Source organism: Amphibalanus amphitrite, unplaced genomic scaffold (genome assembly GCF_019059575.1).
Source record: "Amphibalanus amphitrite isolate SeventyFive unplaced genomic scaffold, NRLGWU_Aamphi_draft 000489F_arrow, whole genome shotgun sequence".
Taxonomy (NCBI): domain Eukaryota; kingdom Metazoa; phylum Arthropoda; class Thecostraca; order Balanomorpha; family Balanidae; genus Amphibalanus; species Amphibalanus amphitrite.
Window position 1 is genome coordinate 50,049 of NW_024881983.1, and position 71,796 is coordinate 121,844.

The 71,796-nt window shown below is 48.2% G+C and overlaps 3 protein-coding genes across 12 annotated transcripts; 2 read left to right on the forward strand and 1 right to left on the reverse strand.

The window, feature by feature from the left end:
* Positions 1-11,117: 11,117 nt before the first annotated feature.
* On the forward strand, positions 11,118-11,705 carry LOC122392511. The gene has a single exon (XM_043387437.1). The coding sequence runs from the start codon at positions 11,118-11,120 to the stop codon at positions 11,703-11,705; it is 588 nt and encodes a 195-aa protein (XP_043243372.1).
* A 662-nt stretch (positions 11,706-12,367) lies between these two features.
* LOC122392518 (E3 ubiquitin-protein ligase MARCHF11-like) lies at positions 12,368-18,212 on the forward strand. Of its 10 annotated transcripts, none has more exons than XM_043387460.1 (7): positions 12,368-12,562; positions 13,794-14,657; positions 15,036-15,159; positions 15,642-15,805; positions 16,402-16,513; positions 16,969-17,098; positions 17,516-18,212. In XM_043387460.1, the coding sequence occupies exons 1-7, from the start codon at positions 12,392-12,394 to the stop codon at positions 17,916-17,918; spliced, it is 1,968 nt and encodes a 655-aa protein (XP_043243395.1). In that variant the 5' UTR covers positions 12,368-12,391; the 3' UTR covers positions 17,919-18,212. The 10 variants fall into 10 exon arrangements, with proteins under 10 accessions (XP_043243395.1, XP_043243396.1, XP_043243404.1 ...); XM_043387461.1 differs by having other exon boundaries at positions 12,374-12,562; positions 16,990-17,098; XM_043387469.1 differs by having other exon boundaries at positions 12,428-12,562; positions 13,782-14,657; positions 16,429-16,513; positions 16,990-17,098.
* A 1,131-nt stretch (positions 18,213-19,343) lies between these two features.
* Positions 19,344-59,076, reverse strand: LOC122392517 (protein croquemort-like). Its single transcript, XM_043387459.1, has 10 exons — positions 58,745-59,076; positions 51,966-52,203; positions 48,354-48,514; positions 41,844-41,985; positions 33,522-33,734; positions 28,321-28,529; positions 27,947-28,089; positions 26,119-26,267; positions 25,724-25,797; positions 19,344-20,676 (listed from the first exon to the last, which is right to left on the reverse strand). Exons 1-10 carry the CDS (start codon positions 58,777-58,779, stop codon positions 20,400-20,402), a joined length of 1,641 nt encoding a protein of 546 aa, XP_043243394.1. The 5' UTR covers positions 58,780-59,076; the 3' UTR covers positions 19,344-20,399.
* Positions 59,077-71,796: the final 12,720 nt, after the last annotated feature.

Sequence of the window (71,796 nt, forward strand, 5' to 3'; positions counted from 1 at the left end):
ATGATGGTGGGACCACCCGTCGGGAACGTCGGACCGGAAAGAGAGCGGAAGGTCCTGATCGAGCCGAGTGCCTCCCAGGATTTCGGGGCAGCTCGCCGGGATCGCAAAGCTTAATGAAGCTTCAGCCATGGGCTGGAGACGGAGCCCCGGCTTGGCGGAACGACTGTCATCTGTCTTGGATTAGTGTTGACCCTGCAACCTCAGTTGGGCTTTACGGCGTATGCACGATCCAGTGCGTCCGACCCCAATGGCGCCCTGCACGGACGGCCGTCTGGAGGGCCACCTATCGATCTGTCATGTGAGCGGCCCGCCGAACTCCAGTTCAGACCGTTCAGACACCCAACTGTCCTGTTACACGCTTTTATGACCTCTGTGCGGCCCGTTCCGAGCGTCCAGAGCTCTTCAGGGCCGGAGGGAGCCCAGCAACAGAGCCTAGGCCTGGTCCCTGACGGCGATTTGAGACAAAGAGCACTTCCAACAGTTTCCGCTTGGGATGGCGGTCAGGTCGGTTCGAGGAATCGGCACGCGGCGTTTGAGAGTCGCCGATGGGTGGGCCTCGGGGGGACCGCGCCTGATGGAGCCGCTCTCCTTCCAGCGGCGCACCGAACACGGCGCCGGCCACGAGAGACAATGACCGGGTAAAGTCAGCGGAGATTGGGATCAAGGGTGGATCAATTCGCTAAGGGGTCATCTAACACCTATCCAATTTTCTTGTTCATGTATTCGGTGATATAAAAAATAAACCTTCATATTATCAAGCTTGACGACTAATGTAATTCATGCGCATTCTTTCTTTACAAAAAAAAAGATGATAAAAAATGAGAAAAAAGAATTCCGCCACAGTGATGCGCCGCCTCGTATTACAATTCACATCACCAGACCGCTGCAGCCGATCTAAAAGTCAAATGGAAGTGGAAGTTTGTGTGCAGCAGCAATCTGAGTCCACGCTGAGCCTCTCAGCTGATCTTTGGAAGCACTCGGCGCCACTCCCCGCCAGTCCAAGCCAACACACAGAAAAATATTGACACCGTTAGCGGTGTAATTGCACAGTACATATCTGAGCACTTGAGGAAAGTTAATTTAGTCCCTTCCCCGCTTAAATTACTCGCGCTTCCAAATGAACACCAGGAAGAAGGTAATAGAACACTGTTAGGAGGGTTGGGTGTTTTACTACATGTAGCAAAACACCCAACCCTCCTAACAGTGTTCTATTACCTTCTTCCTGGTGTTCATTTGGAAGCGCGAGCAATTTAAGCGGGGAAGGGACTAAATTAACTTTCCTCAAGTGCTCAGATATGTACTGTGCAATTACAACGCTAACGGTGTTAATATTTTTCTGTGTGAACCATGCGAGAAGCAGACCGACAGCACTTTGATCGCCGCGGCGCGCCGCCCGCCCCCGTGTCCTACAATTGGGGCCGCTTTTTGCCTCTGGCGCGCCGCTCCTCGCCGCCGAAGGTGATTCTGCGTTTCGACTCGAATGACGGCTGACCGTTTCTCTCGCCCCGGGCGATTTTGGCCTGCCCCCAGCAGAGAGAGGGGGTGAGAGGGTGGCAGAGGACGGGGAATATGTGCCTCCCTCGGGTTATTTCGCGCAGTAGTATCAGCGATAGGGGTGGCGGTGGCGGCGGAGTACTGTGGCCGGTCAGGCGACCAACCCTATGGGACCGAGCAATCGACGGCTCATCCGGCGGGGTTATTGGGCGGTGGGCGGGGGAGGGGGTGGACGATGGACGGTGGACGGTAGGGATGGGTGGTAGTTGGTGGGTGGTTGGCAGTTAATTAAGATGCTTATCGTTCAGCGATCACCCTTACATACGTCGAAAGATAAAAAGTGCTGTAAGCATGTACCTACTTACTTACGTACGATATTCGGAAGACATAAGTTGGTTATTACTAGCCGTTTTCACGACGGGCTATCCGGCGAATGCACCTAATTTGACCAAATCTGCACCTAATCTCTTTTACTGCAAATATCTTTATTTTATGAATTCATTTCAGTGTATTAATCGACGATACTCCCTGATAAAGTGATAATATGACAAAGCTGGCATATGAACAACTAGTGCAACCCTAGCTGATAGCTACTTGGATACACTGAACCTAATTTGACCAAATCTGCACCTAGTCTGCACCAGATGTGCACCAAATGTGTACCAGATGCCCGTCGTGAAAATGGCTATTACCATTATCTTCTTAGTGGTCGATGGATTCGAATGGAGAGTGAATGGTATGAGGTGCAAGCAAGGGATCAGTGAGGGGAAAGGACCGGGGGAGGGAGCGGATGATAAACTCGCGACGGGTGGTGGTCAGTGGATGTTGATTGTTGGGCGGTAAGTGGTCGACGTTACTCAGCGAGCGGTGCCAGGCGGTTGGTGGCGGGCTCTGACGTTGGCCGTTGGCCGATATACAGACCCGAGCACTGGTGCTATATCGCCGGCCATTCGTTACCACACCAGCGCTGTGTCCACCGTCGACCGAGCCACTGAAGGCTGTCTCTGGAGACACATCGCAGCCGCGGGCCCGCCCGAATAGCAAGCAGCCCGCTCGCCGGCGCCAGTGCGTGGGTCTACGTCAGCGGTTTCGTTAGCCATTCTCTCAAAAGCTTTCGATTTGGTGGTTGCTCACCCCTTTAAAATATACATTTGTTTCAATCGTCCCTGTATTGATTTTGCTTGTTAATTGTTTCTTACTTCTCACTCTTTCCGTAACACGTCTTAGGCTTTATTCTACTTCTTTTTGCCAGAATCGAACGCGTGGGAAGTTTTCTCAGACGTGCCTAAAAACTCTGAACTCACTAACTAGAGCACAAGCAAACTTAAAAAGAGCTTCCTGCGAATAAAGCGGCCTCGAGTCGCCATCACTCACCACATCAATGAGTTGGGAGAGCTTGAGTTTGATGAAGACCTGCAGCACATCAGTTGTGTTCACCACGGGCCGCACCAGCTTGTTGTAGTTGGATAGCAAGTCGTCATAGAGCCGGGAAGCGTCTGGGTTAGCTGTGGCCGGCAGGACGGCCAGCAGGGCGAGTACGGCGAGCACGGACGGCTGCATCGCCAGGCCGGGCCTGGAAGAATGTCGGCACACGGGCTACCGGAGAGTATGGCGACGATGGCGGTGACTTGTGGCACATGTACCGCCTTCACCCGCTGCCGAAGAAGCTCTTTTTCTTGGCGAGGGATTGCTGAAGCTGAAGTTAAACCCAACAAGGATGAAGGAACGAGGTACTACAAATTGTTTCGTCTGTCACTATACAATCCTGTAGTTCACCATATCCGTTTAGCTGACACAAAGCTATCTTCAGCAACAATACCAGTCAATTCTAAGGCCATGCGCTGACTAAACACCGCGAACTTCTTCTAATCGAAGTCACCTCAACACTTTGATTATGCAGCTTGTTTACCACTTTATGTCAACGATAACTCTGGTCTGTTTCGTCCTCTCCAGCACAGCTCTCGCTTGAAACACATCCACCCACACGCGCTCACTCGTTCTGCGGCGGCGCTCGTCCGGTCAGCTCTCTTGGTCACGATCTGTGCCTCTTTCCATGCTCCGAGGCGCCGTCGGTCCACCCATCGCCGAGGCACAGGGAAGACTGGCGCCCGCCGGGCCGCCGGCCCGGCCGACCGACCGTGCCCCGCCGCCGCCGCCGCCGGCCGGCCGCCGTCCGTCGACCACCGACGGGCCGATTCTGCGCCGGCTGCCTCTGACAGACACGCATTCTTGATGAAGGACCGGCGATTAAAAGAGCAAACGCTGGTCGTAGGAGCTGGTGTAGCGATGTTTTCTCTCCTGTAAAATCGTCCTCGTCGCAATCTTTCGCTCTGAATGGCGTTTCATGTAGGTAGACAGAAAGCTAGATGAAAACACGCCTCTTTCAGCCAAAAATGCTTAAATGCGGTAAAGCTCCGGATGAGATATTTATGAATCTTCAAAAAAGTTAAGTCCCGGCACTGATTATGCATGTGGTGATACAAAAGAAAAATATCCGAATGAAATTGCTGCCACTGCCCCTCTTCTGCTACGATGCGTAACTAAAGCATGGCATCTCCCAAAATGTTTACGCAAGCTCTTACAGAGGTAAGTACTGCAAGTATAGTGCACTGCATACAGTGGCCTCAATGCTTAACTACATACTGCGTATGTTCCTGTGTATTCATCTATCTATACCGTGCTAGCGGTACCACTGCAAGCAATTGATATCAAGTGGCGTTGATTGATCTTGACGGAGATGCAGCGTGATGAAACAGGATGTATGCTCGTTGTCCGAATTTACTGTTGGCAATCAACCTATTGGAGAGGGTTGCCTACTGGTAGGCTCCTTCCCCTCGTGCGGTAGAGAGCCAGCTCCGACTGCTCAAGTTGACGACGGATCATATGCGCTCTGCTGTTTGAGTGTGTTTTATGTGTCTGGTTTTTAGGCAGTGACTTTAAGAACCGCGGATAGAAATCATGTGACAGTCGTTGAGGAAATAAGACGGAAATTCAAGGGGGAATTTAACGACATAGATATGCAAACAGAGCCACAAAATGAAACAGCCACCCGCGAGCCTACCAGTGGGAATGCAATTGTGTGGACAAAAGACGTGTCTATGGCAGTGGCTATGCCAAATGTGTGTGCCTAATAGAAAGATGCATTGCAAATTCATGATGTAATTTAGGTACAATTATATAAGTCATAGACAATGTTTCTATGCAAGTAACTGGGTGCTCAGCTTACCTACTTGTTTGTTCAGACTGGTAAAAATATTAATACGCAACAACATTAAAAAAAAAACACATATTGATGTCTGTAATGTGTGTGTTTCGTTCATTGCTTTTCGTTAATTGCTTATTGTGTTTGTCTCCGCTAACCGTCGCTTCGATTTTAATGGGTTTGGGATTAATTAGCTTGTAGTTTGGTTTTACCTGCGTGGTGGCCCTATTTCAATTAGACATCTTTAACGTTCATTACTTCACTGTATCTCTGCCGTGCGGGGCCGACTTTGCCGACTTCGCCGAACTCCGGCCGAGACCCCACACGCCGCTGCGCTGCCGTGCCGCCGCGCCACTGCCCAGCCGTGGCGCCGCGCCGCCGCCCAAAGCCGGTTCGTCACGGTGTCACGCATGTCCATCTTCTGAGGATTTAGCGGCGCGCGCTATTCAACTATCTCGGCTCTGCCCTGTACTCAACAAAGTTTTAGATCTACCGTTTACATACCTGTCCATCATAGTTTAGTCACACTTAGTCAGTACCGGGTGAGCCTCGGGCAGTGCACCTCTCACCTCCGACGTCTGTGTTGCGCTCGTGAGACAATACACCTGGACCGGCAGAACATCTCTTCTGGCAAGGGCTGACAACAACACCGGCGCGCCCCGCCCTGGGCACGAGAAACCGCCGTGTTACATGTCATACTCCGTACTAATCTCCTCACTCCTGGTCATTTCAAGTCAACTGCTGATATATGTTACGCTGCTACGTTGTTACTGCTATGCTGAATGCTCCCACACGCCTCCTATAGGCTCACAATTACTTTGCTCAAACATGTTACGCCGAGCCTGTTCAAGAACATTGACGCTAGCGGCTATAGTATCGCAAACTGTATATCGCAATCTGACGAAAGATATGGTGCGAATGACACTAGATGGCGTATTCAATTAGGTTTAAGCCCTGCTGAGCAGCTAATCTCAGCTGGCGAGTGCCAGGATTGCGACTGGTATCGACTATCGTGCAGCTGCCTGTCAAGACATCCGCGTACCCGCCATCATTTCTGGAGAGAGAGCGCAAGACTGCCGGAGTCACTCACTCTCATATGAGCACTCCAGTCCAGACGAGCTGTAGCGTCCAGTCGCCCAGAATTGGACAGAGCTCAGGACAGGACTGGCTCAGCAGCACAGTTACTGGGTGGACAACTATTGGCTTACAGAGCCAGAGATGGCCTTGCGGCAGAGCTGAGGGGTTGGGGCGGGGCGGCAGCGGCAGTGCGGAGGGGTGGTGGGGGGGGGGGGGCTGCAGCTGGTGACCAGAGCCGCCCGTTCAGGTCGATGGTGGCCCGGCCAACTTTACTGCAGATTGACCATCTCCGGCGGTGTGACCGATGGTCGCGGCAGCGGCGACACGCCGCGGGCAGTGGACGGCGAGCAGGACCCGTCCTACCGGGCCAGCCCTCTGCTGTCATCCACTCCAAAACAGGGGGCTGGAGTGGCGCAGGTGACGGGTGATCTAATTTTGCGATGTATAGAAGAGCACAGGATTGGTAATTCAATAATAAAGTTGCTATGCTAGTAAGACAAAAGTAGGGCTTTTAACAGATAATAATGAGGAGCAATTCGAACAATGTAGGCGAAATGAAAGTTTAAGTTTAGTCTACCAGCTTAGGTATGTAAGGTTCTTGAAGAGAAGAACCTGTAAAATAACGTCATACATGTGCTAAGACGGTCATTATACATATAGTAGACACCACCTATGTAGACACATAGTAGACGTGTTCAATAAATGATAGGGAGAACTCACCTATTTGTACTTTCAGGCCATAGGCGGTTTATCTATCTATATACCTCACATACCATAAAAAGCCAGTTTCAGAGCTATGAAAGACCATTGCAGAGCTATGGGATGAGAGGCTAGGGTGTATACAGTGGACTGTGTGGGTCACCGACAGTGAGCCACAGAGGCGAGACGTCCCGGAGGGACCGGATTGCCCCGTTGGGGACAGTCCGCCCGCCTCCCGAACGGTCACCTCTGAGAGGATTTATGGTCCTGGTGTGGACCCAACTAGAGATGTCAATCGGATACCAACTTTTTGGTATACCGATACCAAACCGATACCAACGTGGTATTTGGTATTTCAATCCTAATGTACTTGGTATTTTGTTGGTATTATGAGCCCTCACTATTGTATAAGAATTGGCTGAGAAATTGGTAAAAAGTCGGTATTTCACTCCTTTTATGAAGTTGGTTCGGTATCGGTATTTCCTTACGGTTTATGTTGGGATTTGGTTTGGTATCGGTATTCAAATGTTCTGTAATTGACATCACTAGACCCAACCTCATCCACTGGTTGTCACTCATGTCAAGCGGGCTGAACGCCAGTCCGGATATAGGGAGACTGAGGGGATGTGGAGTGAGGGGATTTGTCCTAAGGAGGATGGCGAGGAAGTATGGACCTTTGAATGGTACCATTCGCTTTATGTAGATTGTTGATTATTTTCTTTGATAGAATGCTATGCGATTATTTACAATCTGCTTAAATAGTTTTCATTGCTGTGACAAATCAGGCAGAAAAAATATTGAGTGCAATTGATAGTATCACCGAATAGTGCCTTCGTGGTTTCCTGGTCGTTAGTCACGTGCGGGCGTATAAATCCTCAGCAGGACCCCATTCAGAGCCAGTTGATGCTAGCCTGGATCCACGGAGACTCATCAGAGAGGCAGTTGACCCGACCTGAATGGTGATGAGGGTCTGCTCTGCCGGAGGGACTGAGGCGGTCTTCGGTAACGTACGAGCGTCATAACTCCACTCATGAATTGGCTCCCCACCCAGAGGACAATCACTGGCGGGGCCAATTTCAAATGGCCACCGACTATGGTCAAATGGTCCGACTTGCGGTCTATTTCCTTGTGTCGGGTCATTTGCAGTCAGTGTAGTGAATTCAAACTGGTTGAAAGCTTGATGATTGTAGCTGAATTCGGGGATCGTGTCAATTGGTCCATTTAGGATGGTCATGAATCCTGCAGACACTCTAATTAGCTTAGCTCGACAGTAATTCAAAATCTATTGTATATATTATGCAAAAAAATGCCATTATTTCCCTCGTTTAACCCTTTTCCTGGCGGGGGGGGGGGGCCTCAGGAGCCCCCCCTGAGGTTTTTGGGTTATTTCTCCCAAACGCGTTGAGCTAGGAAGCTCAAATTTTCTGAATTTTCCTAAAAGGCTTCTACGCAACATGTCTGAAAATTTTGAGTTGATCTGACCTCAGGTCAGGTCACCAGAGGCGGTTTGGTGACCCTACCTCAGAAAAGTTTGCAATCACGCCAGAGCTAGAGTTTTTGACCGATCAATTTCTTCTCTCCAGGCTTTAGTAAGGGTACCAGTATGTGCAATTTGTATATCTCGGAATTTTGATATCGGTGACCTAAGGTCATGTCAGTTTCGCGACCTCCCCATTATAAGTCAATGGGGGAAAAATCAACTCCCTGTTTTTACCACTAAAACGGGTCGGAATGGCCCCATATACCATACATGACTTCATATACGATCAACCTTCACTACCTTGAGGTCTGTTTTGCTGTTGGGCAGCTGTGAGGTCATGTGACGTCATCAAAGGTCACCAAAGGTTTTTGGCCAATAACTCCGTACAGGAACAAGATACAGACGCGTGGATGGTCTCATTGTGTTCAGCTCGTCAAGACGCATCGAATGATATACATGATGACCTCGAGGTCACGTGACCTGAGGTCAACCTTTGACCTTGACCTTTCGAGGTCAACATATATATCATTCGATGCGGATAGACGAGAGGATCACGATGATGCCCTTAGTTTGTTCCTATCTTGACTAATTCGAAAGTTATTCGAGAAAAACTCTCTCCATATCTAGCGCCGCCATTTTGACTTTTTCGACCCCTGTGACGTCATCTTTGACCTGACCTGAAAATGACCTTAGTAAAAATTGTAGATCTTGACCGTGCGTATCCGATGCCGTTTACCGTTTGTCGCTGCGATGTGTAGTTTTTGAGATCTGAAGGGGGGGCCGAATCGGCCCCCCCCCCCCGCCAGTTTCTTGTCCCGGCGGAGCCCGCCAGGAATAGGGTTAATTGTTATGTCTGTCAACTTCATCTGTTTTGTCCGTCCAGTTGGTGATAATTCAAATGAAAATAGGCCAAATGCTCTCAGTGTTTGACGAAATTAGAGAGGAATCAAAAAACGTGAAAAGCCAGCGCAGCTCCGTCCAGGGCCACAGACCGGTATATTTAATATATACAATGAGGCAGCGGGACTTGGTCAGCGTCAGAGAACAGGCTGTGTTCGAGAGAAAACGTACCGTGCCGTAGAACGACGGCAGCGCGCGGCGGACACGGCCGAGCCTCACCGTCCACGTGGTCATCTTGGGCCCACGGGGTCATCTGGAGCACACATGTGTGCTGACCGGCCCCAACGCGCCGGGCCGGCCGGCTCGGCAGTTCGCGGCGAAACGACGACGACAGCGCGGCTCCGCCGGCGCTGTACGGTACGATTGACGTGCATTGTGTGACGAATAATCAAGAAATAGACATTCATCAAAGAACTCTTTTGGTCCTCCGGTTGATGAAACGTTTTGATTAGAGATGCAGATTCTTAGTGAACTTGACGATTACAAGACCACTTTGGTCCTCCGGACCGGATCAGATTGGATGACAGGATGACCACGCCTCACACGAACAGGCTGACTGAGTCAACTCACCACTCTATGTGCGATGAGCTGTGGGAATGACAGTATCGCAACTAACTTTTTAGAGGTATGGCTCGATAAGTGACCGGCTCTGGCCCCTCCCTTTGAAAATGGCTGGCTCCTCCCCTGGTGTCATGTGTAGGCTACACTGTCCACTGTGCTGTGTGCCAGCGTGCACCCTTATTTTGTTCTGTTTTGCTTTGTTTTGTTTTGTTTTGTTTTGTTTTGTTTTGTGTGTGTGTGTTTTATAGGGTTAGTCCCAAGTTCGGTCTAACTAGACCTTTGCGAGACCTTGCATTGCCGGAAGGATGACAGGAGTTGGGGGGAGAAATTGGTCTGGGCTGGCACTCTGGTGCTCCGCCGAGGCTGAGCCCGTCACGTGAACAGGCCACCCTGCAGTCTGCAGGCCTGTAAACGGTCACCGTCCAGTGCAGGTCATTGGGTCTGCTCTTGGTATAAAGCTACCCAATATTTCTAGATATAGAGGCCTGAGGCAGAGCTACTCACGTCGGATAAAGGTGACCACCCAGCTCCATTCCGAGGGTTCACAGTGCGGAGGAAAATGGACCTCAGTCCTGAGGATGGGAATTCTTGGAACGAGGGCCGGTGCAATGCGTGTAGTGTAACTGCTGCAATTTTGTTTGTTTGTTTGTTTTGTTGGGTTAGGCCCTCTCGGTCTGGCAAGACAATTTCAGAGCCGGAAGGACGATAGGAATTCCGAATTAGGAGGAGACGTTGGCCTGGGCAGACACCCCTAGGGAGTCGCCGGCCACCGGGCCTGAGCCGAGCCCGTCCGAATGGACAGGCCGACCGGCGACCAGCCCCCCAAGCACTCCCTGTGCTTGGGGGGCTGGTCGCCGGGGAGAAAACCCAACTACTGGTGCTCTCCCAGAACGCCCGAGACGCCGTCCGAGGCACCATCAAGGTGTCAGGAAAGACGGTGCAGGCAAAAGACACCCTAGTCCTCCTCGGCATAGAGCTCGACCGCCGCCTCCAGTTCGGTGCCCACTGTCGTCGTCTCCGGAAACGAGTTCGCCCCCGGCTGGCTCACCTGCGCCGCCTCGGCGGACGCAGCTGGGGCCTGGACGAGGATGCCCTGAGGACGGTGGCCAACGGCTACGTCCGCGGGGCGCTCGAGCACGCCGCCGCCGCGTGGCTGCCGGCGGCCGCCCCCTCGCACGTGGAGCTCCTGGAGCGGGAACTGCGGGGGGCGGCCCGCATCATCACCGGGTGCCCACGATCAACACCGACCCACGGTGGAGCCGGTGCTCCCCCTCGGATACCGCCGTGGCGGCAGACATCAGGCGTCACCTTCCGGATGGACGTGGGCCCCCTCCGGGCCGGCGCCGCGGCGGCGGAAAGAGAGCGCGCGGCCGCCCTGCACCTCGCGTCCCTGCCGCAGTGCGCCGTCTGGCTGTGGACGGACGGGTCCGCGGCGGGCGGAGTCTCGAGGGGCGGAGCTGGGGCCGTGCTGGTCTGGCCGGATGAAGAGACCGAGGAGCTGCGGGTCCCGGCCGGACAGCTATGTTCCAGTTACCGCGCAGAGATGGTAGCGCTGGTGACCGGCCTGGAGACCCTAACCCAAAGAGACAGAGACCAGGACCTGCCTATCGTGCAGTCTGCACGGATAGCCTCTCAGCAGTGGCGACCCTGCGCAACGGCCCGGCCGCCCAGACCTCCCCGCTGGGGGTAGCGGCTTGGAGAGCCATGTTCGCCCTCTCGGATAATGGCCGGAAGATCCACGTCCAGTGGGTCCCCTCGCACTGTGGTGTGGAGGGTAATGAGCGAGCCGACAGAGTGGCCCGAGAGGCCGCGGAACTACCACAAGACAGCGTGCCTGCAGACATCAGGACAATCACCCGAGCGGTGGCTAGGGCCGCCCGCGACGACACGGTCCGGGCCTGGCCCCCCGGCTGGTTCCGGTCGCTGATGGGGGGCCTATTCCCCCCACCGGTGGCGGGGCTGGACCGGGAGCGCGCGGTGGACGTCCACCAGCTGCGAGCCGGGCACTGGTCGGGCTTCAGGGCCTACCTGCACAGGATCGGGGCCGTTCCCTCTGTGGGATGTGAGGGCTGCCGCGACGAGGGCTGTGTGGCGGCCCGCTGCCCCCTGTGCAATGAGGAGCCTGACACGCCGGCACACGTGCTGCTGAGATGTCCGGCGTTGATGCGACTGAGACATTCAACCCTGGGTCACATCCATCCCAGGCTGGAGGAGGTCCGGGAGACCTCAGTGGTGGCGGCCCTGGCGGCCGCCGCCAGACGCTTCCAGAGCCGCCTGGCTATGCTCCCGTGAGGAGCAGAGGGAGAAACAACAACAACAACAACAGCACTCCCTTTACCCGGTTACGGGGTGCACTCCCTCGGGAGCAGCGGGCCCGCATGAGATAAATGTGCCTGTCCAGCCCGGAGTGGGGGCTGCGGAGTGCGGCGTGGAGCACGCATGGAGGAGAAGGATTTCCGACGGAACGGAGTGCACCACTCGCGTTGGCAAGTAGCAAGTAGCGCCATCTGCAATGAATTTTCAGCTTGGTTTTAGCTCTCTAGCGACATCTGTCATGATCCTGAGTTGATAAATCCTCGTAGTTTGTTTTGTCAATTTGTTGTTGTTCATTGAATTAAGAAATTGTTATTTTCTACAATTTTGCTATCCCAGCATAGTTTACTGTTGCCAATTTTTTTGTTAAATGTGTTATAATATCAAGGGTATTTTTTATTGTAAGCAATCTACATTTATGGGTTGCTTGGGTTTATATAGCCTTGGTTGCTTGTGACCAAGGCTATATAAACCAGGTAGAACGCTCCCGACGAAAAAGTGGTGACAAGCGATAATTAGTAGCCGCGACCCTCTTTTGTTCAAAACTATATCCGCAAGCAGCATTTACAGGCTAGCGGAAATCGACCAATCGGCGTTCGGCAATACTCAACGCTGATTGGCCCGATGCTCGTGACGAAATTGCGGGGGACTGCAGCTATTCCCCTATGGCGTTTAATAGACTTACGGCTTTTGAAGGGGATTTGTACCAGTTTTTGTTGGGTTTGAGGCCATTTTTGAGCTTGGATATTCTTTCTGTGACTTTTGACTGTGTAATAACGACATTTAATCATAACATTTCTATATACTACCGGTGTCACACATCGACCAAAAAGACCGTAAGTACATGGGATAGACGGACCACTGCTGATGGGGCCACACATGCCGGCGTGTGGTCATCGGAGGCCCACCATGAGGGCTCGACATAGGCCCTTCATGGGTCGGTATAGGCCCGGTGGGTCCAGTGCAAGCCTATCAGGGGCCGGTGCTGACCCAACAGGGCCCAGTGACATATAATGTAAGGCCGTCTAGGGACGTTGAGGGCTCATGGGGGCCATATAGGACCAATAGGGACCACATAAGCCAATCAGGGGCCATTTAGGCCAATAAAGGCACTTCAAGGGACTTGAAAAGCTTGTGACGTACGTTGCACATTTGGGGCCTTGCATTTGGGCTCTTTTCCGCGGTAATTTTGTGAAGGTCCAGGAGGGGGTGTTTATATAGCCTTTTCAATGCATTTATCGTGCATTTTGGTGATTTTCGGGATTGCATGTAACCCGTGTCGTATTTTGATTTCATAGGTACCTTCTTGCTTGAGCTGGCTAAACTATTTTGAAGTGATATGACCGTGAAAATAAACGAGGAATGAAGGAAATGGCAGTTGAATGGTGCTGCTGTGGTTCAGGTTTCTAAATCAAAATAATTTGTTTTGATTTCCACCAAAAATTTCGGTATTTCTACATTGTTTTCTGTTTCATTTATGTGTTTTTTTTTTAGCTAAACACATTATTTTTCAACTTAGTAGTTTTGTTTGCATACTTATGCAGGACAAGGATGAAAGTGATAACATTTGGTGAGACCTAGACTGTGAGGAGAGTGGCATTGCGATCAAGGCCATATGACCATTGCAATGCTTCCTTGGACTCAAGGCCCTAAAACTTGGACTCACCAGTGAGTCAGTGACGCTCTTCTGCTTGTGGTTATTGTGACTGGCTGGTGACAGCTGAGTGTGGTTGCGAGCTCATGAAAATGGTGACAGCATGACAAAATGTTGTGTAACTGTTCTGTTACCACGCAAAGAAATATAGCATGCTGAAAGCAAGAGGACATGATTCTCTCTAGTTTTTTTTAGTGTTAATTTTGTTTTGATTCTTTTGATAATTTGTCAATATCCCAGTCTTCAACCTAGCACATCAGTTGCTATCTTATTTCAATTGTTTCAAATTTATTTACCCATCTAAATAATAACACTTGCCTATTACAAGTATTGCTTATTAACTAGGTAATTTAAACATCCATAAGTTTCTGGGGATACTTCTCATAGAATAACAATTAAAGTTTACATTGCAGGCAGATATGGAGAGCTCTGAACCAGATCGGGACTCCAAAACCTCCAAAAATGAGCAGCTCCAGCCACTGTCAGAAGTTGTAAGCTCATCAACATCCACCAGCATGGATATCTGTCCACGACAGTCTAATGGAAACTGTGTGGTCATGGAATCATCAGATCCCAGCCTACAGCAAATCGATGGAACATCTGGCCAGTCTGCAGCTGAGACACTGAATGAAGTTGGCAATGCATCTACTGGGACAACCAGCCATGCATCTGTCCCGGCTGAGATAGGCAGCCATACTTCTGCTCACGTTGAGGCCACCAGTCTCGCCACTGACCTGGCTGGTACTGCCAGCCACGCGTCTGTCCACCCTGGGTCAACCTCGTCTCTCCAGGCCGGTCAGTTGGAGCCCACCGCCGACCACGACCCCCAGTCGCCCTCTGTCGGTGACCCCAGCTGTCCTCCTGGCGCCGTACTGCTCTCCACCCACCCCAGAGCAGTGGAGGAGGGTGGCGTGTGTGTCTGTCTGACCCCTGACCGGCCGTCTGAGAGTGCCGATCGCACCGCGCCGGCCAGTGCTAGCCTACAGCTGGAGTCTGAGCGACCGGGGCCGTCCGGTCTGCCGCCGACACGACCCACCGCGCGCACTGCCGTGGACGCCGGCGCCGTCACTGGACGCCCGCCGCTGCCACCGGGTCGGGCGGCGACCGGTGAGCGCAGCCCGTGCTGCGCGACCTCCGCCCAGGCGTGCCACGTGCTCTCTCTGCCCGACATGCGGCGCCCCCGAGCGAGCCCAGAGGAGGTGTCCACCGCGGCGGTTGCGCGGGAGCGACCGTGTCCGGCGGCTGCGGCCGCCAGCTCCGACCCCACCGCGGGACAGGTGAGACTGGTCGTCAGGTAACCCGGGACCAGGAGTGCCTTCAGTGAGGTTTGCGTGATACACTTAAGGTTTTATTTGTGGGGTTTGTTCTAGCCTTGCTCTATACGTATGTGTATGTCGCGGAGGTTTTATACCCGTTTGCGATAAGATTTATTTTCAACGTGTCATTCATTTTTTTATGTAGCCGAAATTCTTAAGGCCATAGCAAATATTGATGGCACTTGTCTTATCTCTTCAGCATAGCTTTTAGAATGTTGTCATGGCACGATAGGCCATGCAATAATTATACGCAATAAACTTCAATTCTTTTTTGCAAGTTCCAATTTTAATTATCGATTGTTCCCCCACTGACCACCGTCCCGCCCCGTTTACCTCCAGGCGCCGGTGCCTCGGCCGTCAGTCAGTTCCGGCATCCGAGTGGCGCTCCAGTCGGTGGCGTCTCACACCTCCTTCGCCTCACCGCTGAGCAGCATCGGGCCCTTCTGTCGCATCTGCCACGAAGGTTCGGCTGGGAGCGGTGGACCCGAGTGTGGTGGGTCTGTATGGGGAGGGATTGGCTGGGCTAGTGGCTGGATGAGGGTCACCGACAGTGGTGTCTTGAGGAGAGTCACAGAATACAATCGTGAAATGGTGGTCGCATTTGGTTGGGGTTTGTAAAGTTGGGGTTGTTGAGGTGCTTGGACACGGTGTTGGAGTCGTCTCAGGACTACGGTTATGTAATATGTGTCCATGTCAGGTGTTGTTATATGATGTCATGCTTGACTCCTTAGGAGCTGGCATCAAAGCTCATGTTCCAGCGGGAGTTAAAGGCCCCTGTCATCCTTGGCGGACATTGTGTGGTTTTCTTTTGGTGCTTCCCCTCTATTGTGGTTTATACCTTCTTATGCGGGAGTCTAGAGCTTTCCCATGGAAGTTCAGTCCTTTCTTCCGAATGTTCAGTCCCTCAGCGTTTAGACCCTTTGTAAGCTCTTCTGTGTCCCTCAGGTGAGAGTCGCGAGCAGCTGATCTCTCCGTGCCGCTGCGCCGGCTCGGTGGGGCTCGTTCACGTCTCCTGTATCGAGAAGTGGCTGTCGGCCGCCAACAAAGACTCCTGCGAGATCTGCATGTACAAATACGTCACCGAGCGGCGGCCCAAGCCATTGCTGGAGGTGAGTGCCTCGGAGGACGGTCGGGGTGTCCGCCGCTAGGAGCTCTTCCGGGGGGTTATCAGTCCCATCGCTCAGTGTTCTGTTCAGTCTTGATGGTCTCGAGCTGGTGCTAACGTGTGAACTTTCTATGGATCGCACGCTGGCATGTGGTAAAAGGAGTTCTTTGGAGCATGCTTTTTATGGCACAGTTTCCCAATTGTACCAATGCGCTTGTTCGCTTGATCGTGTAAGCATGCACGTAACCACTCATGCTCATTGTTCATGTGTCCATGCATGTTCGGTAATCAGGAGCCGTTTTCATTGTCCAATTACAATCAATATTGTCCAATTACAATCAATTACTCTAGCTCATGCCTTTTCCAGCACCACACTTTTCCTCATAGAACCTTAACTATTCACCACTGTGTATATGATTCCCCTACCTAACTCGTACACCTACCTACACCGTGCACACTGCACATAGTGTAATTTGCTCCTCCGCCGAGAAGCATGCCCCTGGCCTCTGTCTGTGTGTGGTTGTCGACCCCTCGGCGTGTATCTGTCTGTATATTTGTCGGCACGCGGCGCGTTACTGGACGGCGGCACGCACGTTACAGTGGCTCCTGAACCCTTCTAACCCGGAGGATGCACGGAACCTGGTGGGCGACGTCATCTGCTTCTTTCTGCTGACGGCCCTGGCTGTGATTGCGGCCTACCTCTGTCTAATGGGTGGGTGGTGGGTGGCTGGGCAGTGGGCACCACGTACCGCATTTGGTCGGTCAACACTAAACATTGAATGACATACGCCTGCCTTTTGGGGTGGGGGGAGGGCTCACGTCCTGTCTCGTGGATTTTAACTCCTTCTGTGAGTGGATGAGACTGTTCTTTACTGCTGCTTTGCTTTTGTTTTTTGTTTTTTGTTTTATGGCGGAGTGCCGCCTCTGTAGGCCCACTTAATTGAGTTGGGTCTGTCTGCGCACTAAATACGTTCTTCCTGTGATTACGGGTGGTGTAAAATGGTTAAAGGGAAACGGTGATTGGTATTGGTTGCCACTTTTCTATGAGTAATAATCGTACTACCAATTTAATCTAAAACACTATAGATTAAAACTGCGCTAACTTTTATCACGTGTGACGTCCCCTGCGCGCCGCCGTGTGACGTCACGGGCCGGCTGCTCCGACAGCGGTGTGCGCGTTTGCCGCAGGGGCGTCACACTACCTGTCGTACAAGACCCAGTGGGAGGCGACCGGTCTGGTGGTGCTGGGACTGCTCATCTCGTCCATCTACTGCGTCTGGCTAGTGGTCACATGCAGGTGGGTGGTAGGGGAGTCAGTCAGCTGGAAGGTGTATCAGTGTAGGTTGTAGTGGCCTCGCAACTGTCGGGATAGGGCAGTGTTAGTTGTGGTTGCTGGGAGCATTTCGATTTCATGAATGTTGAGTTGTGAATGCTATTATGACCATTGTTCTGTAGATTTCGGAAACATCGTAGGCGATAGTTAATGGTAGGCATGACATTCCGGTATAATTATTCTGGCAACCATTTATCTGCTGCAATGTATCCTGGGAGGTGCCAGCTACCCGTTCAACTCTGCTGTGGTGTGGTGGGTAGTCTCAATCTATCTCCCCTCTCTCACACACATCTACCGTCCGCTCCCCGCCGCGCCGTACTGAGTGCCTCTCCCCTCACCTCCGCAATGTACCAACCAAACTGTATCCGGTGCCGCTGCCAGGTACCACTGCCGGGTGTGGCAGGACTGGCGGCGCACCCACCAGGACGTCCACCTGCTGGAGATGAAGCGACTCTCCTACTCCACCGTCGACCTCAACAACAACACCAGTGCCCCGGCGCCGCCGCCGGCCGGGCCCGGGTGCCGCGCCTGTCGCGGCGGCTCGTACTCATGCTCGCACTGTTGCGCGGTGTGTCCCGTGCACGGCGTGCAGACGGAGCCTGCCGCTGCCGCTGTCACTGCCGCTACAGCTGCTGTCGCTGCTCCTGCCGGAGGGTCTGATGATGTGTTTGCTGCTGATACGACTACTGCCGGAGCCGACCGCCGCGCCGGCACCGGTGGCGCCATCTGTGGTGCGGTGACGTCGCCTATTGAGCCTCCCGAATCAACCGAAACCGATAAGTGATACACTGGAATATGGTGGAGATGAAATAGCTCAGGGTTAGATCTCAGTCGATTGGTGACGGGTAAGTTATTTGTGCTGTGACTTGCATGTATCTTCTGTATCATGTAAATGTGCATGTTATTTGCTTCGCTTGAGTATTTATTGATATTGCGTTGTTGTTAATTTTCAGAGTTTATTGTATTATTGCGCCAATTATTATATAATATTGCTTCAAGATGTTGCATGATTTGCATGTTGAGAGCATGAAATCACTTGTTTCGTTATTCGAAAAATACATATACCCCATTGTCTGTAGCCCGCATTTTTGTAGATGCAAGTCTAGTTCCTTCACGGTCATAAATGATGAAATAAACGACTATCATATTTCGCTATACGGCATGATGAAAATCGATATGATGATATGGATATTAACAGGTGTACACCAGCTGTATCCATCGCACTAATTACAGAGCGATTGGGGTTGGATGGAGTCGACCTCCCGCTCCCATTATCTTTTTCGCCGAGTAGCTAGCGTGAAAACGACAGATATTGCATAGATCAGTTTCAGTGTTACTGTGCAAATTTCTGTCATACCTTACATTGCCAATTTTATGACCGAATATTCTTTGACCTGTGACCTCCCAAGACCATATCAAGCCAGAACGGCGATTCTACTCAAGCCTGCACTGCAAGCCTCATGACCTGGACCTGTGCAGCTCGTCGATCAGATTCGATATGATGCCGTCCGCTCTTCGACGTGCGGCTCCAAGTCCCGATGCCCGACCGAATTGATTTGTACCACCTTTGCTGACAGCATCTCGAGCAGGTCACGGGATGGATACGCCATGATACGGTTCCCTAATCCGTCCAGGTGCTCTCGCCAGTAGCGGCGGAACACCTTCCATTAAGGGGGGGGGGGGGCAATGCCGACTTTTGGTCCCATTCTTTACATGCAACACCCATAGGGCTAATATTTAAATGCCAAAATCAAAGGGGGCACGGTGCCCCGGTGCCCTCCCCGTTCCGCCGCCTATGGCTCTGGCAGATTTCTGATTCCGACCGCTGAGAGACTGGCCGAGCTTGCCGCTGGGCTTGCCTCTGGCGCTGCGCTTGCCGGCGGGACGGGAGTGGTCATCCGGCTCGGGTCGGCGCGTTTGTGATTCTCGGTGAGTGGTTCGCTGCACGTGCTATCCAATTTGCTGAATGCCGCCCCGTAGATATCCGAGCCTCACAGCGGGTCACCCTAGCCGTCCTGAGGTAACCGCGTACATTTTGGTCCGGCCAAGGCACAAAGCAAGGCACGGGGCGGCGTGGATCCATTGTTGTTGACTGGTTGAAGGCCTATGGGAGCACCGACCGAGTGCGGTTCTCGGTTCTCTGCATTTGCTGGATTTATGCATACACAATATGTCCCTGCTATTGACATTCCGCTTTTTGGAATATAGAGGTCATTTGGTTGTAAATCTTTATTGTTGGTACCTTCTGTTGAGTAGAATACGCATATAAACACATTCACCCATTCGCTTATGATTGTCATATAACATCGCCAAGTGCAATATGTACATACACCAGCCAGTCATGTGACTTACACATAGGGTATGGATAGGGGCTTCTTTGACCCTCGCGGATCATTCCAATGAAGCCAACGACATCGGAAATGTACACAGTCTCTCCGTATACGGACCTCGGCTTTGACCGCTGGAACCCGCGAGAGGGTCACAGTTCACCGCACGTAGACACTAGACAGCATGCAGAGCCTCATGCGCCACTTGACGACTGTTCCCGATCGGCGACACACCCAGGTCCCCGGTTAGTGACCAGTCGACCCAATAGGGGTCACTGCTGACCATTAGCCTCCGCCGAGCGCTCGCCCTAACTGACCTTACTGTTTATCGACTCTCGGTCGTGATCCTCGCGCTCGCCCCAGCTAAGCACATGATCGGAAATGATATGCACGGAAAGCGCCCTCCCCCCCCCCCCGCGGGGCGACGCGGCAAGTCGACCCACTGCACTGTTGCGGTGGGCCTGACTAGATCCCAGAGTCACACGGCGTTCGTTCACCGAAGCACCAAGAATAGTGCTCAACGCAGTTTGTACTGGCTGTCGGAATGACAGCGACAGTCGCGCGCTGACATAATTAACAGAGTAATCAACAACAGGATGCCTGTGACGTCACCCATTCAACACCCCACATCATCACAGCACACGCGTCATCCAACGCACTTAAATTTGCTGCTATCTGCTCTAACGATTCCATTACGCGTCTGAGAGTCCGGTTTGAGCGTCGTTCCACTGTCTCACAGCCCAGCGGAACTTGACATTATACCCACATCATCCAGTATGACGTCAGCGTGACGTCGTCACTTTCAGTCAGCACAGTGGTCAGCTAACAGGCATCCCTGCCGTCTCGTGGTCCCGGGCGCGCCGGCCGCTGCATCTCGGCGCCGCTGTGTAGGCGATCGGCGGGTGACCGGTCATAGGTCGAGGTCATCAGGTGACCGGTCATCGGTCGGTGACGGACAGACTGCTGGTGGTGCTGCTGGCGGTCAGCGGCTCCTCGCCGGGCTTCGGCCGCCGGCTGCGGGCCAGCACGACCAGCACGAGTCCGGCCAGCAGCAGGGCGCCGCCCAGCGCCGCCAGCGTTATGCTGCCGGCCGACATGACGGTCGGCACCGTCTGCACGATGGTGACGAACTGGTCGGCGATGTCGGGCGTCGTGTCGACGGTGTTCTCGAACCACAGCATCGGCAGGTAGACGCTGGAGACGTTGTGCAGCAGACTGACGGAGAGGAGAGAGGGGACGGGCGGCGTCAGAGCGATGAAATACCTACCGTGGAGAGTTCGCTGGAATTGGATCAATATTCGCTTTGGTTGTCTCATTACAAATAAAAAATGATAAATAACAAAAATAAATAAGTAAAACAAAATAGCCTGGAGATAAATAACAAAGACACATTTTGCCTCGCCAGAATTATTGTGAACACCGTCTTAGCTCGAATGATAAAATAATTGAACCGGTAGATCGAGTTAGGTATTGAAGGGCGAATCATCTGGCACGGAGTACGAGCGTGACATTTTTTCTTTTGTATTTTACATGGTTCTATCACCTTAGTCCTTACTCGTAAATTGGGTGTTAACGTCCTTACAAGGACTTGTCCCCGCTGTCAAACGTTCGAGTGCCTCATAAGCCATATAGAACTATTGCCATTCGAGCATCGATACCCGTTGGTTCATACTCTTAATGGGTACGGTGAGTCGATCACTTCTCAGTTCTCATAGACGGCCTGGTAACAGTTATATCCGGCTAACATACATCGTTTTTTGCAATAGCTGGAAAAGCAAACTCAAAAATCACTATCACACCTTCGATAGTCAGTGAAACTTGAACCTGAGTGCGTCTTTCCCAAGGATGATCAAACAGAGGAGCGAGCGCACTACGACAAAAACGGTGATCCTACCGATAAAGGTCATGAATAGCTCTAAAAACAATGTACCTATTTTAGGAAACGTTGAGAGGGAGAGCTTGACAGTACCTATAGCGATATATCATTGGTATTATAGGATTTTACAGCGGCATGACTATCAAAAAATGAGACCGCTAAGGAACGGAAATGATTAAGTGGACCTCCCTTTATCTATTTAAAGAACCCACTTAGTTAATCACTGATAATCAATCGATTTCTGAAATGGTATATCCGTTCCGCAAGTGTGCCTATTAACCCTCGCCCGCACATGGGGGGGGGGGGTGGTTGCCACCCCCCAGGCAGTCTTTCTGCTCTGCACTCAACATTTTTAGAGCTAGAAGGCTGATTTTTCGTATAGCTGCTTGTCCATCCTTTCTTGATGTACACTGAAAATTTCAAGTTTCTGTGATTTTTGGTTTCGGAGATATGACCTTGTTTTTCAGGTCATGTCATGACCCAAATGGCCAATTCTCAACATCTTGCGTTTGCCATGGGCCTTGTGAGCTTTTGACACCCTGATTTCGGCCTTTTTTGCCAGTCTTACCTCCCACCTATCATGGAACATGTTGTTCGGCGATGTACAGGGGTCAAGGTCAGGGTCAAGGTCAACCTAGGTCATCTAAGATAATTGCGTTTTAGGCAAGCTGAATTTACTTTTTGTGAAGTTTTTTGACTGCATTTTTGGTAAAAGCTTCTCAGATCATGATTTCATGTGATATGGACCCAAAAACAATCGGTGCACACATCAGTATACACAGACACACACAGACATACAAACACATATAATTGACCTTGACCTAACTTGACCTGAAATGACCTCAGCAGCAAAATTCTGGTCGGATAGTGTGACAAAGAGGTTCTAGCTGGCTTGGCACCAGAAAACAGCATCGTCATCGGTATTTGATAAGCAGCGCACTTGATATCCAACGGTGACCCAAAACAGCAACATTTTTTAGTTTGACCTGACCTGGAAGGTCAATGACTGACCTGAGAAGGTAAAACTGGGTATCATTGGATTCGTCTCTTCCCAAAGAATCTTTTTGGTCTTTACTGCTAAGCTCTATCTCCAACAGGAACGAAATGGCGCGGGGGGGTGGCAACTAGAGCACTTCATGGGCCGGATAAATCCGTTATCCACGGATAAATCCGTGGACCGGATAGGATTGGATCCCAAATTTGGAAAAATAGAACGGATCTGGGCGGGCCGGATTTGGGAATTGAATGTTGAACACGGATCAGAACGGATAAAATTGTAGCATTCAATATTCATGTTAAGAATTAGGTAACTTAACTTGTTAGGCACTGCAGCAGAAGTATTAATTGATTTACATGAGATTTATAAGCATACCTTTGTGAGCCATGATAGTCTGTAAGGTATATGGCAGCACCAACCAAATTTTTAAATATAGATGGTCACAACATAAAATCTGCAGACTCAGCCATGTTCCTAACCAAGGAAGCAAGAACAACCGCCATGGCATCATATCCACCATAACGGCTCGCTGGTTCCTGAATAAGATACGAATCATGTAAAAAAAATGTGTTAATAACTCACTTGTCCTGAGAACAGTCCCCATATAATATGTATAAAAACGATAATGCGTTCTCGAATTTTTCAATCTTCCAGACAGCATCAAACACTGCGCAAGGTTAGAAACACATGCGCAATAACAGATGCTTTTAACCCGCGCCCTGCTGGGGGGGGGTGTTTGAACACCCCCCCTTGTGGTTTTTCGCGAATATCTCAAAAACGGCGGCGCGGAGCGCCGCCGTTTTTGGTACACCTTATCATACATCAATTCTACACATGTTGTGAAAATTTCAGACCTAGGTCATTCAAGGTCAGGTCACCAGGTCACTTGAGGTGACCTCACCTCATAAAAACTTTCAATGTCTGTCATAGCTACACCGAGTGACCGATCGCTTTGAAACTTTCAGCGATTGCTAAGAGCAATAGCATGTACAAAATGTATATCTCAGAATTTTGATATCGATGACCTAAGGTCAGGTCAATTTTGCGACCTCCCCATTATAAGTCAATGGGAGAAAATTGAAATGCGCCTCTTTTGGATGAAAGACATTATAAACACTCCCAAACACCGAATTACAAGTGGTTTAGACACACTGAACTTGAAAATGGTGTCCGTGACCCTTGTTTATGCCCTGAGGTCATCTTAGGTCACGAATGGTATCTAACAGTTTTTCGCAAATAACTTTTGATAGAGGCATGCTAGAGCGATGAAAACGCCTTAGATGTGTTCAGCTCGACGATACGGATCGACTGATATGCAACATGACCCTTTCCGGTCAGGTCATGACCTTGACCTGAGGTCAAATTTTCAAGTTGACCTTTCAAGGTCAAGTCATAGTTCATTCGATGCGTCTTGACGAGAGGAACACGATGCCGGTAAAAGTAAGCTCGTACAAGGCTTGGGTCAAAAGTTATTGCAGAAAAACTGTTTTCGAAAAAATCGGTTATTTTTGCAGTTTTTGCCCCCTGCAGGCAAAACCGTTGACGTTAGGTCAAATCTGAGAGAATTACTCAGAAAGGGCGTTAATAGGGCTATCGAATGCCCTTTTCCGCGGCGCTGTAGCTCTATTGGTTCCCGAGTTACGCGTTGGCTTCTTGGAAATTTTCGACATTCGACCTGGAAATCGGCGAAATTTTGCCTTCAATGACCTCTGGTGACCTGACCTTTGACCTGACCAAAAAATTGACCGAAGTGATTTCGTCATTATTTTTTACGCTCTTTCGAACGCCGCCTTCCGCGTATCGCTACGTGGCCCAGGAGCCGAGTTACAAGGGGGGTGTTCAAACACCCCCCCCCCCCCAGCAGGGCGTGGAAATCCAGGACCCCCAGCAGGGCGCGGGTTAACCAGCTGAATAAAACGCTGCAAAAAAAGTTTTAAATTTGGCGCAATGCCTCGTGGATGATTTTTTTTAGAAATAAAAACGATCCAAGACGATATTAAATTCTGATGTTATCAACATTTTCAGTGTAAATGACGCCAAAAAATATTTTCTGATCAGAAATTCAAAGGGTAAACGAATCAATATTACGTCATCAGCTCGCCTATTTCATAAAGAGAGAGCGGATCTTAAAAAAATCAATCCTTGCTTGCTTTTTTGCGCCACTATCGTCAATTTTGTCTGTGTATTGTGTTGTGTCGTCTTGTTGATACGACAAAATGCCGGTTTAACTTATCTTCCTTTCATTTTTGGACCAAAGCCAGGCTCAAGGCTATTTAATACCTACCTTTTCAGCTGGGTTTTCAGTGTCAAATTCTTTGTAGAGTGTGTCAGACCACATTCCAAGGCTAGTTTCCAAACAATGTGTTTTGACTTTTTGAGGTGTTTTGATTCTGCCTTTTCCCATATAGAATGTTGCCAATGTCATGAAACTTTATTTATTCATTGTATTATACTTATTATTACCTACCATTTGACTTACTAATTGATTGTGGTTTTGCTATATGAATAAGTACTCTTCCTTTTATAGACCACAGTAGATTCTTAACAATTCTAATGATAGCCAACCTTGTGAAATGCTGAGGTCCATGTCAATGTGTTACCCCTATCCACCCCTATCCTTAGCAATGCAGCTTTTACCACAAAATGTATTTTGCAGTGGCTAAGATTGCTGTTATTACAATTTGATAGCTTCCTAGTGTCCAACGTTTGGATCTTATGGCGATATGCTGATAGTCTCACAACCGGTTTGTAATGAAACGGATTATTATGGATATTTTTTGGATGTATGGCTGAGATACGGGCCATGGGCGGGCCGGATTTTGAAATTCAAAGAAACACGGATAATGGGCGGATCTGGATATGACTTGCCGGATATGGGCCGGGCCGGATCCTGAAAAGCCTATCCGTGAAGTGCTCTAGTGGCAACCACCCCCCCCCCCCCCATGTGCGTTCTAGGATGGGAAAATGGCATGTGCGGGCGAGGGTTAAAAAGAGTGAACGTTCACGGCGATGAAGCAAAATGTTTGATCCAATACAGCATATGACGGGATCATCCACCGTGCATTATTGCATCATGCGATGTTATGCAATGAATCTCGATATTCGTCATCTTGGAATCCTTGCATCGAATTGTAAATTGTTCTTTGATTGATTAGAACTAGCACTTAATTGGATGAAGGATGACAATCAATACCTAATTGCTTTGCTTTTTTTACAGAGCCCTGTCTTGAGCTGAAATCCACCCTTTTATTGTCTGTGTTTATGGATCACAATCTTCCTTGAAAGGGCATTACGCATTAATTTAGTTTATTTTAACTCTCATGTTATCTCTAACTGTTCAGCATTTTGGTATGTACCCCGACCCATCTAACAGAGCAGCCCATGCTTACTCAACATCCGAGTTGTTCTTCAGCAGCATGTTGATCTGGAAGCGGGCTCGGACGGCCAGAGGTACCCCGGTCAGCTGTGAACATGCGGCAGTGGACGTCAGATGGGGGGCGGAACTCACCGCAGTTGCGGTGACAGAATAGCGGCGGCGCAGAGCGGATAGAAAACTATGGGACATTGCATGAACAATATAGAAGTCGCATGATTGTCTGCGGCAAAGGAAGCTCGTGAGATATGGCTCGATGACTGCTGACCGGTACCTACAGGAACGACATATACCTACCTACATATGTGGACGAGCCATTACTACTCACTTACTGAGCGTGTGATTATATCCAACTTCAGCGAAGCTGAACACTTCACTTTGATATCCAATGTTCGGAAAGTGTCTACCTACCGGCTCCAGATCGATGTTGAAGTTGTGCAGCGTCTCGTTTGGCTCCTGGCCGACCGTCTGGTCCAGTACCGCCGGATCGGCGTACAACATGTGCGGGAACGACACGAACGCCGGCACTCCGAACCGGCACAGAGTCTCGTTCAGCAGACCTGCCGGGAAATCCGTGGTTCAGTTCGGTACAGGCCACAGGTGACAGTAACGACCTCCCACATGGTTGACAACAGGTCACAGATGAATAGGCCAGGTCACACCCGAGGCGGACTCACGCACGCGATGTGAGGGTGAGATCGGCTTGTTAAAAATAGAAATACCTAAATCGTCTTCAAACGAAAACGTATTTGATTATGTAAAGCTTAATCAGTGAAAATCACTCTCTAAAGTGAAAGAGCTGTTATACAATCAGTTTAGGGCGGGGCAATAAAAAGCAGCCGAGTCACGGCGGGTTCAAGTACCTACTTGGTTACAAAGCGCAATGGCCAGTCATTGACGTATCATGTGCGATAGTTCGGATTGTCTATCTCTACAAAGTGGCACCGCGGCCCAGAACACGTCGACACGTCAGTGACTAGTGAGGGTGTAGTCAAGCACCCCAGGCTCGCCCGGTGTGTTCGCGATAAGGATTGAATCAAGTACCGCAGCCGTAGTCGAGAAGGGGCAAAACATATGTCCCGCAGTGATCCGCCGGTCGGTGACATCTGAGCGTCACAACAGCCGGCGAGAGATGCGCACCGCAAAGTGAGGGCAAACCAAAACGGAGTTCTTTGTAGGTGTGGTAAATTAACCCGGCAGTTGCTGGGGTATTTCGCCACCCACCGTTTGCTGGGGGGGGGGGGGGCGTTAAACGCCCCCAGCCGATAACTCGAGAACCAATAGGCGCAGCGAAACGGACGAGGCGGCAAACGAAAGAACGCGACGAGACGCTTCAGATGAGTACTTTAAAGTTGAATTTTGAGGTCACAGGTCAGGTCAAGGTCAGGTCAAACACCTGAAATCGGGCTTTCAGTAGCATGGACTTCAGGACTTCGCAATGGGCGCCTCTCGTCATAAACTCTGTCAAAACGGTGCACAATCCATCATATAAGGCCTACAAAAGTGTCAGCTCTATGTAGGGGTCAGTCAAGCATAGGTCAGGGTCAAGGTCAGGTCAACCGGGCAGGCACATATCCCCGAAAATCAAAACCAATATTCGCAGCCTGTGACACATGTTTTATGGGTAATTTGGGGCGTAGAACACGATGGTGACATTCATTTTACCATATGTGTACGTGTTTGGCTAAAAAAGTTCAATTTAAGAAATGCATGCATCATGGTCGTGAAGTAGTCACGAGAAATTGCCAAGATTCACTTCAAGATTTTGGAAAATGCGGAACGATAATCAACAATCGAAGATAGCCATTTGATTGTACATGGTATTGGCAGTCCAATGGCGTTTACGGCATGTCTGTATGTCTATTCTGTGATTTTATATGATTTTTTGAACATATGCCGTTTTTGGTCGAAAACTCAGAAATCATGACGTCACTAAAACCTCGATATCTCAAAAATTTTCGGACCGATTTTTTTGAAACTTTGTCACAATACACTTCAATCAATTCCCTACAGGTACCCAAAATTTGGCGCGCCTGCGGCGCGCCGTTTTTATGCTATGGCCCGGCGAAAAAAGTGGGGGCGTTTAACGCCCCCCCCAGCAACTCGCGGGTTAAAGGATTCTTGCAATGCTAAGTTCGTCGGAAGTGACGCTTACATGTATATGCACCTCAACATTTTTCGTCTGTGTTCGCTTCTCACGTGAGAAATCCCCAACCGCCCGTCCACGTTTCCAGCTCACCTGCGGGCGGACACTCGCCGTTGCAGTAACACCAGTTGTCGGGGTTCGTCTCTGGCGCTGCGAACATCATCTCATCGGCCTGAAATCTGTACCCGTCCAGTCCGTACATGGACATCTCCTCCTTGTAGGGAACTCGCAGAGAGCTGCCGATCGTAGGGCAGAGGTCAGTGTCAGTGCCAAATGGCGACCAAGATTACGAGTCGAGATAAAAAGGCTTGAAGGTCGACAATCGACAGCGAAAGAAAACACACATACCTACCTAAATAACCCGCTTATCAGACAACACTTAGCCCCACTTCAAATCTTCACTATTATTTCAATAATTATTTTATTCCAATAATAGTTTACGATAGCTATAAATGGGCTTCACGTACCGGCAGATGTCCGTGGAGTAGAATTCGACGTAGTCTCGCTGTCGGCGCGGGTGGAAGAGCTCGCCGGCCGAGCCGTTGATCATGTTGCAGGGCGCCTCGAACGCGTTCGTCTTCTCTGTGTTGTTCCAGTAGTGGAGACGGCCCAGCTGGGTGACCTCGGCGCCCGTGTCCATGTTAAACACGCCGTCGTAGTAGTTGGAGCCGTTCCTCTGCGAGGGAGATAGAAGAGGTGTTTCAGAGCTACGGCAACATCAAGAGGTTGATTTTGTGACTGTGTGCACTTTGACCCAATAGGCACTAATGCTGTTACATAATATGTTATTCAGCGTTCTTGGCGTTGGTGCAACTTGGTTCAAGGTCTGCATGACGAAGGTGCGTGATAGTAGCGAGTCCATGCTCCGGCCTCTGTGCAGTTGTTAGATGTCATCCTCGCAGCGCAAGGTCGTGGTAAGTACCGCTTCAACGCACTTCTCGACTCACATCTCTATTGTACCGTTATCTTTTGTCTCAGGGGCATTCACTTCAGGATGACCTTTACAACGTGTCACGCAACATAGGTACTTTATGTGCGTAAGTGGCTCCTACCAGCTTAAAACGTACTAATGAATGTAGCAACGTTATGTAAACCAAAGGAATGTTAGCAAAACTAGCCAGTAAAATATGAGGGCGCAACCAGCTTAATTAGGTAAACAATTAGATCAGAAGATTTAACTGGTTTACGCCTCATATAAAGTTATAGGACATGCTTCAGTTTTTTATTTCGTTTTTCGTTTTTTTTTTCATCGCCAATTCATTTTGGCCCATCCGGTTCGAAGCTGCAAGTCATCACGGTTTATGCGGGTCTGAACACCCATGGTAGGTATAGTGTCGACATCAGCTGTGAACTAAGCTACGGCATAGCTCTTTGTATGCCCTTATAGCGTATACAGACGATCCATGGCTTCGGCCATCACAAACGGCACGGTGCTAGCTTCCAAAGCTGGTTCAATTCGCAGGGCCCTACGGCGTGCGAATGAATCAATAGCCTCGCCCGTCCTGTCAGCGCCGTCCTTTCTGGCCGTCTTCCTCTGTCTGTCCGTCTGCTTCGCAGTCTTCGCAGTCCGTCTGCCTGTCCACATCGCAGCCTCCCAGTTTGACCACCGCCCCTCTTACAATCATCATCGGCTCAACCGTCTCCCACAAACCTACTCTTCTCCCCGCGTAACATATTTTGCCCATCCCTGTCCAGTCCCCCTTCGCTTAGCCCTGTTCTGCCTGGCCGTCTTCCGTCATTTTTGTCCTATCCCGTGTTCCCAATCCTGTGCCGTTTCTCCTGGACCCCATGTCTGTTTTCTCTCTCGCGCCGGTCCGCCTCGCGAGCCAGTCTGTGGTGGTATAATAGTCATAAATTTCATCCTCCCCAGCACTCGCCTCACGAAAGCCTTGCCTGACCGCGAACAAGGGCAGGCTGCTGCCGGTGCGACGCATTTCAGAAGGCGCAGACGCCCTTCGACGGCTCACACAGATGATATTCAGGATGAGGCAAGTGCGCTCTTCCGGACATTTTTTTTCTCCGGGTTACAATTGTAAACAACAAGCAGAACGACGGGCCGACGAGCGGTACTAAAGCAGTGCTGACATAATGCCGCAATGCCGCATGATGTAACGTTTGTGAGAGACAAACCAGACAGACCCGCGGCCTTTTACAAGTCAATTTAAACACAATGTGCAGTGCCCGTTCCCGCAGGCGGAGCCAGCTCTCTCAAGCTCATCTCACTGCTTTGAGCCATTTCAGACAGTCTCAATTGTATCTTGTCAGAGGCTAATAGATACCGAACGAATCCGCGTTTTGATGTCAGTTCTTGAAAATGAGAGGCATTAAGCCATTTGAACATGAGCATGTGTACCCACGAGTTACATAACTTATTGCTGGGTACTCACTAGTCACTAGGGAACATCCATTTTCTAGAAGTTATGGGCGCTATACCTACTCAATGCTGCGCGGCTAAATCCCAATCATGGTCATTGCCAGCATCGATTGAGTCAAAAATGCCCTGAAGGCTGTAATGAGTGTAATGCCTCGGAAATAAGCAAAGTATTTTCCCATAAAGAAATGCGACTATAACAGGCTTCGGGCAATAAACTGCGATAACATGCTCAATGTTCAACACAGAGATAGATGAGACAGCAATTAGCGCGTCAATCACAGCTTGTTTGCCATGTCGAGTCCAGTATTCGTATGACGCAGGGGAGTACGTCGCAGTCATACTCCCCTAATCTCGGGTACAGATGGGGAGAGAGTCAAGGTCGCTTGGTCGTCGCAAGAAAACCCCAAACTGATGCACAGCTAGGCAACCCAGAATTGACCGACCTTCAGTGAACGGCGAAGAAGACCCGAGAAAGCGGGGTTGACCCTGGTTGGCTTTTGTTTTGCACACGATTCCAATCTTCTGTGCAGATTGCCGGCGATACAAGCGATGGATGATGGTCCTTGTGCACTGAAAAAGCACTGACCGGGGGGATGCGTCCCAGAAGAGACGGCCGACGCGAGGAACAAATGGGGGCGGGGGGGGGACTGGCCGCAAATCGGCCGAAGTACGGAAATCACTCAGTGCGGACTGAGTACGCATGTATAGCTTGACGGCCGATAGAGGGGGCCGGGCAGGATCTTCTCTTCTGTCATCCTGCCCCATTCCCGTGACCGATAGTTGCCGTCACATGATTGAAACAGGGCAAAGTGTCGCAGCGGGTGCTCTTTTACTAACGTCGTTTCGTGCATTTTGATTTTTGAGATGCTAAGCCGTTTGCTTGAAATTTATCAGAGTTCCGAGCCTATATATCTCCCACTGAATTCATGAGGCAGAAGTCCCGAAGCGATGCGTGGGTACTTCCATTACAAACTGTATGTTCTGCGTCAGAAATTGTCGATTTGCAGATAACGGTTCGTGCATGAGGATGGCCTAATGTCTGCAGCCCTTGCCATGGAATGCAGCCCACTGAATAACTCTCAGCTAGGTTACTGGCCAGCAGGCCAACAGTCAATAATGCAAGTCACTAGAAGAGACCGCATTGATCGTGATTCAGCACATTCTCAGTTCAAAAGACGTTCTCCGTACACATTGCAAGCTCTAATTCGCACGAGCGGTCCTACGGTCTTGGTCCATAGACTGAATCCAAGTCCATGCGGGCAACGTCATCGTATTGCCATATCAAAAGAGTATCAGACGGAGCCTATCACTAGGCAGACCGATCCTTTGTGGTTATCCGCCGCTATAGAAGCATGGCACATCCCTAATCTATTCAGTGGCCAGCCCCAGAGTCACCGCGACAAACATGAATAGCAAGATCATTATATAAAGGCGGACAATATAAGAAAGTCAGGTGAGGTACGCAGTACCAATTCACGTGAGCCAGCACAACTCACGTGTGCTGGACGTGTGATAGGCGTCTGCGTATCTTCTTTCGCACAAATCTGTGGCTTCCAATCAGTTCGTGACCGGTGAGACGATAAACATCTGGCGCAAAACACAATCGGAGCGCTCACCTTCGCACGGCGTCACTCACGCAGGGTGGCACGCGCGCCGACCGTGTCCCCCAGTCACGTTTTCACGGAGGCGTCATCACAGCCAGTCACGTGACGGCCCCGGGAAAGGAGGAGGCTTTGATTCTACGAGTCTGACAGGTCATATGTAGGGTGGGGCTTCACCGAGAGTGACAGAAAAGTGCGGCTGCAGTCCCAATGAAAAGGCTGACACAGGAGGCCTAACAAGGACGCTTATAGCACACGTGACTCTCACACACTCAATCCTGGTCGCCATTGTTCAGTGTGCCCTCAAGTGCATCGTTTTGTATTTGTCTCTTAATAGCTTTTGTTCTGAGGATTCGTGGAAGACTCGTGCTGCATTGAAACGTGGCATGCACTCCCTGTCTATTAACCCTCGCCCGTAAACGGCGATCTGCCACCTTCGCCCATGCAGGGGGGGGGGGGTTGGTGCGACCCCCCCCCTTGGCGTTTGAAAACGGAGCGTCGTAGAGCTTAGCGGAAAAGACCAACGGATTGCTCTCGCCGATATCTCGCGATTGGTGGTATATTTTTTGGTCCTAGGTCAATATTTGACCTACTTTTGACCGGTCAAAGGTCAAATTTTCGGAAAAATAGACTTTTTTCAACTTTCGGCGGCGATTGCGGCAAAACGGTGGGAGATATCGACTTGAAACCTTCACTATCGTGTTCCTTGATCAATTCTCTATCGTTTGGTATGTATTTCGTTTCCCTAGCTCTAAAAATGGCGCGTTGGGAGCGCCGGAAGTCGGCAAGGTCACAGTCGGCGGCAGAAATTTGAAAAATCAAAATTTAAATTTTTGAAATCTGATTGTATTTTTGGATTTGGGAGGTCCATTTGCTCCCTATAGAAGCTAATATTGCTGCATATTCCCATTGAGGTGACAAGAATTAGCAAAATAGTGGTTCGGGCGCTTTTCAAAAATAGTACCGGACGCTGTTCCTATTGTGACGTCATAGCTCCGTGACCTGACCTGACCCGGTCAAGTTTCTTATACCATATGATAGCCAATACTTGCCCCAACATGCATGGGAAGTTTCATCACGATCCATCAACCGATGTCCGTACCACCGGCAGGAAACCTCGGGCGTTGGCACTCAGTTTGTGAAAATCCGGCCGGAGGCTGTTCCCTTTGTGACGTCATAACTCCGTGACCTGACATGACCCGGTCAAATTTTTTCATCAAAAGATGCGCAAGGTTTGCCCCATAAGGTACCCAAAATTTGGCGGCGCTGCGCGCCGCCGTTTTTGCACTATTTCCGAAAAGCCTCAGGGGGGGTTGCACCAACCCCCCCCCCCCTACATGGGCGAGGGTTAACAACGTGAATGGCTCCCTCGTGCTACCGGCCAATATCGATTTCAGCATGCAGTTAGGTAAATTGAATTGTAGGAGTCAGTACTGAATATAGCGTTACGTCGCGTTTAGAAGCTCCTTGGTGTTCCGGACGTAGTGCAATGAACGTATGCTGAGTGCTGACGCTTTAATGTAACGGGATAAAGTGAGTTTTGAGCGTCCATCTCCAAACATAAGTAAAATATAAATAAATAAATAAATAAATGAGTAAATGAATGGTATGTAAATCACTAGTATAAGCCACCGGAGACTTTGCGTCTCCCGAGCCAAAATGCTTACAGCTATCCCGAGCCCCGGTTACTCACGCTATAGAACCATCCGAACTTGTCGAACGGAATTGTGATGTTCACCAGGTACTTGATGACGGCGGCAGCGTCCAGCAGCGGGTCGTCGTAGCCGTCAAACAGCAGCTGAGTGGCCGTCTTCGTAATGAACAGCTGCGTGTCGACGTTGTTGACCATCTCGTTGAACATGACCTTCATGAAGTAATCCATGTCCTTGATCATCGCTGCCGCCGCCTGCCAGCCAACGAGTCCGAGGTAAGGTCAAACGGTTCGAAAGATACGACACACCGCCACAGATTGTAGCATGTGATGAGTAGTACTTGCTAGAAATCAGGTGAAAATGCGCACGCACGGTCGGTGTATGTGCAAAGCATTTCCCTCTGCACACGCCTGAGAATGCGTAAATAAATGTTCATCCATGCATATTGACGGTGAACTAATTTTGTTGGCTGAAAGGACAATGTTACCTCTCGCAAAGTGTCTAAGTCAGTCACGATAGCAAACGAACGATCGGATCAAGCATCTTATAAGAGGCAATGTCTGCCCTATCGTGTCCTATCACATCAACAAAGCATCAGCCTGCATCAATGTGCACGGAGCTTCAGACGCACAGAAGACATCACAACGTGACTCAAATCGGGAGCCATTGCCGTAGGCGAATCACGTGTTCACAACGGAAGTCCGACCACCCCATATTGCTTCCTTTCGCTCCTATTCCAGAGGTGTGCGACCGTCAGACCACAAGCCAAGGTCACCAATATTGAGAGGTGGCGAACCGGAGAGGTCGTCACGTACGGGGTCGTCCCTCCCATCCACGCACTTATGAGGCCGCTCCTCCACCGTCCGGCTGACAACAGGGCAAGAGGTGAACGGCAGAGAGAGAGAGAGAGAGAGAGAGAGAGAGAGAGAGAGAGAGAGAGAGAGAGAGAGAGAGAGAGAGAGAGAGAGAGAGAGAGAGAGAGAGAGAGAGACAGAGACAGAGACAGAGACAGAGAGAGACAGAGACAGAGAGAGAGAGAGAGAGAGAGAGAGAGAGAGAGAGAGAGAGAGAGAGAGAGAGAGAGAGAGAGAGAGAGAGAGAGAGACAGAGACAGAGAGAGAGAGAAAAGTTAGACGGAAAGAGGGATGGAAAAGAGAAAGAGGATAGACAGATATTGAAGCAGTTTGGATAACATGTATGTAAATGTTCCCTGGCATCCTGCTTCACATTATGTCTCATGCTTGACCCTGCTACAGACGAGACTTGAATGGGGAGACCCCAATCACAAGTTTATCATTCGTTGCTCAATATCATCGATACTGCATGGAAAACAATATTAGGAAAAGCTTAGTCGGATCCGTAAAAAATAGCCTCTGCATACCCTCTTCCCTGTATGACCTCACCTTGACCTACAGCCTACACTGTAAACCAAATTGACAAGTCTTGTGTAATATAACCAATCATCTCTTGGTATGTTTACCAACTGACACTTTTTAAACAAGCCGTTGTCTGGTGCATTGCTTGTCAGGTGACAACTACGAGTCAATAGTTACTATGCACACCAACTTCTCAGTATCCAGACCAACTCTACATTTGTTTCAACGTTTGTTTCTTAACCAGTTTTGGAAACTTGTTGCCGCATGGTTATTTAACCGGCGCCTAACTTGTACTAGTCAACTGGTCAGCATACACATGGTCAGCTGCGCCTATGACGTCAGACTTGGCGGACCAATCAGCGGTCGCCGCCAGCCGTTAGCGGGACCCGGCGCGGCGGTTTCGAACCAGCAGTTGTCGCGCGGCCGCCGTGCAGCCTGGAGCAGCGACGAGGGCTGTTCCAGCATTTGTGCAGTAAAAAGTGAAATCTGTGAACTGTGGTGTTCGTGCTGTGAGTGAGGCCCCCTCTGGCCTGCGGGACGCACTAATCGTGCCTATACCCGCGTTCGAGACGCCTCCCTTCCCCTGCGCGCGCAATGTAAGTGGGCCAGACCTGTGCATGCACATGTGAGCAGATGTTTTGCGGTCGGTGTTTTTTAAATACGAGTATAAATACATTTATTTGCCTTTAACCCGCGCGGGGCTGGGGTCTCCAGCCGAACGCGCGGGGCTGGGGGGGGGGGTAAATTTTACCCCCCCTGTTATCTCCCGAACTAATGGTCCGATTTGAAAAATTCAAACGCCAATCGAAAGCTCTCATCACGAACTACTAAAAACATGTACTTAATTTAAAGTTTGAGGTCAAGGTCAAGGTCAGGTCAAGGGTACAAATTGCAAGTTTCTACAGTATCGGCCTTGCACCGTAGTTGCCGAAGAATGGAGTCATGGACTGAGACTGATCGCCCAAAACGTGTTCTTAGGCTACCAAGACAATATTCGTTGCATACAATATCATTCAGAGGTCAAGGTCAAGGTCAGGTCAGGTCAGGTCAGGTCACCAAAAAACAAAATATAGAAAAGGGCATGTGCGACACATGTTTTATGGGTCATTTTACTCATAGAATTCAATAGGCACACTCAATAAGTGATATGGACCACCTCTGGATGAATTTCAGGTCGAGGTCAGGTCAAGGTCAGGTCAAGTGAGGTCAAATTTTGAAGTTGGTTGTTAAGGCCTAAAAAGGTGTCTATCTGATGCAGTTTTTCACGGCGAATCGAATGGTGCCATTTTTGTTTCCGTACGAGGTCTAAAACTTCCAAAAAAGTCATTTTTCAAAAAATTTGTGTGTCGTGACGTCATAAAATTTTGAATAACTCCCACATTTTTGAACCGATTCTTCTAAAATTTGGTATGTAGGTGCACATAGACCACTTCTCTGACATATATTCCGGTTTTTTTCGATAGACTCAAAATTTTGGATTTTATAATGATTTTCCCAAAAAATCAGCTTTTTGAAAAAATTTAGGCCAAAATCCAAAATTTTCAAAAAACCGAGATAGCCATTTGATAGACAAAGGAAAATTACGTATAACCTTTTTTGTTACGTCTTGATTCCTTTAAAAATGAAGATGTTAGCGGCGTTTGAACTTTTGCCGTTTTTGAGGCGAAAATGGCGAACATGACGTCACTAAAACGTCAATTTCTCAAAAATTATCCGACGGATTTCGCTCAAATTTTCTGGGAACGTGTCAAATTGATGTAAAAAAAGGTACTGAAAGTTTGGCGGCGCTGCGCGCCGCCGTTTTTGAGATATCGCAAAAATTCGCGAGGGGGGGTAAAATTTACCCCCCCCAGCCCCGCGCGGGTTAATTCAACTCTTTGTGTTTTTAACTTAACTGATGGACATATATGAACTGTAAAAGCTAATCTGGTTGGCGATCATGATTTATTCGAATTATCTGCGTGATCGTGCAACTGCCATGATTGTTATGGTCAATGTTCAGGAAATATTCGTCATACGGGCATGTTATACTTCTGGCTTGATGCGGTGCACAAAACCATGTTCTTCCACATACGCAGCAGTTCTTGCTTCAAAGACTTATATGCTGACGGTGCACGATAGGTATACCCACTGGGTATACCTACCTCATGCATTTACCACATCCATTCGAAAATATGCACTCGGAATTGTCTCCAGTCAATAGTATTAATTACGTGACCGTAATAAATAGTAATGATCCCAGAAACTTCCGAATGGATGTGGTGTATGCATTCATCGATTATATAACCCATCAGTATTTCGTTTCTTGTCAGCGCAAGCCTTTGAGCAATAACTGATGCCAGTCATGGTATTGTGCACCACTTCCAGGCAAAAAAAATAACCTGTCCGTATAGAAAACATTTCCTGAATCAGTATCGTCGCAATTGAAAACGAACGCGAATCGTAAGTTCTTAAGGTTATCAACGCAAACAAAGCGATTGTTGACAAGCTCGAACAGAGCGTTAGTACACTTACTTGTTGACAATTTGTAAGCTAGCAATGCCCAGTCAAAGGCTAGTTCATCAACAAACCAGGGGTTGGTGAACCGACAAGGAAACGAATATGCCTATCCAGAAGTTGGTAGGTCCACAAGGCCCAGACTAGTACTCAACAAGGTGACGCCTATGCGAATTGGAACCAAACTTGTAGACAAACTGTTAGTTTGTTAGCCAACAAGCCTGGGGTTGGTGAATCGACAAGGTGACGCCTATGCGAATTGGAACCAAACTTGTAGACAAACTGTTAGTTTGTTGGCCAACAAGCCTGGGGTTGGTGAATCGACAAGGTATCGACAAGGTGACGCCTATGCGAATTGGAACCAAACTTGTAACAAGGAGCCAACTTGTAGATTTGGTTTACAGTGTATTTCCTGAATCAGTAGCGTGGCAATTGAAAACGAACGCGAATCGTAAGTTCTTAAGGTTATCAACGCAAACAAAGCGATTGTAAGGAAGAACAAGTTCGAACTGAGCGTTAGTACACTTACTTGTTGACAATTTGTAAACTAGCAATGCCCAGTCAAAGGCTAGTTCATCAACAAACCAGGGGTTGTTGAACCGACAAGGAAACGGCTATGCCTATCCAGAAGTTGGTAGGTTCACAAGGCCCAGACTAGTACTCAACAAGGTGACGCCTATGCGAATTGGAACCAAACTTGTAGACAAACTGTTAGTTTGTTGGCCAACACGCCTGGGGTTGGTGAATCGACAAGGTGACGCCTATGCGAATTGGAACCAAACTTGTAGACAAACTGTTAGTTTGTTGGCCAACAAGCCTGGGGCTGGTGAATCGACAAGGTGACGCCTATGCGAATTGGAACCAAACTTGTAGACAAACTGTTAGTTTGTTAGCCAACACCCAGCCAGCAATTCGCTTGGGCTGAACTGTGGCAAGCGTCGGGCAGCTTGGGCTTAGCTTGGGTTTGCCCACTTTGATCAAAACCAATGTATTTTTTACTAGGGCTGAGCTGGGGCATGCCGCAGCTATGCCCACGTGCGGATAACAGTAGCTCAGCCCGACATCTGCCGGCGCATCAAAAACAGGCTTAACTTGGGCGGAGCGCGGGCTGATCAAGCTGGCTGTGTCCTTCGGCTAACTGGAGTAAAGCCGGAGTTTAGCCATACTTGTTCAGCTGTTCGCGCATGCGCAGTTCTGCGCCAATCATGTGCAGCGTTTGTGACAGTCTGCGCGCTGTGCGACGAAACGACACACCGGTGTTGGGGCATTTGGTGGTTGATGTTTGGGCGCGTGTGACAGCGCGAAGAAGGGATATTGCTCACTGCTCTTATCAAGTGGACTGGCATGGAGTTTTACGGTAGGTAAGTGTATTGAATGGTGCGCTTGATCGTATGTAAACGTCATGATTTTGACTGAGTTTGACGCCATCAAACATGAAGCTGAATAGCTGTTCAGCCTGGCGACTTATACCCTCGCTCAGAAAAGCTGCATTCCGTGCCTTTATATCTTTGTGAAATACCAGCTCTTCTGACCCAGGAAAATGAAATACAAAACACAAATATTTATCTACTTATCACCGAGCACGCTCATTCTCTGTCCGCATTTAATATCAAATGAACATTTTATACGGATCAATGAGAAGTGCTTTTACAGTATTAATGCATCAATAAGTTATTTTTCAAGCAAACATGCAATGTAAATTAAACCAATTAATCTCTTTTTCAGGTACGTACCATTAGAGCAAATGGTTCAAAAAAAATGGAGTAGTTATACAAACCAGGACCGGGTGGACGCCGCAGTCGCCCTCGCCAAGTGGTTTAGCGGAAACTGCCTGCTTATAATTAAGTAGGTATACCTACATATACGGAAACTGCGCCGAAAGCTGGCCGACCATCTACTGCAGATGTGTGTGTGTGGAGGAGCCAGACGCCTCTAAAGCTCCCATTCACCAGAGTGAAGTTCCTTATAAACGATTGTTTGCTTATTGCTTTATGTCTTATGAGCGATTACTTGCTGTCCTTACTTTATGCTTTCGGTTGAGTGTTTAACCAAGCATTATGAACGGGGAGTGAGGCTAGCGGGCCTTGTGATTGTTTTATAGTTTTGATGGCGTTTTTTCATGACTCATGCCTTATTACTGCTGCAGTTTGCAGTCCACTGTTTCATGTATTTGTGTTTCATTTGACGTGTCTGTAGTCGTTTGAAATATACATTCAATCAAAGTCAACCACTACTTCCCTTTTGCAATGCTCGAGCCTCGATGACCGGTTAACAGAGCATATGAGTGACCGTAACAATTTTAAATATGCATTGAAACCGCACAACCTGCTGAAAGTGCATTGGCTGCTCCTTGCTACTTGATCCAGTGTGAAGCAAAAGCAAGATGAAGTCAAGTCGAGACTTGAGAAAACAGGAGCCGTCACTCGAGCCGAACCCGAGCAAAGCTACAGCAGTTTGCAATGTATAAACCCCATTCACTTCTATGGCTTAAGTCGGGATAGACAGGGCACACAGAGTGGGCTTGCCGGAGTTCAGCCCGCTCGGGCCCAGAGTAATCTCTTTTATATAAATGGATTCACTGCTCGGGCTTAAATCGGGCTAACGCCAATCGTCGCTCAACTAGGGCTAAACTACGGCTGTCCGGAGCTCGCAGAGCAGGCATACCTCCGGCAGAGCATGGGCTTTAGTCGGCGTTTTTGTGTCATACGCCGACTTTAGCCCAAGCCCTAGCCGACTTTAGCCCGACTAAAAATCTCGGGCAATCCGCACTTGAGCCTGCTTGTGCCCGGAGCAAAATTGCTGGCTGGGCAAGCCTGGGGCTGGTGAATCGACAAGGTGACGCCTATGCGAATTGGAACCAAACTTGTAACAAGGAGCCAACTTGTAGATTTGGTTTACAGTGTACATGCTATAGTCGACCTTGCATCGCTCTATGATATCAATATAAACAATTGTCCCACTTCAACTCTGCAGAAACATACAACTGATGCAGGATACCTCTGCTAGACCACAAAACCATTGGTTGCGACCGGACGGACAGAGAATATGACGCCATAGCCCAGTGACCTAATCTGATAGAAAACCAATGTTTTAGATTAGTTATTTGTCCGAGAGACGATCACAAATGTGTGCCGCACTTCGGTCCGGTCCCAGAGGCGGATCCAGCTCAGAGGTTTGGGGGGGGGGGCAAATCATAACAATTTATCGATTCTTTCCATGCATCGTCCATAGGCGTAATGTTAAAATTATGCCGTTTGGGGGGGGGGGGCAAATGCCCATTTTGCCCCCCCCCCCCCTAGATCCGCCACTGTCCGGTCCAGGTGCGCGGTCTGAAGATATCTGCGAAAAAAAATAGTGGCTGGCTGCAGAATCCTACAGTCCCGACGATAGCTAGAGCACCTTAGATATAATTTCTTTATGCGACATAATGGAGCCGCACCAGCACATGACGAATAAATATAAATATTGTCAAGGTCAGGACCCAGCTGACTACCAGTTGGTCAGGAGTCAAGGTGTTCAGTGGGGAGACGCGTGCATGCGCTGGACCGTGTTCACGAGAGAGCGTTTTTTTTTTTTTTTTTTGCTTTGAGATTTCGCAGAGCCTGATCCGATAGTCATATCAGCGTATGGTAACCAAGCCATCAAGCCATCACAACAATGACTGTGGTATAGTAATCAGTACAAAGAAAGATGAAAAAAGCCAGAGATGCTCGCTGTAATGCTGCGTCATCTGATCTGCTGGTTGTTCGGTGTCCGTCACTCGGAAAACTTATTCGGACAGAGCAGAGAGCTTCCGGCTGGTGTGGCGAGATCCACTGATAGTTGTGATATAGGTCACTTAGCTACACCTTTGTCAGAGAACGCAGGAACGAACCGCAACTCAAAAGTCACTGGTCTTCAAGCAATCTTCAAAGATAATGTGAACTGACGTCGACCAGAAAACCCTCAAAAAATTGTTACCAGTTACCATGTCACATAACATTTGCCTGGCAACAGAAGTGAGGCGATGAGATTACAAAGGATTACGCAACAACAGATTATTGCGATTCCTACCTTTTCGTACGCTTTATATCCCTACTGACATGTGGAACATCGGACGATAATCATCACCATTGTTGTGCTCGTATGGGGAGCTCATAGCTACAGCAGAACAAGGTTGCAGTAACCATTCTTCACCGGTCTAAAACTTCGGAGTAGAACATTCTTCGCCAAAGGGATACACTGTTAAAACTTATGCTCATGCATAGCCAGACATCACATATATGTATTAATCATCACCACCAGCAACCGTACAATCACTAACCATCACCAATACCTTCCCATCCACCCTCACCATCGTGTTCATGGACACCACCCTCACCACCAGCGGCACGTTCAGACGTCACCCTCACCAGCACCAACACGCTCAGAGACTACCCTCACCAGCAGCGGCACGATCAGAGTCCAGATACTACACTTACCAGCACCAACACGTTCAGAGACTACACTCACCAGCAGCGGCACGTTGAGGCTGGTGATGTTGTCGTCCAGCCGTCCTGCCGACATGTCCGGCTCGAAGTGCCACGTCTTCACCTGCATGTAGGTGATGGTGTCGTTGGCGTTCCACGTCATGTTCACCTTCAGGTGCTTCTCACTGCCGACAGCGTTAGTTTGGCGTCAGTTTGGTGGTTCACCAAAAAGGGAAGCGAGCACGGCGGAAAAGGAGTTGGAAGGGGACAGGCTAGGGAGAGAAGACTTGTCATTCAAGGAACATTTTGATAATATCACAAAGGGCGATTGTCACATGAATAGTAACAAAAAATATCCGTTTACTAACAATTCGTTTAGATAACTATGCCAACCTCGATTTACCAGGATTGAACCTCCGCTTCGAATTTGATTGGGGTTATTGACAACAGACAATCATGGACGGATGGGCAAGAACTATTAACCTATCAAGCCTGTAAAAGACGTATAAATGTCATTCGAGAGCGGAGACTGTTAGCTGTCAACAAGTGAGGCGCTATCCACCAATTTATGAAACTGTAGGTTTAAGGCCCACTCAAGAGGCAGCGGGTAGCAGTGCACAACAGCCAAACAATGTTTCAGCGGCTCGGTCAGCCAGCCTCGACAGACTCCACGCTAAGCAGTTTCAAGGTGGAACATCTCGTCAATTGTTGGAATCGCTTCCTCTGGGTCCCGAGATCCGGCTGGCCGACCCTCTGGGCGTCGGAATGGCCTGATCAAGGCTGAGTTGCAGCACTCACAAACGTTTGATAATCTACTGTGACGCTGAACCATTTATAGGCCCTCAGCAGAGACTTAGTGCGCGTATGCATGGCATGAATGACGTCTGCCTTCATGGCACTCCCAGTGGAAGGTTCATATATAGGAACTTACTACAAAGAGCACTGCTGCAAGGACTGTCACTAAAGTCTCGTAATTTCCCGGCTAATCGCAAACGGAGTATGTGAGCGGCCGCGGCGGTGGTGCTGAAACAGGCAAGTAAACAACCGCACCCTGACTAGACCAGACGCATAAAGCTATAAATCATCAGCTTAGCACCGATTTTAGACTACGTAAAAGGCTTCTTGCATAATATGATCGCTTGCTGAATGAGTCAAAACCGGTAAGTCATCACAACCACTACTCTTACAGCACTCCGATGGGTCGCAATTCAGTGCTATGGGGCTGACCATACATAACCGGTCCTCACGGCAGCCGTGCGGTCCAGTTTGAGGCTAACGAGACCCGTTCAGAGGCTACTGATCGGACCTGTGAGCACATGGCACGCGCCGAGAAACCCACTAAACCACTCCCCTCAAAACTTGCTGAGTAAGCCGCGTCGTGACGTAACCCCAAGATGACGTCACCTCATGGTGAATAACCACTGGTCCCTCTGTGTGCGAGGTAGTCGCTTAGCTGGCGGCTCGCCGAAAAGGCTCCAGAACGGGTTAGTCGCCATCGCTGACAGCAACTGCCACCGGGTCGGAGCTCAGGTGAAGAAAGCTAACAGTCGTGACGAAATGCACCGGACAAGATTACCTGACCACACAACTGACGAGCTAACATCCAGACTGAATGACAAATGCGGCTCGGTACCATGAATTGGAATGGGCTGATACCTTGCAATGTGTCGCGAAATATAGACGAGCTACGAGCGATTTGCGCACGCGATTGACGCGAAGAGAGGAGTCGAGGGATAAGGAAAATAAATAGGGAAAAGGAGGCGATAAGGGAGCCAAGAGGATGTGGGAGAATGTTTTGAGCAAGAAGGGGAAAGAGATGAGGAAGATAGGTGAGTGTAAACCATGAGCAAAAGGGTGAAGAAGAATAAGAAGAGTGATGGAAACAGAAGAAGGAAGGCACTGAGGACGAGGACGGTGGAGAAATACGGGACAATCACACTCGGGGGCGAGTGTGATTGTCCTGTGTCTGAACCTTGGGACACAATGTCTCAAGGTTCATTGGATCTTGAGACAAGTGGGATGTGCACTAAGGTGCCACTATCGGTGATAGGGTCAGAGCGCAGTTACGTAACGATCCGACACGTGCAACATTGAAAGGACGCATGACGATCCATCTCAAGGCAACAGTCAAGTACTGAGCGTTTATTCTGTGCCGACTTCTGATTCCGTCTAATCCCCGGCACTTCAGGCAGTTTACACGTGCAGGTGAAAGTTCACGAATTATAACAAAAATAACTAATTCAAGAAACTCACATTATTCAATTGACAGCAATGACCGGGATTCTATACACCAGGTCAACCGTGTAAAAGAGTTCGAAAAAGGCCCAACCACGGAAAACGAGACTCTGGACGGATAAAGAGTGAAGAGCAGTTGCCGACCTACTGACAATATTTGGGTCACAGCCGCAACCACTGAAAGCAGGACCACATCTCCGCTCTACAGTGCAGTCCCACCGCCGCGTCGGTCGTCTAAATCGGACCACACTTCACTCGCGGTGGGCGTTTCTTCAACCCTTCACCGCGCTCGAGCTCCCATGCCTACTCAGTGGATCACCGCCGCCGTTCGGCAATAAAATGCAGGCGGAGCTAGCAAGCGGTGGAGTCCCTCATGGGCACCAAACCGCAGCAATACCGGTTCCGAGTGGTCTGCGACAGATGTCACACCGCAGAGCCACTTCACCGCCGGGCTTGGGGCCACTCAGACGCTCGATTAAACCCACCATGGCCGGTGGAAGTCCCGAAGAGAAGTTGCCAGCCAATCTTGATGCTGTTCAATGTTCACTCGGGCGAGAGGCCCTTCCCCTGTTAGTGAAACAGGAGAAGGGCCTCTTGATCCGAGGTGAAACGTATCCGTGTCGAAAGCTAATGGCCGTGAGATTAGAAACTGCAGCTTCGACTTGAATGCAGCCATCGTTAGGACTTCACCTTTGCAATGAAACCAACAGAAGTCATTAGGTATAGGGGAGATCCGTGTAAGACGCCCAGGGTCGGTAAGAGGCCCCATCGCTTTTTTTACCAAACCAATAATGTTATTTATTTTTTAATGTTCTTGTAAAGCAGAAGCCCTCTTGAAACAACAACTCACGAAACCTGAGGTATCATGTGCGTCGCAGCGACTTTTGGTAAGCCTGTTTCTGTTTTTGCCCCTTTACTTGCTAGATATATGCATCTTTATCACCCTTATATATCTGAAAAAACAATGGCTATCAAATGCAATCTTATCTCATCGAAATTGTCACATGTTAGCTTCAGAATAGACCATGTTCTGGTGCGCTGCAAATGTCTCATAAACCATAAATATTGTGACGTTAAAACACTGCATTTTTTTAAGAGGCCCTCCCTTCGAGGATTATAAAACGCCCCCCGATAAAAAAGGTCCCCGATGCTAAAACGCCTGCACCTGCGGCAGGCGTGGCATTCTTTTTTCAAGGAGTTTGTTTTTGTTTCTTTTTTTCTGTTTCTTTTTCTAGAGGTAATAGGTACAATTTTCGCTGGTCATCAGCGTTTGGTTGTGCTAGTTTTCGCATTGTTCGAGCGCTTTGAAGTGTTATTGGTTTCGATAACACCGTATTTGCTTAGCTTTTCGAAATAAAAGGCCTTGCAGCTGTGTTCGCAAAACGTCTTTTACAAGTCGACTTGCCTTGTTAAACGCCCGAGGGGGGGGGGCGTCTTACCATACCCATAGTGTAAGAGGCCCTTTTGCAACTTTTTCCAAAATGTTAAAGTTTACGGTTTGTGTACCCCCTAGATTCATTTTGAATGCAAATATGTATGGGAAAATGATGCATGCTCACAGCGCATGCACACGTTAGCTCTTAAATATTATCAGTTGTCTAAAAATAGCATCTGAGCTTAAGGGGGGGCCTCCTGCACCACTCTCCCCTATAAAATGGCTAATGTCCTACGAGTAAACGCAAGGAAAAACACTTATACGGACCAGCATAATCCCAACTTGAGCTTCAAGTGGTATTTAGAAATCAGCATACGATATGTTGTGCAATAAGGACATTTGATGAATCGATGACTTATGGTGTTAGTAGATACATGCTTCTTGAGAGATCTGAGTGCTATTCACCAGACTCATAGCAAATTCACCACTTGTTTGAAGCTTTAAAATGTGGGATCACTCTGATTTTAATTAGTGCCCATGCTAATCCTGATATGTTGAAACGCGAGGAGCATAGGATGAGCACGAGATGTTGATCAGTTTTCGCCTCCTACGACGAGCCCAGCGTTTAGAGAAAGGTGGGCATTTTATGCAGCTATTGCTTCGCTTCAGTTAGCAGCTTGCTATTTTTAGATGCGGAGACCGCATTTACCAGATAAGGCCATGTAGTAACGTTACGAGACTCTACAGCTCCTCCAGAGACGGCTGGCCGCAACTGCATCGTAAAGAATCAACCGTAACGCGAATGCACACTGCACCGCGTGAAACCGAGACCAGCGGACCGGGTAGTAATTTCATAATTACATGGGTGGGAGGGGCGGGAGTGCCCTGACCACAGCGTCGCGCGAATAACGGTCGTTTCAGTCGGTACAGGCGGTGGCTAGGCCCTCGAGCAATCAAAGATGTGATTATGACATGTGCCTTCGGGCCACACAACCGGCGCGGCCCGCAGGCAGCGAGCGCTAATGCAATGAGAGAAGTTCGCAATACATGGCAGAGAAAGAACCATCACACCGCTTGGTTGATCTGGGCCTGGAATTATCCATTGCGTCAAATGGTAGATGGGTTCTATAGCCTTGAGTAGACAGAAGGTATTCGTTCGTAGGTACCTATGACTTTTATGAGCTCGGCATTTTGATGTTCGCATGGATGTTTCGAATTCACATCCTAATGCGGTGCATGATATCTTGTATGAAAGTAAAATGCCGATATTAGGTATTTAAAACACGTTAACGAGGAAGACCGTAAGGTAGGGAATACAGAGCTAAAGGACAGTTACTATAACGGTGTCTGTGCATTCCTGTCATGCCAACATTTCAGCACCACAGTATTCATCCATTTTCGAATAAAGACGAATCCATCAGGCATAATCTCATCCTTGACCTAGTCCTAGAGCTATACACTTACGGAAATTCGCCGCCCTAATTTCCAATTCAAATAAGTCTATTCACGATTCGTGCACGTGCAACTTGTGCTGTCTGTATATTGTGTGCATTGTGCAATGTGCACAGTATATCTGTGAATGGAATCAATCTATCCAAGTCAGTGCAGTGAGAGCTGGCTTCCACGAAATAGTGCTAGTCATTGGAATCCTTCTAATATCCGTTGCGCAGAGTGACCGAGTTTGGTATGTAGTCCACCTCTCGACACAGTGCATGCCGCTGCCCGGTGGCGGTCTGGTGAACAAAGCGTCCTGTCCTGGAGCCACGGGCGTCCGTATACGACAGGCGGCTGCACTGCAAGATGACTGGTGCGTCTGGGAGCCCGGACCAGGCACGATGAGAAAGGACCGCCGCAATCTGCCGAGCCGGAGGGCGGCTCTGGACGACCGTCCACGTGTCCCCCCCCCCCCCCCAATGCAGGCGAATGTGACTATTATGTTGATGACTCTTGAATTTAGTAGGCCGACCGAGAGAGAAGTGTATCACTGATATTTTGTAATAGAAATTAGGCTGTAAACTCCGTGCGGGCTAAAATTACCACGATGACGCCTTACTAGTGAATCAGTACTGGGTGACCTACATATGCTCCAAGTTGTTAAAAGCTAAAGAGAAAAATCACCATCGCCGTATACGCGGCATATGGGAGCCAGTGTGTACAGTCTGTCTTAAAAGTACCGCGCAAAGTGACGGTGGATCCATCAAGCCTGACCGATGAAGGACTGCCAAATTTGAGTCACCGAAGCAATGGACATCCTCGTCCATTCCCCAGCTCCATTGGTTCGGTGACTTTCAAATTATAGCAGGCCCTTCCTCGGTCAGGCTTGCTGGATCCACCGTCACTTTGCGCGGTACTTTTAAGACAGACTGTACATTGTAGGTAAGTATATATTGCGCACCGAATAACTGCTAAGGCCGCGTAATTTGGCATCAAATATGAGCAACAGATCCCCAAAAATATCGTTCATTTAAGGATCACAGAGCACATACTGCAATGAATGAATGAATGAAAATACCTCTCAAAGCTCTACAGGACCATCATTGAAGTGCCGCTCAGAAAACGCAGTCATGACGCGTTAGGTGAGCACGATGTTGACCTTCGGCTCTATCCACGTGAAGGCCGAGCCTGTCATTGCCAATCGCTCAGCTGCAATCTGAGGTCACTGACTGCCGATGTATAGACACGTGCCGAACAGATAATTCGGCCCGTCCGGCCCGGCCAGGCGCCGCAGACGGTAACTAAGAGTCGACTGACCACTTTACCGCGGCGGATTGAAGGCGCAAGATCGTAACACACTTAAGATCGAAACCCACCTGATACAGAGCATGCATGCCATACGTGATTACTTTGGTGCATTGTCTGAAAGTAGCGAACTTTTGAGTCTTTACCTCGTACGTCCCCCGCGACTGTCAGCAGGGCAGACAGCGCGGCGGTCCCCACACTCACGTGTAGACATAAGGGCCGAGCTGCTGCAGGATGGGCTTGGCGTGATTCGTGACCACATCTTCCGCGTTCGTCACGTTCCAGAAGTAGAACTTGATGAAGATGGGCACCGGCATCGTGTGCCAGAACCCATAGCCCTCCGAGTCTGGAGTCAGTTCCAGCTTCTGTCAAGACAAAAGGCGCAACGGGATCTCAGTATTTGCAATATTCAATAGGATCGGGTTGTTCGCTTAAATCTATCCCACATAAAGGCACAGATACATTTGCTGCATTGACACAAATAGTCTTCTGATGACCTAAGAGAAAGCAGAACATCTGTCATCTTGAAAAGACACAGATGTGGTTTTGCACAATTATCGAAGCATGTTCGACAGTAGTGAAGATAGGAGTGATTGTATATCAACATATATTTAGGTAAGGATGATAAGACAACATGATCAATCATTATCATTTGTTGCCTAAATTGAACAGTGCAGCTATGCAAAATGCATATTGCTGCTGGTGGCAATCCCATAATTGATGGACACTGTAATATTCACGTCAGACTAATTAAGCTGTTATACCACGGAGAAGTACATGAGTAAAATATCGTCGGCATCTGATGTCCCCAGTCACACAATCGGACAATAGCACGGATGATGTCAGGTAAAAGCAGAAAAAGACAGCGCCATTTCGAGGAACAATATCTGACAAAAACCTCTGAAAGTAGGCCCACGGGACGTAAAAACTTCCCCAGCAGTAAGTGTCGCAGTTATCGAAATCGATGTCATTCGCGGGAATCAAAGAAGGTGCCAGAGCGCACATCTCGAAGTAATGTCTTCTAAGAAGGCTTCCATGAGAGTATGTCTTAACAACAAAAGAGAAACAGTTCGATTCTCAAAATTCAGAAATCTGACCGTCAGCAAAGCTAAAAGAGATTATGTCTTCCATAATAAAAAATCCTCCCAATGCAACTCTAACGATACAAAAAAAAGACAAGCCCACGTTGACCTCAGGTGACCTTATGTAGATGACTTTGGATTAGCAAGACACATGGCTGATCAATGTGTAATGCCATGTATAGTCTGTCTTAACCCGGCAGTTGCTGGGGTATTTCGCCACCCACCGTTTGCTGGGGGGGGGGGGCGTTAAACGCCCCCAGCCGATAACTCGAGAACCAATAGGCGCAGCGAAACGCACGAGGCGGCAAACGAAAGAACGCGACGAGACGCTTCAGATGAGTACTTCAAAGTTGAATTTTGAGGTCACAGGTCGGGTCAAGGTCAGGTCAAACACCTGAAATCGGGCTTTCAGTAGCATGGACTTCAGGACTTCGCAATGGGCGCCTCTCGTCAGAAACTCTGTCAAAACGGTGCACAATCCATCATATAAGGCCTACAAGAGTGTCAGCTCCATGTAGGGGTCAGTCAAGCATAGGTCAGGGTCAAGGTCAGGTCAACCGGGTAGGCACATATCCCCGAAAATCAAAACTGATATTTGCAGCCTATGACACATGTTTTATGGGTAATTTGGGCCGTAGAACACGATGGTGATATTCACTTTATCATATGTGTACGTGTTTGGCTCAAAAAGTTCAATTTAAGAAATTCATGTATCATGGTCGTGAAGAAGTCACGAGAAATTGTCAAGATTCAGTTCAAGATTTTGGAAAATGCGGAACGATAATCAATAATCGAAGATAGCCATTTGATTGTTCATGGTATTGGCATTCTAATGGCGTTTACGGCATGTCTGTATGTCTATTCTGTGATTTTATATGATTTTTTGAACTTATGTCGTTTTTGGTCGAAAACTCAGAAATCATGACGTCACTAAAACCTCGATATCTCAAAAATTTTCCGACCGATTTTTTTGAAACTTTGTCACAATATACTTCAATCAATTCCCTACAGGTACCCAAAATTTGGCGCGCCTGCGGCGCGCCGTTTTTATGCTATGGCCCGGCGAAAAAAGTGGGGGCGTTTAACGCCCCCCCCCCCCCAGCAACTCGCGGGTTAAAAGTACCGCGCAAAGTGACGGTGGATCCATCAAGCCTGACCGAGGAAGGGCCTGCTATAATTTGAAAGTCACCGAACCAATTGACCTGTGGAATGGACGAGGATGTCAATTACTTCGGTGATTCAAATTTAGCAGGCCCTTCTTCGGTCAGGCTTGATGGATCCACCGTTACTTTGTGCGGTACTTTTAAGACAGACTGTACAGTCTGTCTTAAAAGTACCGCGCAAAGTGACGGTGGATCCATCAAGCCTGACCGAAGAAGGACCTGCTGAATTTGAAAGTCACCGAAACAATTGACCTAGGGAATGGACGAGGATGATAATTGCTTCAGTGACTCAAATTCAGCAGACCCTTCCTCGGTCAGGCTTGATGGATCCACCGTCACTTTGCGCGGTACTTTTAAGACAGACTGTACATACCTATAATGTGTTCTCAGGCGCTCATCACACCTTTGCCATCTATTTTGCATTCATTTGCCATAAGCCTCAGGTCAGAAGAGCTAAGGTGGAAGAATTACAGCGGCTAATTTGAATCGGTAAAAAACTTCTTTAAATTGACATCTACCTTGCGTGGCCTTGACAATGGAGAGCAGGCTTTCAAGGCTTCCAGCTTTTCAATAAACGCCAATTATCACGATCGCTATGCCAAAATACGTTATAGGGCAGGAAATCTTACTTATGAATACCACAAAGGCTCTCAGAGTTTATCATAGCATTGCCTGACATGACGTTTGATCTTGGTGACATGACCTGGGAGACACCTTATTTCTTGGGTGACCATTATTCAAAATGTAAATGCGATGCTATGTTAGACTCCGACTCGATTCATCTACGCCTTCTGGAAATGATCGTGAAAAGCTAGGAGCGTTGCATAAATCGCCTACCCTCGCTGTGTCGGTGGGTCCACACATGAGGTCGTTCGCTACTCCTTTCGATCTCTCACATGGTCTTGTCCTTCAAAAGGATCCACCATAATTTGGATATTCGTCCAGGTATCCCTATCTTTGTCTTGATTTGCTTTGTACCGACTCCTAACTAACCATTCCCACAGTCCACGGAATGGAGTTTTGCACATGAATCACCCGACCTTTCAACATTTTAGCTAATGGTTGGTCGGTGATCGGTAGTAAATCCTCTCATAACTGCATCCGGGGCCGGATGCATTTCATAACAGTGACTGAGCAGGGCAAGTTGGTCCCATTATTTGTGTAAGATGCATGCGCATAATTTTCTATTGTTTCAGAAGCATTGATGCAAACTGCAAACTATGGAGTCAGCCTCTCAACGACCTTTCAGGACATTTTGAGCAATATTATATAGAAATAAGAGGCATTGGCTGTGGCGAGTCACGCCTACTGGATTGACCAGCCTGCTGACCTGACACACTACTATGCTAATCGGGTGTCCATATCCAGCTGCTGACAGCTGTTGAGAGGCCGCCTGTCCGCCTGTGCTCACTGACAACTGTGCAGTTGTCTGTACAGGCTCTCGGAGGCCGCCCACTACATCTCTAATCCGGCTGTCAACGCTCCAATCTGGCCGTATCCTGGCACGGAGTACCAGCGCCGGTCGTGCGGTCAGCGGGCGCGGGCCGACCTCGCTCTCCCGACACACTGACCTTGTCCAGGATGGCGTCGAACAGCTGCTGGTTCAGCAGGACGGCCAGCACGCCAATCACCAGGGTGACGGCGCCGGCGGCCAGAAGACCGCGGTGACACGCTGAGGAGGAGGCCATCGCTGCGGGCAGTCGTCGGTTACTGACCGCCAGCCGGGCCGCCGGAGCTGCTATGGGCGTCGGACCGACGGCAGCCCCCTGGCGCACCGGGACGCCGTTGGCGACCTCTGGTGGCCGCAGCCTGAAACATCCGACACTCATCAGGGTGGCAGAGCAGGATAGAGATAACACACTTAGCAACGTGTTTACTGAACACTAATTGAAACACGAGCAAATCATTATAACTGGACAGTATCGGTTATATGAAAATCATGCCTCAATCAATCCCGTCTTGACGCACTTTAAACGGCCTATTTTAGCCATTTAAATGATGATTAGTGAATAGTGGACAATACCGACACTCGACAGGTATACCAAAATCATGTCTTATTCAATCCCGTCTTGACGGACTTAAAACGGCTAATTTTTTGGTGATCTGATTGCATATCAGGTGCATTTTTAAACCCTAAACAGCAGCACAGAATAAAATGTAGGCATAGGGCAGCAAACAAAAAGATTTGTTTAATTTGCTTGTTAGTTACTTTCTGTTTAACATTTTATAAATCGATGTTGAATGGGGCTAATTTGATTCGGCGCAAAATCTGTTTACCTTTGACAACAAAAACACTGTTCTGCGGGTATTTTCATATCGCGGGATTCGTATCGCGGGCAGACTCGAGAGAATGTTGAATGATCAGGTGACCGATTTAAGTGATAACTAGCCATCTATTGATGGGGAGGAGCATAGTTATTAGTTACCCGTGTGTTGCACCAGTTGCATATTGAAACAGCTGAGGCACTGCACGGTTTAACTTAGATCGAGGAAGTCGTTTGGATTTAATGGGCGGCACGGTGCCGGGGTGACCGTGACCGACTGTCACGGGCAGAGATAGCTCACGCACTGCCAACTGGCAGCTGCGTGATCAGCACGACCACCTACAGGTATACTGGAGCTGCTACTGCAGCCTACAGGCCGAGCCCAACACTAGCTGCTAGCTGGTGGCAGGACTATAGGCTGGACGCCATTGGTGATGCCCAACAGCCACTGTCAAAAGCTGATGTCATGTTCATAAGCCTGGTTGGCGCATTCACTTTCAGGATGTTGAATAATTTCCTAGAACTCCTAACCATAACTGTTTGAGAGCTAATCAATCATTCCACGCACAGCAATAGCAACGAGCCTAAATTTTATTTTGAGATGATCGCATATTATTTAGTGGTAAGTGGCACAGGCTCATGTCTCAAATAAAACAGCTATGATACTTTGCTATCGTTTCGCTGTTTACAAAGCAGAACTTCGCAAAACGTAGAAAGATACAAGCTTATGTTTATCGGCCAAGCTTTCAGAAATAACCGCCCTCTATTCTGTCGGCACCGATCAAAGACAATGTGCACATAATCCAGCAAACCGCGGCTCCCTCTTTACCAGAGAACCAGCACGCATCCAACTGCGAGATCAAATAGGACGCCGACTCCCTCAGTCACATGACCTGCGAACTTCACCGGCACATGTATTGTGTAGTGGCCAAGCGACATTGTGACCCGAAACAGAGCAGCGGGACATCAGAAGTACCGATACCGATCGACAAGCTTTTTCATGTGCTGGTCGACGATTAATCAAATTGCGTGGTTGAAAAAAATACCAGACGTTTTACAACAAACTCCAGCTGGGTGACAACTAAAATTGTGTGTGCAATTTAGTGTAGTTTCATGATGTAATACTTAGCCATGCTGAACATTACTATGCCCTATTATACGAAAATCGGAAAGCCAGTTTCTGATAGACATTGTGAGATGAACATCATAAGGGCATTTATTGATGATGTCATGCATTTTGAAATGACTGTTAGCGTGTTTAGTGCAACCAATTGGGCTGCGCACAGCCCGAGCGAGTAGACCACTATATCGTACGGGCCACCTTAACCCTCGCCCTGGCATGGCAGGGCATTTTTCATAACACGGCCTGGCAGGGGGTCGATGCGACCCCCCCCCCCCCTCGCGATTGGCTCCTATGGCACCTAGAAACACCAAATTTGGTAGGTAGGTGGGCCCCCTGGAGTTCTCGCCCCTATGCAAATTTTGTTGCTCTATGTCAATATTTAGGGGGGTTTTGGGGGGTATAAACGTATTTTTTTTTCTAAAAACAGGTCAGAAGTTTTTCGCCAATAACTTTTGATCTGATTAAGATAGAGCAAAAAGAAAAGCACCAGTGAGCTCAGCACGTCAAGGCGCGTCGAATGATATACTATTTAGCTTGCTTAAGTGTACTTAAAGTTTTTCTTAATTTTTAAGTAAACTTAAATTAATTAATTAAGTTCAAGTTAACCAAATTGCATCATGTCGCATACCATTCGATTCAGCTGATCACCAGGAACACAATGACACCATTTTTTAAGCTCTAGCGTCATTATGTGCCAAGTTATTGGCAAAAACGTCATTTGACCTCAGTTGACCTCATTTGACCTGACCCATTGATAAGTACACCAAACAAAGAAGCACCAAGTGACCTGCTGTTAATTACTGTGGTTTCAAAGCACAAAAGTGATAGGACAAAGTGGAACAAAGCGGATATCTCCAGTATTTTCCGAATTTAGTATTTTCCCATAGGCTTAACATTACGACGTAATGACCTCGAAAAACCCGAACTATATGTTTATACAACTCGGTGAACTTAGCACATCCTGAAAGTTTGAAGGAAATCAGTCCAAAACTGTGAGTTGGACAGGTGCAAAAAGAAAATTGAAATTTGACCGGGACCTTGTACCGGTTTTTCTGACCTGGTGACCTGACCTAAGGTCACCTGGACCTGAAATTTTTAGGTCATATGTAAAAAGGTTGCCCCATAGGCTGTGCCAAATTTGGCGGCGTTGCGCGCCGCCGTTTTTACGCTATCTTCGAAAAACCTTAGGGGGGTCGCATCGCCCCCCCTGCCAGGGCGAGGGTTAAGACCAACTCCATGGCAGCAGCAAGCGGGTTCGTGAGAGACTCGTTCATGGTGTTAACTAAAGCGACACTCCGATGACGGAATGATTGGAAACGATGATGTTCGGCATACCAGATCTTTGATTCAAGTCCGATCTTTTGCCAGCAACTGCATTTTTAGGTCAGGTCAGGTCAGGTTATACGAGCCTTTGTAAACTGATATTTGAGCAAGGAAGTGTATGAAGGAGTTAACGGTAGCGGAAAACGCCTACCTTCTAAGACTAGTCGGCGGGACGCCGAGTAACTTTGGACCTGACCTGAACTGATCCGACTAGCCTAACATGTATACCTACAAATATCATTCTGAAACAAAGCTAAGGCAATATTCGACACCAGGAACCAAAAGAAAACAGCATCATCTCTACACGGTCTATATCAGGCCTTAATATTATTGACCCTTGGGTTACTGACTTGATCCCAGGTCAACTAATATGCAGAAAAAGACTTAAAAATTGGATACCTTTCTGCTTTGTCTCGTAACGAGCAATGAAGTCATTTTTCCGCGAAGCTCTAGCTAAAATAAGGGCCGAATGGCTAAGACTAAGAGAACAAACCAATCTATATCTTAGACGCTGTTAGAGCTTAGGAGAATACTGACGAGGGTTAATCTAACTTCATTTCACATTTTACGGGCGCTTTCTTGCCTAAACGCATGAACATGTCACGCAGCATTCTATTCATAGAAATACACCTTGAGCATTGCGGCGTCCCTGATCTCCTGATCTCCCGCGCTATAAAAAAAAATCCGTTTTAATATGGTAATGACTGGCGTTCTACACGCAGTGGTCGGCAGACGCCGGCGGCTATAACTGTTCTAGCGGACCATGAGTAGCCTCCCAGTCCCACCCCTCATGGCTCACGGCCGACGCCCCCGGCAGAACGCTCACCGCCGGAAGGGAGCCTTTGACCGCTCCGGTCACCACACGTGGCAGTGTGCGCCGCTGCAGCAGTCAGCAAATCCGGCGAGCAAGGCTGGTCTACTGCCCCGGCCCCGACCACACCCCCTCCATAAAGGTGTCAGTTTCTCTGAGGGAATGTGCATCATGTCTGCAGTCTCCGATCTTATGTAATGTGACAGTCATGTGTCCTTGGACGCTAAACCACCTACATTAGCGGCGGGTACGGATGGAAGGGTTAATTTAATAGCATTGCATTCAATACAGCTCAATACCTAATAGCCGTTTTCACGACGGACTATCCGGCGAATGCACCTAATTTGACCAAATCTGCACCTAATCTCTTTTACAGCAAATATCTTCATTTAATGAATATATTTCAGTGTTTTAATCAATGAGGCTCTCTGATAATATGACAAAGCAGGCATATAAGCAATTAGTGCAACCCTAGCTGATAGCTACTATTCAAGAGAAACACTGAACCTAATTTGACCAAATCTGCACCCAATCTGCACCAGATGTGCACCAAATGTGTACCAGATGGCCGTCGTGAAAACGGCTATTATAACTTATTTAATCAAGTGAATTGTAGAGCATGAACCTCAAATGACCGAAGTCCTAAGTCAACATGCATAGAATGTCTCACTGTAATTTGAAAAGAAAACAATGAACCCATTGTGCCCTGAGCACTAGGCTTGCCGGGCAGCAAAGGACGCGGACATCCGTCCATTTCAATGGTAACGTCGAATTTGTATTGTGTTTCACTTGTGCCCTGCTGTTCTCTCGGAGACAAACAGCATTGACATCAATTATGTCCTGATGTGTGGTGAATGCTTCAAGTTCAAGCAATGGAAAAGCAATGCGCAGTGTGGGAAAGTCAGTGCCGCATAACAGCACAGTGGCCCGGTCAAAATAGATCATTTAAACAATGGCGAAGTCTGCGGAAGGAAGTTGCAATGCCGAAACGGATATCGCTTTCTATAGCTTGTCATGCTGTTTGGTCCATAAAAACAAAGATAGGTGCTGGGCTTTCATTATTGCATTCTTTTCATTTTTAGAGGGTACTTTGCATGGAATTTTGCACGTAGCATCCAACCGCGTAAACGCAACAACAAATAGTTTGCGTCCCATTTATTTTATCTAAAGTTATACTTACGGTATGCAAACATCTTCGTCCTAGATGTGGACATTAAATTCATCATAGCCATTCAATGCTAAATGTGCAAAATTAAACCAACAGCTATTCTGCAACCTAATGGAAAAGTGACGGTGGCTGTCCGAAGGTCATGGCTCGGCGACTTTTGGAGCTGGTCGCTCGGGCGCCGGCCGGTCTCGCCGCCTTGAGCAAGCTGAGCACACACAGGTGACGTGTGACGAGCGGTCGTCGCTCGGTTTGGCCATCGGTGACGGCGGCAAACATCCGTCTCCGCGGCAACCAAAACTGTGCGCAGCCGAGACTGGGACTGGAACTGGGACAGGTACTGGAGGAGACTGGGACAGAGACTGGGACAGGGACTGGGACAGATACTGGGACTGGGACTGGGACTGGGACTGGGACTGGGACAGGGACTGGGACAGAGACTGGGACAGGGACTGGGACTGCGACAGGAACTGGGACTGGGACAGGCACTGGGACAGGGACTGGGACATGGACTGGGACTGGGACTGGGACTGGGACTGGGACTGGGACAGGGACTGGGACAGAGACTGGGACAGGGACTGGGACTGCGACAGGAACTGGGACTGGGACAGGGACTGGGACAGGGACTGGGACATGGACTGGGACAGGGACAGGGACAGGGACAGGGTCATGGGCTGGGACTGGGACTGGGACTGGGACAGCGACTGGGACAGGGACTGGGACAGGGACTGGGACAGGGACTGGGACAGGGACTGGGACAGGGAGTGAGACAGGGACAATGGGATAGGGACACTGGGATATAGAGTGGGACAGAGAAACTGGGACAGGCAGTGTAAGTTTCACCTTACGTTTCGAATTGAGCAGGTTTAATCAATTCAAATGTGAATTTCATTATGTAGTTCAAGAATGGGATATTTAAGTTTTACCCAACATAATATGTTACCAAACTTGATGTAGTGTGTCAACGTTTCAGCCAGGAGCAGCCAGTTCCCTTATGAAAAAATGACAATTGGCTTTAGCAGTCGATACAAGTCATAAAATGACAGTGATCCGCAAATCACTGCTTCGACGGACAATGACATGAGTCAACTGTTTTTATCAGTCGTTCATGGTTGCGGATGGATAAATGTCCATCTCCATTAGCTGCTTGGTTTCGGTTGAGTTTTTGTGTAATAATTACCTAAAAGGTACCTAACCGAGCCAACACCAATCACTCTACTCTACTCTTATTGTCCAGAAGCGTTTCTCCCGACCCTCAGATTTTGCGTTGTTGAACTACCCATGAGTTTCTCCAGTACTGCACTTGTTATCGTGCATATTTATGGGGACATGGTTCCACCCGAGATGCGACAGCAACAGAACCTTTTGAAAGACACTAACTAGCCATGGGTACGTTATTGCACTGAACAAGACATCTATCACTCCAACATAGAAACTGTAATACAATGCAAAGGAACCGCGAGCATGGTGGCATCTGCATTTTAAAGGATGAAAGTATGATAAAAGTGTAATGTATTTCGGCGTGCACGCTGTCAACCCATGCGCACGGTGCATAAATTTGAACTTGAATCGTAAAAATCACTTTCTCGAAGCTTGACAATCGACAAGGACGTCGCTTTCTACTTTTCAGTTTATATGGCAACAAATACAACGTCAATGCTCACCATTTCACAGCAGCGTCGTCCTTTCCGACTGTCATGGCTGGCTGTGGGGGGGGGGGGGTTCAGTCGCTCCAGCGACTCCGGGAGCAGTCGCGACACCGAGCGGTCCTTGGCGCCGCCGCCGACACACTGACGGTCGTCGCGAGCGTGCAGCGCTCTGCCGCCGCGCCGCCGCCGCCGCCGGCGGCCCCCTGCCCAGAAGCCGCACACAACTCCGAGAGATCGGCCGCCAGCCAATCCAGTTAGTCGGCGCGCGTGCTGGCGGCGCCTCCTCCTCGTGAGAGAGCTTCCTCCAATGCGCGCGACCGCAGGGCGTCGCAGACGCACCGCAGGGCACCGCGAACGGACCGCACGGCACTGCGAGCGCACCATACGGCACTGAAAACAATTTTACCCGAAGCTGGCGAATTAAGCGTTGCTCTGCGGGTGGTATATGGGGCATTCCACGTCAAATCGAACAAAAATCGGCTGTTTTGCACCATACCATCAGCGATTTCATTATAAATTTGTGAGCGAGTTCCTGTGTGGCCCCGGACATTACATTGATGTTTTTTGCACATTCTGACCACAGGTCTTCTAAATATAGGGCATCAAATTTGTACAAAATGTTGCATCTTTATATTTTTGAACGACCATAACATTGGTTGTACTTGTTTGATTTGAATGAAATAAACCTTACTGTTTAGGTAATTTCTTAAGCATTTGTTTAGAATTGGACCTACTTAAATATATGACCTTGAAATTTGCTTAAAGGGACCCTCCCACCTTCAAAAAAGTTTATGAATTGGCATGAAAGTGATGTCGCTCGGTTCAGAAAGAGCGAAAACGAATATCTAAAAAATTTCACCGAAAAATATTCACCGGTTTTCAAGATATTAGACTTTTACTTTTGTTTACTTTTTTGGGATCTGCGCTGTTTCTAGCGACTTTATTTTAGAAGTGCGGCGTTTGCGGCAGATGTTGCGCGCAAATAGCATATACCACCGCGTGCTACAAAACGTTTTAGTCAAACATTTCAAAATCGTTAGATATTTGCGCTGACGTCACACATTCAGAGGGGTATTCCTAAGCATTAGCCCCTCTGAATCAAAATGCTGCAATTTTGAAATTCAATATTTCTGATTTAAGGCATTTCTCGATGTTGTGAGTGCCGAAACCGGTAATTGTGAGCCAGGGACCCCATTTTGGCTATCTCAACTCAAATCTTATGTTAAGGTGGGAGGGTCCCTTTAACTCTGTTTTTAAGCACAAATATTGAAATAGCAAAAAACACGTCACCTTCGATTTGGCTCATTTTCATATATTTTATTGCCTACCATATTCTTAACAACCTGTGAAAAAATTAGAGTGGGCCATTCAAAAGTTTTGAAGAAAATTGCACACATGCAAACGTATGTTAGCACGCGCAGTGGAGGGGGAAGAACGAATTTCGCCCACCCCTCCTGTTTTTCGCCAATATCTCATAAGATTAGTGCAAAATTAATTATGGCTACCTGTCAAGAATTGAATTGGACATCTCATCGTGCAAGCAATAAGAAAATCGGTTCACAACTGTTCTAGTAATAGCGGTGTAAAGTGAACATCCTGTCGCCGCAGCAACGCGGCGACTCGGCAGCCGGCGCCGACCGCTACGCGCCGCCTGAATTGTAGACTGTGCCGGGACGGAACGGAACGGTTCCGTCTTTACATCGCGCTCCCTACCGCTGATTACGTTTGATTCGCGTCAAATTTTGTGAGGAGACTAAGAAATGCACAGGCAATCTTATGGTGAAAGAATTTTGAAAATCGGATGGTAAACAATTGAAATATGAACGTGTAAACACAAAATTGTGATTGCTGCGTTTCCCGCATCGGCCGAGCCCGCCTCAGCCGGCGACATGTTACTCTTAGCAGGCCTCTAACTGCCATATTTATTATTGGATTAACTAGAAATTCCCCATACATACTAAAAGATGTATGTTCTTTCGTATAGTAAAGATCAAAAGAAGTGAAAATATCGTTGCGTGATATTGTTTTCGTTGAATTTACTTCATGATGCATTTCCACACTGCTCAAAATTCACCGCAAAATACCGTTTGCCTGAGACACTTTTACTATGGAACGTGAATGCTTGACTACGATCACTAAGCAGCAATCATTCATTTCAGAAAGTGTACACAAGCAAGCATGTCTTGACTCTGTCTTTCAAGGTCACGCGCGGTTGCGTGATGTTGATGCATGAAAACGGCGTTTGCCGCGAAAGTTATGAATGGCCCACTCCAATTTTTTCACAGATGGTTAGGAACATTGTGACGGACATAATATGTACAAATTACCCAAATCGAAGGTGACGTGTTTTTTGCTATTTAAATTTTTTGTTTTAATTCAAGGTCAAATGCATTTCAAGGTCACTTCAATTTAATTTTATAATTAAAAATTAAAACCTTATCAATCGCCTATATAAGACCCTGTTAATATCATTTTGATACCAGAAATGGAACCAGAGTAATAGCCATTTAAAAAATTGATGGGTGGCATTTTTTCGCTATATTCGATGACCTATATCTCAGCGATACGTTATCAAATTTCGAAAATATTATACGTAACTCAGTTTTGAACCATGCCCAGTCTGCCTACAAATTTTCAGAAAAATCGAAGGGGATGACGGATTTCGGTGTTTGATTTGACGTGGAATGCCCCATAAGTGTACCTATTAACTCGCCATGTCCAGATTCTAGCTAGAGGGTAAGCAGACTTGTCTGCCTTATTACTCGTAAGTAAATATGCACCGTACCCACAGTCTGCAGTAAGGTAGCTACTCAGCACCGGATATTGTCCCCGCGTGTGTCGAGTCATTGGCATAGCCCTCACTGAAAGAGTTGGAACTACTCGAGATATCCAAGGCCCTATATACCAGGTAGGGTCGTCCGGCGATTCTACCTTTCCGTGACGTCAGCTCGTGACGTCATTTGGAGTCAAGTCTCGAAGCCCCGTTCAATCCCCATGTAAATGAGCGATTTTCGAAGCACTGTAGAATGAAGTCTGCACAAGATATATCAAACTTAAGTATCTTACCTAAAAGAGCAGACAATTTTCTGCAAGTTATCTATTACGTGTTTTTCGCTAAATCTTTTGCTTTTTTCACAAAAGCGTAAAATGTCCCCCCATGTCTCCGCAGCCTCCCTGCCGCCGGCCGCCGCGCGGTCGCGGTAGTGTAGTGGTTAGCGTGCCCGCGCAGTATTCCAAAGGTCCCGAGTTCGAATCTATGCGGTGCGGAACTTTAATTGCAATTCCAAGCTGAATATACGCACATCCATAATAAATTATTATTCGTATAGCTAAACTGTCACCAAGCTATCCATATAAATTGACTTCACCCAAAATATCGGCAAGATTCTATTAAAATAAAAATTCAAATATGGCGGCTTGGACTGCCGCGTGCGTTAGGCTCCGCCCATAGCTCCGCCCACATGCGTGACGTCATTCGTGTTAGTGGACACGCAGAGAGATAGGGGACGACATGGGCCTGGAGATATCGTAAACGCGTATCCGTGGATGGCGAACCTTTACATAACCTGCCCTGAAGGAGTTGATCTACTGGCACAACTAGATGGCGTTGTCTCATACAGTTTTGAATTACAGCAATTTTTTAACTTTTTTTGCACCAATGATATATTGGTACATTGTTTGGCGCGGTTTCAAGTGGGGGCGAAAGTACAATTGTTAGGGTGCATCTTTAACCCGCGCCCCACTGGGGTCTGTGTATAACACGCCCTACTGGGGGGGGGGGGTTATTCATAGCCCCCCTCCTAACTCCGAAACTACTGGGCCGATCGTCAAAATTCAAACGGCGTCTGATAGCCCCGGAAAAACTGTCGAGCGAAACCTAATTTCATTGACCTCCAGGTCACCGATGACGTCACAGGTCAGGTCAAAGTAAAAATTATTAGCATTTTGGCTCGTTCACATTTTGGGCTCTGGCCACCGTCTTACAAGTCAGATCAGGCTCATTTTTGGTTTCCACACTCGTGAACAGATGCTCTAGATCCCTTGAGGGTACCAAACTTGTACTTTGATTTTCAGGTCAGGGTCAGGTCATCACAGGTCACGAAAATATTATATCATGCGTGGGTCACGTGACACATGTTTTATGGTCCATTTAGGCCACAGAGTTCGAATTTGATGTCGTATGTGTTATTCGAGGTCATTTTGAGTCGAATTTAGCTTAGGTCAGGTCACCTTCAGGTAAAAAAAGGTCAAATTTTGAAGTTAGAATTTTTCAACAAAAAAGGTGTCTATTGGATGCAGTTTGAGCTCAGGAACACGATGGTGCCATTTATATTGGTGTACGATGTCAAATACGTACTGAAAAATTGATTTGAAAAATTATTAATTGTGAATTTTTTTGCAATAATGCGTATAACTTGGCCATTTTTGAAGATATTTAGCTGAAACTTGCTAGAGTTCGTCAAAATCATGCGTTCTGTCACATATATTCCGGTTTTTTTCGAAAAGTCAAAAACTTTTTGAAAAAAATATAAAAATATAAATTTTGAATATTATTATATAAAATTTTCGACATTTTCAAAATTTTGAAAATCCGAGATAGCAGTTTGATAGCGCGGTCAATTCTGAGTCCTTTCATGCAAAGAAATTGGATCTAGCTTAAAAACTGAGCTCTTGGGAGCGATTGCCGTGGTTCAATGTTTTGCGTCGAAATCGGACGAACATGACGTCATTCTGACGTCATTTCCGGCCGATCTATGGTAGCTACGAAGTTCAAATTTTGACAAAAGGTGTCAAATTGATGCAGCCGAAGGTACTGAAAGTTTGGCGTCGATCCGTCGAGCGGTTTGGAAGTTATTGCAGAAAAACGGGAGGGGGGCTATAAATAGCCCCCCCCCCATTGGGGCGCGGGTTAAAACCTCTGCAATATTCATCACGAGACGATTGGCAACGCCTTTTCTTCCGAAACTACCAATTGAAACCATTTTGATTCTTATATAGGTCACGAAAGCAGTCGCGAGACATCTTCTTGATCTCGGGCGGTCTGCATGACTACCGGTGACTGGGTCATGTCGAATTTTCTATGGGAATTCGATTTGACCGTTCCCACCGACGTGAAACTTTCTCACCAATGTTTTCTAGGTGTGAGATTGTCATAATATAGATAATTTCCCTCAAATATGGTCAAGCGTGGGAGTTTTTCTGGCCCTCGTGATTTGGTCGGCGAAGGGTAGGCGTGGAGGGTAACCCCTTTTAGTCATACCTGCTCTGAGCGGATATAACCGCTGAGGCAGATACGGCTACACTGCAATGGGACCTTACTGTACTCCTGGGAGGGTGGTTAAAAATGGTTGCGGATAGGGGTACCCGCGAAACACCGGTTTACTCACCGGCCCTGGGTTAAACTGTTTTCAGTGGGGAACGCGAACGGACCGCACAGGAGTGCTAGCGCATGGCAGCGTGACCACGCAACACGGCAGCGCGACCGTGGGTATACCTCCTTACCACATGGCAGTGTTACTATATGCCGAACGCACATAACGGCAAGAAGTCGCCCGTCAGCCAACTCGTAAAATGATGCTTGGTCAAGCTCCCGCGCCAGAATCGAAATTGCCAGTCGAGACCGAGACCAGACATTGCGATAAGAGGAATAGGTTGTTCTTTGAAGGTTAGATGAAAGATCTTGATTTTAATGATCTTACACGGCTTATGTAACACGGATTACGGATTATTAACCTGAACCATTTCACAAATATAATACGGCATAGGATGCGCCTTTCAGTTGGTAGGTACAACTGTACAGTGTACAGTACACACTGCACACAGCTGTGAAAGGCGAATCCAGCTTGGCACGATAATACTACCTTTATACAATAAAATCGGTGTCGTCGCATATGGATGCCTAAATCTTAAGTGCCTGCAACATTTACTCTAATACTCAACATATACACAACATATGGCTAAATGACGTGCCACGCGAAGCTGTTTCATTTCGTTTAGTTCTACGCCAAAACGATTTGTGTTGTGCATGTCCGAGTTCTCCATTGTTACTTTGCTGACATCCCCGTTCTCCTAGAATGAACAGCTCATTTGCGAGCCGCATATTATACTCGTACAAGTTAACCTTGCAATATTTGTTTTTTCTCGTGGAACACCAGTTTCCTAAGACCTAATCAAAATACCAACAGCCATCTGTTATCCTTGGCAACCAGATATTTTGTTGACGTGGGACGAAAACGATTACCTTGAGGTTTGAACCAAACACGGCTGACGACGCCATAAATTCAGGAACACTCTCAGCAGCTGATCCATGCTGAGCTTCAAAGCTCAATGCAGGCTTTTTGTATGATTGAGACAAAGTTTTGCAGTAAACCGACCATCTGCGGAGCTTATATGTTACATCGATGCACCTGAATAATTGATTGCACTTCATCGTTGTAAGATGCATTACTTTTTTGCATTTTAAACAAAATCATTTGAGGTTTTCACTCTCAAATTAACTCTGATTTTCAGTGATGCCCGTAAATAATGCTTCTAAAACCATTATTACGGAGCGAGCGAAGCGAGCGTAGTCTTTCCTTAGATTAACGGAAATTTCTGAGTATGAGCGGCCGGCCGGCCGGCCGGCCGGCCGGCCGGCCGTGGTCACGCTTTTGCGAGGCTTATATCTCAGCAACCACTTGACCGATTTACACGCGGTAATTTTTGTAGGGTAGCTTCATTCCTTCTACCAAGTATTGGACTATTCCCGATGCATGTGGGTGACCCCTTATGCACGTGCCACGTGCAAAACGAGGAGGTGTCACTTTTGTAATTGTTGCAATATCTCGGTAACTACTTGGCCGATTGCGCTGAAAGTTGGCATGTAGGTAGGCACCCACTAGGCACTGCATATACATGTGCCAGAGTTGGGGTGCTGCTGCACGTGCGCACGTGCAGGGGTCGTTTCCAGATCTCGAGAACGGCTGGACCGATTGCGCTCAAATTTGGTACACGGTTAGGGACCGGTTAGTAGGGTGCCGTGCACATGTCAGTTGGGACCCATTTTGCACGTGCGCACGTGCAGGGTGCCGCTTCCAGATCTCGAGAACGGCTGGGCCAATTGTGCCCAAATTTGGCACATCGCTAGAGACCGGTTAGTAGGGTGCCGTGCACAAGTCAGTTGGAGGTACCCCCTCGCAATTTCGCACGTGCAAGGCCCACCCTCTCGCTCGCTCCGTTAGTCGCCCCAAAAGGCGTTATACTGGTTACATTGTATATCCTTATCATTGCGTCCAAATAAAAACAGCTGGAAACATCCGCCAGCTGCCAACGTGGGATCTACATATAGTTGGTCACGCCTACTTCTATACATACATTGCTTTTTAGCAATTCGTGGCATGTCGCAGCGAATAAATATCCTTACAATAACTTATCTCCTCTGTTCAGCTTTGTATGTGGCTGCCCTGGCAACGGCAATAGAGCGGTCTCTGTCAATCAGTAGCTATATTGTCGATGGTTTATTGCGATCCGATTTTGTCCGTCGCTGGATCCAGTCTGCGGGCCTCTGATTGCCTGACCGGAGTTCCGGGGCGCGCTAGTCCGCGCACTGGGTGTAGTTATGATCTCGCACAAAACACCCAGCGCCGCGTGAAAGTTAGACGGTGTCCATAATCTCGGTGTATACCCTGCACGTTATTGCCCAGGCGCGTAACCACGAGTTTGAAGTTACTGGGGACCACATGGAGGGCCGCGAAGACCAAATATTATATTTCAGGATCAACCTTGGTCCGAGTGGGGTGGGGGGGGGGGCAGAGGGTGGGTGGGGGGCGTTTTTGGCCACACCTGCCAGTTTTTTTTTTTTTTGTTGGGCGTGTAAGGAAAGCCGCGGCGCGCACCGTCGCGATACTTGGTAGGTATAGCCTATGATACCTCAATTTCGCATCGTGTGTGAAAATTTCGACCGCCGGTCACCTATAAGGTGAGGTCACCAGGTCAAGTAAAGTAGCCATGCCTCTAGAAAACTTTGTGACTGTCATTCCTACAGTTTACATCCCAGAAGTTTGAAACTCAAACTTTTGCATGAGGAAATCAGTATGAACAATCGTCTCAAAATTTTCACATCGGCGACCTAATGTCAGGTCAATTTTGAGACCTCTTCGTTATAAGTCATTGGGAAAAATTGAAATGCTCTTCTTTTGGCCGAAAACACATTCAAACACCGTGACACAGGTAAACACTGAACCGGAAAATTGCCCCTTGTGACCCCTTCTATGCCCCTGAGGTCATCTCCAGGTCATGAAACATCTGCAACAGTTTTTAATTATAACTTTAGGTAGAAACATGCTAGAGCCCTTAAAACACCATGAATGGGTTCAGCTCAACAACACCAATCGAATGACATGCAACATGACCTTTTCCGTGACCTTGACCAGGGGTCAAATTTTCATGTTGACCTTTTCAGGTAAATTTATAATTCATTCGACGCGTCTCGACGAGACAAACGCGATGCCGGTAAAATCAGCGTCATACAAGTTTTGAGTCAAAAGTTATGATCCAAAAACCTTTTCCGCAAAAACGCCAACCTGGAAGCTAAACCGTTGACCTTAGGTCAAATCTGAGAACATTAATCAGAAAGGCATTCAATAGAGCTATCGAATGCGCTTTCCCGCAGCAATGCAGCTCTATCGGTTCCTGACTTATGCGCCGATTTGTGAAAAGTTGTCAAAATTGGCAACAAACGTTCGTGAAAATTTTACCTTTGGTGACCTCCAGTGACCTCATCGCTGAACCGATTAAAATTGACAGAAGTAATTCTGAAAGACACTGTAGCGAGCTATATGTTGCTTTTTACCGCGTCTTTCTAGCTTGCTTACTTTCCGAGATAATCTGGTGCGGCCAAAAAGCCCCCCCCCCCTCCCCCCACCATGGCGAAGTTGGCCGAGAGGCCCACCCGGGCGCTGGCTAAACAAAATATCCATAGTTTTGTCTTTTTTACTACCTACATATTACTCTTCACGTCGATTTAGAGACAATAGTTGGCAGCAAATTAAGGAGGTCTTCGGTTTTACTGGGGACGGTCCCCAGTAACCAAAAAGTTACTGGGGACCGGTCCCCAGTGTCCCCAGTGGTGGTTACGCGCCTGTTATTGCCGATCAAAGCCACCACCGACCTTATTACTGTAGCGGGCCGAAACTACTAGCTGCCAAGAGATTATCATCTGTGACAAACCACTAGCATATTCAGTCTCATAACTCGTTATATGGTCTCTATAAACCTGCAAGTACTGAGATGTTTCACCACCTGGAACTTGGGTAGGAGGGAGGGGATGTTAGCGATGTTAGCACTAACAACAGATAAATCCCAAACTGCTTGGCGCAAAAGAGACGTAATTGTTAGCTGAGCATTTCAATCAACACAGATATGAAATATAATATTATTGAAAGATTACTTGTCATTGATGGCGCTATACGAGCCCTCACGCATAGAAGCAGTCAGCTGCTGAGAGGCATCTCTTTGATTGTTCGTGCCGCACCGTCAATCTGCTTCACAACACAGTAGGTAAAGTAAGGGACTAAGTGTGCTTAGGTGAGTAGTCTTTATTGGGCCTTAGGTGTGCAGAATGTTGCCATGCAGCGCGCCCAGCCGGACTGCCAACCATAAATTTTATAGTTTCTGGAAGGACAAGAAACTAACACTGGCTTTTAGGAATGCAATCTCCCACGGACCCTTACAGCCAATGAGACACTGTTTAGAACATCTCGCCGTCTGCCTATTGTTGACACCGCCCATAGGTCGATCCGCAGTCGCCCCACCGCAGCCCTGCACGATACAGAAGCACGGTTCAGTTCCCCTGTAAGCTGTGGGGCTTCCAAGAACCCGTGACCCCGCCAAAAGGTCTAGTGACGTCACATATGGCGCATCACGTGACTGTCAGTCAGCGTCACGTGACCGACAGCCGATGTCTGCCGGGTGCACGTGACCCCTTGGTGCACGGAGGACACGTGACCTAGTGAATGGAAGCACATTCCCTGTTGTTCAGTGAACTCCAAAGCATACAGTTTTCTCACTTGTAAGCTTTGAGCCGTCATTTTGGAATACCTATGCGCATTGTGTATGGACTATGAATAATTAGCTTTCTTATTTCAAAATGGTATGCGCAACACAAACATTGTTGAATTTCCTGATAAAAAATCATACAGGCTTAACCCGCGCCCCGCTGGGCTATTCAGCCATACGCGCACTGCTGGGGGGGGGAGGGGGCAGATTCTGCCCCCCCCCCCCCTGTCTAACTTCCGAACCGATGGTCGTAGAAAGACGGGGAAAACGGCAATCGAAAGCTCTTAACAAGGCGGATCTTAAGAGCCCAATTTTTTTTGCTTAAGTAGGTCACAGGTCAGGTCAAGGTCAGGTCAAGGGTACAAAATGCAAGTTTCTACAGTATCGGCCTTGCACCGTAGTTGCCGAAGAATGGACTGAGACTGATTGCCCAAAACGTGTTCTTAGACTACCAAGACAATATTCGTTGCATACAATGTCATTCAAAGGCCAAGGTCAAGGTCAGGTCAGGTCAGGTCAGGTCACCAAAAGCAAAATATAGAAAAGGGCATGTGCGACACATGTTTTATGGGTCATTTTACTCATAGAATTCAATAGGCACACTCAATAAGTGATATGGACCACCTCTGGATGAATTTCAGGTCGAGGTCAGGTCAAGGTCAGGTCAAGTGAGGTCAAATTTTGAAGTCGGTTGTTAAGGGCTAAAAAGGTGTTTATCTGATGCAGTTTTTCACGGCGAATCGAATGGTGCTATTTTTGTTTCCGTACGAGGTCTAGAACTTCCAAAAAAATCATTTTTCAAAATTTTTGTTTGTCGTGACGTCATAAAATTTTGAATAACTCCTACATTTTTGAACAGATTCCTCTAAAAATTGGTATGTAGGTGCACATAGACCACTTCTCTGACATATATTCCGTTTTTTTCGATACACTCAAAATTTTGCATTTTATAATTATTTTTCCAAAAAAAATCAGTTTTTTGAAAAAAAAATTGGGCCAAAATCCAAAATTTTCAAAAAACCGAGATAGCCATTTGGTAGACAAAGTAGAATCACGTATAACCTTTTTTGTTACGTCTTGATTCCTTTAAAAATGAAGATGTTAGCGGCGTTTGAAATTTTGCCGTTTTTTGAGGCGAAAATGGCGAACATGACGTCACTAAAACATCAATTTCTCAAAAAATTTGCGACGGATTTCGCTCAAATTTTCAGAGAACGTGTCAAATTGATGTAAGATAAGGTACTGAAAGTTTGTCGTCGCTGACGTAACGCGTTTAGAAGTTATTGGCGAAAAACGGGAGGGGGCAGATTCTGCCCCCCCCCCCCCCAGCGGGGCGCGGGTTAAAGCAAAACGGAATGGAAAATCAGTGTGTCAAAGTATTTTTTCAGAACACCAAAGCCCAAACAAAAGCATCCAAATGAATCCAAGCAGCCTTGAGAACCTTATTACCACAGAAGCAAATGGCAGGCTTTCGAGCTAATTTTAGCCGAGGGCTACCACAGCACTGATTGGTTGCTGCGCCGTTTCGGCGAATCTCGGCATTCTGTTCATTCTGACGTCACCGTCATTCACGACCGCTCCCGGGGATCGGGTCGTCTCGAGGTCGGCCAGAGGACGTGCTCATCAGCTATAAACCCATTCGCCCCGGTGCAAAGGACCACAATGGCCGCCGGGGGGAACGGTGCACACAATTCACCGTGATGGGAGCTGGTCAGGCGATGACGACATTGGCAGGGATCGGGCGGCTGGTTTCGGGGGCGTGGAGATGACGAGCAGTGCCACATAGGCATTTCGATCGAAGAAAATGGATTTACGATCCTTATCACATGGATCTGGATCTAGATGAGACATATGAGTTGATGGATATTTGGTAGAGAGACTTACACTCAATTTCTCAAGAATGAATGGATAAAAATCTGTGATGTTTTTATTATCACTTTTTAGAACTTTTAAATCACTTCTGAACTTTGTGAGCTCGGTAATTTCGTATTATTATAGTGAACGCCTGCTTCTGAGAACGTAATGGTCTCCCAGTGAAACCTGAAAATTTCACAAAACGCTGCAAAACAGCTGTCATTCGGAAAATCACCACCATCTGTGTGTTTGGTTCGTTTCTGTCTTTATGGATCGATACCGCAGTTTGATGTTTCGGCTACAAAGAAGCATTGAATGTGCAAACAGACATGCGGACAGACAGGTTATGTCCCAACATTTTATTTTCATTATCAGCTGCACTTTTGAAAGCCAGTTTTAGGCATTCATTGCTGTCCAGATGTTTGTAAAGGCTGTCATTTGACTAATGCTTTATCTGCATGAAATTTGCTGTAACATAATTCCTTCCTTCAAATTTCAATACCACAACAACAGTTCAGGATGTAACTGAAATTTCATATACAGCTTACAAAGAACTTCAGATGGATTGTCTGTAGATGCTCGTGCTGAATTCGTATGACTTGAGAGTCTGCATTCTTGCTGTTGTAGATCAGGGTGCCCTCGCATCGCTAGACCCAGCAGCGTGTCTTAGAGAGCAAAGCATCATTGCTGCGTTTGCCGTTTGACCGTAGGTATACGCCAAGCAGTAACATCCAACCCGAAAAGCTGAGCCCAGTCATCTGCAAATAATGGTCATTTACGGCTTGCTATGACCGACAATAGACCGGCAGGTCGACCCAGAACACCAGTGACCGCGACGGCCGTCACAAGGACGCGTCAACACCGCCACCAGAGCGGGAAGTTGCCCAACAGCGGCGGAGAAAACAAAGATCCCAGCCGGTAACGCATCGGACACGCCAATGCATGCACTTACCAACACGCACAGGGCTGCTTTCTCTCTCAAACACAGGGTCGTAGCAACAGACCCCATCGTTTCGGCGCCGTGGTCACGACAACAGCGGTGAAGGCCTTCAACACGGGGTAGCGTTTTACAGTGTTGGCGAACGTATGCGTTTCACATGCATCTGCATGTATGCATTCATACATAAGGCTACTAATATGCGCACCGTTGTGCATGCAAATGACACATGCACGCAAGC

Bases quoted from the DNA above. Each gene is read 5' to 3' on its own strand.
- LOC122392511 (XM_043387437.1), top strand. From the start codon at position 11,118: ATGTTCGCCCTCTCGGATAATGGCCGGAAGATCCACGTCCAGTGGGTC.
- LOC122392518 (XM_043387460.1), top strand. From the start codon at position 12,392: ATGGCGTTTAATAGACTTACGGCTTTTGAAGGGGATTTGTACCAGTTT. The intron at 15,806-16,401 runs GTGAGTGCCTCG...CGCACGTTACAG, and splicing joins GGCCCAAGCCATTGCTGGAG to TGGCTCCTGAACCCTTCTAA. The intron at 17,099-17,515 runs GTGGGTGGTAGG...TGCCGCTGCCAG, and splicing joins TGGCTAGTGGTCACATGCAG to GTACCACTGCCGGGTGTGGC.
- LOC122392517 (XM_043387459.1), bottom strand. From the start codon at position 58,779: ATGACAGTCGGAAAGGACGACGCTGCTGTGAAATG. The intron at 52,204-58,744 runs GTGAGCATTGAC...CGGATGTTTCAG, and splicing joins GACGACGCTGCTGTGAAATG to GCTGCGGCCACCAGAGGTCG. The intron at 20,677-25,723 runs GTAAGCATGGGC...CCTCTCCGTCAG, and splicing joins AAGAACAACTCGGATGTTGA to TCTGCTGCACAACGTCTCCA.